Source organism: Zosterops lateralis, assembly GCF_965231275.1.
Source record: "Zosterops lateralis genome assembly, chromosome: 3".
Lineage (NCBI taxonomy): Eukaryota > Metazoa > Chordata > Aves > Passeriformes > Zosteropidae > Zosterops > Zosterops lateralis.
In genome coordinates, this window is record NC_139764.1 from 79,962,480 (window position 1) to 80,034,568 (window position 72,089).

Genomic DNA, 72,089 nt, shown 5'->3' on the forward strand with positions numbered 1-72,089 from the left:
CAAGTATGATGGAGCCTTGCCGTGACTTCCCTAAGCAGTTGTTGGGGGTTAGGTTTCCCCTTTTTTTACTTTAAAGAATTTTTCCCCATAAGTTACCAAGGAGACTAAGTGTTGGATACTTAAAGAGTACTTGACCAAAACAAAGAGATGGCCGAAGGGTTTTTTTTTCTTATATGTTGTAACTCCAGAAGGGAGGGGGTAACTGCCTTCCCTAATAACAAGCCAGCTGTTAAAAACTGGATGGGGTATTGTCTCTTATCCCTGCTCAGTCTTCCACTACCTCCATGGGAATATCTTTTGTTGATGCACCATCAAAGCTCACCAATGGCATGACATATTTCATCTTCCCATTGTGAGATGTTCTACCAGAGAGCACAAGAGCAACCATTTCCACCTAGATAAAAAGGAGCCACAAGTGTCACCAGGCACTCCAATGTTCCTACGGGACTCCCAAAGGAAGACTGTACCCACTTCAGGACCCTTGGCTCCACAGGACCATCTCTGCTTCCAACAGGACACATCTGCCACTCCAGGAGGGCTGACTTTGGACTGTTTCCAGCACCCTGACTAACAGGGCGTCAGGTTGTATTTTTCTCACTCTGTCAGAGGTTTTGTTTGTTTGTTTGTTTTTCTGGGATTCCTTGTTTGTTTGTTTGCTTATTCTTTTGTACTACTGCATTTATATTTTTAATATCTCTAGTAAAGAACTGCTATACCTATTCCCAAAATCTTTGCCTGACAGCCTTTTAATTGCAAATTTATAATAATTTGAAAAAGGTGAGGAGGGGGCTTACATTCCAAGGGAGGCTCCAATCTTCCTTGGCAGATACCTGTATATTCAAACCAAGACAGCAGTCTTAATCACTGATATCTTTAAGAATAGGCTGTATGAAGGCAGGTGTAAGTAATACCAACTCAGGATAAGGTGAACTGGGTTCCGATCCAAGCCATTTCTTCCATTTCTCGTGCAGATAGCCTCCTGCAGAGTAGTTCATCTGACATCATGATCAGTACCCTCCTAAAAAAGAGAGCACTTTCTGCCACTGCTGACATCTGTATGAAACTGAGACCTTTATATAGAGACAGTTATATGAAAAGTTCTGCATTCAAGGCTGTAATTACTGCAATGAACTTTTAGTATTTTTAGTGAAGAGCTGTGATTAGCGTTGGATGTTCATGAATCATGCAGGTAAGCATTCAGACTTGCCACTTATTAAGAACACTAGCAATTTTTTCAGGACAAATTATTTTAGAGTAATTAATAACAACCCCAGAGAGCTATCAAATCTCCACAAATGAATTCTTGGAGGGAAAACAATTACAGAACTAATAGACATCAAAACATAATACTCACATGCCTTGGCTTAATAACAAGATTTGACTATCAATTTTTACTGCTTGGAAATGAGTTTTCTTTAAGCATAGTCAGAAATTATTTTAATTATTTCAGTTTATTTCTGGAAGTGGCTTCTAATCTGCATCTATGTACTTAAAGGGCCATTCAAAGTAGTTAGAGCTTAGTGTTGTCTCAACGAAAATAAAGTACTAACTCTACTATGGCTGTGTGAATTTGCATAAAATATCCTTTTTAAAAACCCCATTACGTTCTTTAAAAAGGATGACTGTGATTTGGAGAGTTCAGTAACTGAAGCAAGAGCCAGGTGCTTTTTTCTTGGCAATCAAAAGGAGAAGTATAGCACATAAGTGCCTGGTTTTTAGTGGAGAAGTGCAATAGCAGCATGGATGTGTATGTGTGCATGAAGAAGTAAATCAGGTTAACACAAGTGCCTGATTCAGTCAGCTCCATTTTCACAATTTATAGTAACTACATAGTCTCTTTATCCCTGACCATCTTCATATAGTGTCCCTAGCCCCCTTAGTTGTTCAAAATTAATTTTTGGACAGTTTCCTGGCACTTTCTTTTGTGTCAAGTCATCTACAGAAGCAGAAATGAAGCCATTCTTTGAGAAGTTTTCTGCAGTGCTGAACCTCATAATTAGGTATAGTAGCTGTGGGTTTCAGTCTAAATTCTTCTCACCTGAGTAAAACAGAGGGCATGAGACTGTCTTGGTAAGAATCACAAGATCACTTAGAGTTTATATATAATAGCTGACTTTCTAGTGACCTTTTCTTGAAAAAAACAACAGTAAAAGAGAAAATTTTGTGAAACACAGGGATCAAGACTCAATCAAACTGTCCTACAATATTTTTAGTTTAAGTGCATTTCTTGTGGTGATGGTTTCCCAAAGTTTTTTGTACTCACTAGTAGTTATAGTTAAATCAGTCAAAGTAACTGTGGTCTGGCTGGTTTGATTTTATTCCCCTCTGCTCTTTTGAGTGTCACTAAGGAGGTTCAAAAATGAAGTCTAAGTGAAGGAAATAAATTGACATTTCTTGAGAAAAACAAGAGCAATGTTGAGCAGGTCACTAGAGAAATGCAATGTTTCAGTATGACACTACTTGGGCTGGACCCCATTGTGAGACAGAGAGATAGTGTGTAGCACATTAATTTAGTGCACAGGCTCAGCTTTTATGATAGGCATCAGCCCAGAATAATGCAATCCACTTGTGCTTGATCTCAAGGTGGATGAGGGGACACTCATTTGGCAATAAAAGAGGATGCTTAGAAGTCTGACAGGGTAGTGGAATGTTGCATTGGTCTGTGGATAAGGCATGCACAAAACAAATGAGTTTTGAACAAAAAGCAAGATTAACTGTAAAAACATCCTCCTTACCTTGAGGAAACTTCCTTTCTGCCTTCAGACCTCTTGTCCTGTCATCCCACTTACCTCCACTACAGCTGAACTTGCATCTTCCCTCTAAGAGCATCTCCCATGTCTGCACTTTGTAGATCTATTGTTTCCCCCTTATTGTGAGAATTATACCCACTGGCGATTCTGGTAAGGTTTATTTAGATTCTAAGTTAAGTAATGAAGATATTTGTGAAGAATGGTAACAAGATGTGATTTTCCTCGGTGTCCAATCACAGCTTTTGTGCCTCCTGTTCTTGGGAGGAGATTTAGTGGACCTCTGAATCAGGAGCCTCTACCAGTGAGACTTAGTTGTGAAATTGGAGGTAAATAAGATTCTGAACCTGGGACCAGAGCAAGAGTCTGTGAAGGGTTTGAATCTCTCTGTGCCAGCACCACTAACATATACCAATAGAGCTGAGAAATCAGGATTTTCTTTTGGACCCCTTTCTCTTGGACTTTTTCAAACCAGCAAGTGGCTCACACTTGCTTCTTGGCCTCACAGTTCACAGCTCCATAGGACTTTTTCTCTGCTAATCATGACTACACAGATTGTTTCCTGAAACTACACCACTTGCTGACACAGGGCAGGAATGTGAAAAACAAGAAGGCCAGACATCTCAGACATGCCAAAGGTGAAAATCCCTGCATAACATGACTGCTTTTTATGGCAATTTAGCTAGTGGAAATGAGGAGGAGAGCCAAAAAGTCTTTCACAAGTCAGGTTTCCACAGACCACGAACAAACAGTAAGTTCTTGGTCTGGAAACTGTAATAGAAACTGGCTCAGACAAAGCATCCCAGAGCGAGATCCTGTGGCTGTACTTTCCCTCATTATCCCTTCTCCATTTCACACATACACACACACACACAAGCACCCCAAAAGTCACCACCTCAGTTAACACCTGACCACTGGTAAAGAGTGCAGCCTTAATTCTTGGCCATACCCTCTAAATCATCAAAGGAAAGGTCTCAGACTGTCTAGTAGTTGAGATGTGGGTAGCTGTAGAAGCCTTGTACAGGGGTAAGGCTCTGTGTACTGGATCAGAAACTGCTGGAAAAAAAGTTAGAGTCGTTTTGATCTTTGTGGGTGAACATGTCCTGAATATAGTTTGAACTTATTTCTGCTCTAGCCTGACCATGAACATTTCCTCTGGAATCAAAATTTCTGACTGTTGCTTCCAGTCTTAGTTCTTGCTGAATTTCCTCATTTTGCCTTCCTGCTATATATTTTTTTTTCATGCCCCCTCCATATGTGATGCCTTTTCTCTTATAATTTCTTGGCATCTCACCATTGCATGAAATATTTCTTCCTTGTTTTGTTGTTAAAAATGAGTTTTAGAGACAAAATACAATGTAATTTTTAAAGGTCCCTCCTTTCTGCTTTCCTGCTTGCTGTGTCTAATATCGTACACCTCCAGCCTCCTAGCAGATACGTTTAAGATCTTCATGTTTAATATAACCAAAGTGTTTTTACCAAGTCTGAGGCAGTCATGTAAAACAGTGAGGATTACAGCAATTTTGTGGTGTGTACAGGGACTAATGGTGGTTGCTCTGGAAAACAACCTCCTTCTCTGCTGAACACCTAAGGGTACTATTTCACAAAACGTACACCTACTTAAGAAATGTCAGTCTGTAAGGGAGCAGCTGGAAGCTAAAGCATGTTATGACTCTTTCCTGCTCAGCTACTCTCTGGCTGGTGTATAGCTGGGGTTTGCAGCCGCTCAGCTTACCATAAAGAGTATATGGAGCAGTCTGAGTGTCTGGGGGAGGAATGCTCTCTCTTAGCTCTTACTGCTAAATGGAGTGACAATATCTTCTGATTATGTTTATGCCAATTAGTCCCCAGCTGTGAACTCAAGGTGGGCAGCAGTCTCTCTGTGCCTGCTGATGACTGTTTCTCAGAAGTGTGGAGTGGGTGGGAAAGTTTCCAGGAAGGAATGGGTTTGTCTTTGGTACATCTCAGGTATGATGTACTTAGTGCCTTCATCACTAGCTGTGAGCAGGAGTAACCAAGTTTGGGTCTGAAGATAGAGTCAGATTTCTGGAATGTTTCATGTCATATTGACTTGAACAAAACTGAAATTCTGAAAAGTACAGAATAAGAAAATATCCCATGGATAAGGGGGAGGTCTGAAGGCATGGTTGGCTCCCCTGGGCTGCTGAGATGATGTGCAGTTTCCAGTCTAGCTATCCTACTAACATAAAAAAGGCCATGTCTTATCAGTCAGTTTTGTAGGTTTTTATTAAAGTGTGCATTTGGGAAAAAATCCAAATAGTGAGTCATGCCCACCTAAGGCAGTTGTGTTCACAAACTAGTGGTGTTTTTTTGTTGTTGTTGTTTGTTTGTTTCTTTTGTTTATGTTTTTTTGTTTTTTATTTATTTCTTAACCAAAGTTTATTTTCGATGTTTTGTCAAATGGCTGATGGAAGACTAATGTTCAAGTAATGTTTAAGCTGTGCAGCATAACCTTATTTCTTCACTACAAAACTTGATGCAAGCGAGTACTGAGAGAGTACTGCCTGCTTTGGAGTCAGACTGATCTTGCTGAAGCTCCTGCACCAGAAAACCATCTGCAAAATCAAGCAAAATCGTTGGAGTAAATCTACTGTTTGAAGAGTTAAGCTAGAAGAAGAACTTCACATTGTGTGGGGTAGACTGGGTTAACATGGTAAGCATGCTTTGAGGACATTTCTTCCTTATGGATAGTAGCCTTACTTAAACATGAAAGGTAAGAACACTTGCAATCATTATCTCAGTTAATTACCCATGCAAATTGAAACATTTAAGGATAATCTCAATTTTGTAATTAGAGTTATTAATCTGTTCTTCTATTTTTCCTGCACAAATCATGGCTCCTAGATTACTTTGAACTTTCTTCCTAAGGCTCTGGCAATTTAAGGACCTCTTTTATTTCCTCATCAGATTTGGTGCAGTGTGGGGAAGTCTCTGTGTGTACACAGAGCTGTTGCTTTGCAGTTGGGTGAATGTGTGCAATGATTACGGATCAACACTACTGGTAATAACACCAATGGAAGAAGCACTGAAGGAAAAGTAATATTTCCATATAAACAAAAAACTAGTAGAGCTGGGGAAATGTGTGCACTGGCATACATATAGATAACATTTTCTGATCTCCTTTCCACCCTGATGATAGTGCTCAATACTTGTTAGCGTCGTGTGGAACTGGAGGTATCTTTACATTCTTCTTCCTCTAGCAAAGGTATTTTTTCATTTTGCCTCTTCCATTAAAGAAGACTGATTGGTTGTTTGGTTATTTTTTCATAAGCCTGGATTCCTCTAATGTCTCATCTTCAGTTGCGACCAAGAAACAGTTATTTTATTGTATTTAAAATACTACTCACTGTCAGTGTTATTAAGTAAAACACACTATGAAATGAGTACCACTCAGAAATGACCTTCTGATGCTTTGCCATTCTCTGCAGACGTTCTCACTTTGTCCTGTGTTATTCACCAGTTTGTATCAGTGGTGACTGATGCAACATGACAAGATGACAGTCAGAGCTTTGCTCCCTACCAGCCAGCTCCAGCGCCCATGAGTGCTAATAACAACACTGGGAAGTAACTCGTGGAAGAAGGGCTTGTGTTCTGCCTGCATTGCTGCAGGCATCTCTAAAGTTACCATTTTTATGAGATTGCTGAGGAAGTGAGGAATTTCAGATGCAAAGGATATTTTACAGGGAATTGCTACTGAAGTGTGCTGTGAGGTATTTGTGACTCTTTTGATTGCCTTGGGCTATGTCTAATATCATGAGTCACTAATTCAGATGCAGAATGTTCTAATGGGATATTAACATTAATGAGAAAATACTAGGAAATCTGAAGACAGCCTGAGCATACCAGTAACTCTCCTACTTGAAATTTTGATGAAGTAATGGCTAACTGGGCATTGAAAGGTTAGCAAGATTGAGACAGTAAAATTCTCTTTCAAGGAGTAAATGGTTTGATTTTTTGGACTCTTTCTGTAATTTGGATATCTTTTCTTTTAGTAAATAGATCCTATTTATTCACTCTTATTGTTTTAAATTTCTTCTCATTTTTATCTACCTCTGTATTCTTCTAACGTTTGGCAATTCTTTCTAGTAAAATAGAGAACATTTAAAACCCCCAAGCTCATTTTTCAAAAATTATTTAAACACAATTACTGGAGTTGTTACAAGCTATTTGTCATAGAAAATATTCAAACTTTCACCTGGACCCCAGACCTGGAAGACTCATGCTGGTTTTATTCTTAAATTAGATTATGTTGCCATTCAATGCAACTGTGGTATGCAGCATGTCTTAGGGTTTTCTGCTCAGTTGTGTTCACTAATTTGTACATTTCTTCTCATTTATGTGAACTTTCTTCTGATTGTGATGTTGTCAAGATTATTTCAGTATACTACATATCATATATTTTAAATTTACATCTAGGTCTATATTTTAAATAATCTTTTTAGTAAGAGGGAAGTTCTTCAAAATGTTTTTTAGATAAGGGATAGGCTTTCTTCAACCACCTGGTCTTCCTGTCAGCACCCAAGACCTAAAACCTTTTCATGTGAAAACGCCAGCAGTGAGAGGCCATGGCACAAGAAGACATCAAATTAAAGATGAGGAGGAGCTTCGTTTTGGAGGTTGGATGGCTCTGAAATGGATGTTTTCTAGATTTTCAGAACACTGTAGCAAATTGAACTCATCAGGCAAAACAAACACATTAGAAATGTATCCTTTTTAGAGTATCAGTTGATCAGTTTGAACAACAATTGAATTTCTGAAGTTTCTAAAGCACCTGTGTGGGTCTTAGTCCATATTTTGAATGCTTCACATGTGGCCTGTGGATTGGGTGCCCATTTCAGAAGATCACGTTTAAGGAACCCTGCAAGTGCTTTGAATTAGGTGTTACAATAACTGGTAGGTGAGGTTCATGTGAGTGACTGCTAAAGGAATAAAGAAGGGCTGCTCAATCTATAGCAAGCAGTCTTCTTCAGCAGCTTTGTTTGGGTGGATTAGTAACTCTTTTTCCTGGTTTAAATCCTTGTGCTTCTGGGCTACCTGACTCTGGAAGGAATAGGAGTAGGTCAGGTGTTCTCATAGGGCAGGACACTCCTTTGGGCAGTGCAAAAGCAGCCTAATTTTTCTTATCTGAACTGAGTAAGCCCTCAAAGGTAGAGTCTAAGTCTCATCTTAAGTTCCAGAGTTACTTTAAGGCAAACATTTACTGTTTTCCTTATTTATTTATTTATTATTTTGTTGTATTTTTTAAACTGAAAAAGGTTCCATGGCAAAAGAAGGGCAGCTGAGTTGCTTACCAAAGCAGCCAGGGCCATGACACACTTTGAGCCTATCAAGTGCAGCTGGGACACTGTCTGGGCCAGGGTGCTCCTATACAATACCTGTGCATGGCTAGAGGACTCTGCATCACCATTTCAGCCCACATTCAGCACAAAACCCTCTGAAACTTGAACACATCGTGCTCCATGTTGATGCTTGAATAACTTTATCCATTGTGCCAAAAATGCTTTGTGGCAACAAAAAACCCCATCAGAACTCACTGTAAGTTTCCTGCAGATAGCAAGAATTTGTTTTGCCACCATGACTACTGGCTGAACAGACTTAGTGAAACTATGAGTCTCTACTAGAGACCATAACTTTTGGAGAATTAGATTTTCTTTGGAATTTTCAAAAGTTAATAATTTCGGAAATGCTTGTGGTTATTTATTTAAGCAGACTCACTTGTTGCATCCATCTATATCTAGGTGCATACTTTTGAAACACAAGTCAAACAATTTAGAGGGTAGAAATCGAAGTCAGAGTTGTCATCTGCATAAAACACTTCATTTGGGCTGTGAAAAATCACACACCATTTCTGTTTAGTCATCGGCTTTTATTGTGGTGCAAAAGCTCTGTTTGCTCTGGCTTCCTGGGTCTGCTGGTGTCAGTGGGCTTTAGTGTGCCCGAGAGTCTGGGACATCAGGCAATGACCTTGGTGTGGAACACTTCTTATTGAGATGGGTTTGCTTATTATGTTGGGGTTCTTTTCTGAAGAAGAGTAATAATTGTCTATTAAATAGCCAGCAATCATAACTGGCTACTGTATTTTGATTTTTAAACAGAAAAAGTAATATTTGTGCAGTGGAGAAAACCAGTCATCCCTGGTCTTCCATGTTGGTTCTCATTAATGTCAAGGACTGCCTAAATTGTGGTTGTTTAAGATTTTAAACTTTAAAAAATGAGTAATGTAAAACTTTGGGTTTTTTGAAGACACATGAGAAGAACTAAACATACTTAGTTTCTTATTGCTTGCTGGGATAAAATATCTACAATCATAATATGGGAAAATGCTGTATAAAGAGCCCATTTGAACAGAAGTAGATTTCTGTTCAAAACACTGCCACCATTCATTAATAAAAAAAGTTTTAGTGGCCTCATAGTCTCATTAGAAAAGACTTATCTCTAACCAGAATGCTGAACTCATCTAAGGTAAACATAGTGTATGATGACAACAGAAAAATTTTGCTGGCAGAAATTCATGACTTTGCAAGTATACATGAAGGAATACTTTTTAGTAAAGTACTTTCCTTCTCATGGAGGAATTGAAAAACCATTACAATTTTGTCACTTAAGAAAGAAATAGATCATCCCACTCAGACTCTGTAGTACAAAAACTGGTAAAAATTTCTAGTGCAGACCTGAAATTATAATGTTAAGGGAAAGCATCTTCACAGTATAGAGGCAGACAGATTAGAAATAAAAATTCTCTTTTGCTTGTATGAGTTACAAAAATCCCTTTTTGTACAGCTTTAAAAACATACAGAAAAGAAAAATGAATTCTTAATTTTGTTTTTTAAGATATATCTAAGTTAGTTTGATCTATATCTAATTCTTTGAAAACACTGACAAAGATGTGGGTGTTTTTGTTGAAAGATATTTGTAACATCACTATTTGATTGAGGTCAGTGGTTCAGAAAAAGCTTTTCAGCATGGTCTGTCCAGTATCAACCTGAGGACATTAAGGAATCTTCCTGTGCAAGCACCACCTCCGTTGCCCATAAACCAAAGCATAATGAGGTGAAATGTTTGTCTCTACATATTTATTCACCGCTCTTGGATGGTTCAGAAAAAGGCCCAAATATTGTTTTTCCTGGTCTGAGAGGTAACTGTATTGTCCTCTGTTGGAAAGTTCATGTTGGTCCAGGAAGCAGGATTTGGACTTCATTTTGTTAGAAAAACATGTTTTACTGCATTCTGAGTAATTTCCGTTGGCGACAATTGTGCTTTTGAAAGAAGGGTAAATAATACTGTGTGGAGCTTCAGCACCTCTCATGGGAAACCTATCTCTTTTCATTAACTTATGAAAACATAAAACTAGGAAATGTGGCTGTTGTTTATGTGTGAATTGTTGAGCTGTTGAGGGTACAGATGTCAGCTGTAGCTCTTAACAACTCCTGGCTTATCTCCATTGATTTATATTGATACACCACCATGCTTTGGCCACTGAAGCACCGAGAAGGGGTTTGAAGTGAAATACTACTCTGCATCAAAACAGCTTTCAGGAGGTTAAAGAGGGATAAATCCAAAGAGGAGACATGGGTTGAACAATGCAGACTGTGAGAGGCTCTGTTGTGTTCTCCCTAAGACCTCTGGCTCCCACAGAAGAGCAATGGAAGCAGGGAGGACAACTCAGCCTGTACTGGGATGGTGATTTCACATGAGTTATAGATGCATTGCTTTAACATGTTTAGCACTGTTATCATTGTTTGTACTTCTCACCTTGAATTTACTATTGCACATATCTCCTAGTGCTCTGTAAGGTGGTTTGTGCTCCTCTGAGGATTCCTATTCCTCTGTGGAAGAAAACAAATTAGAGATGAAATGATTGCTGAAATGTTTAGTTAACAAAGCCACGTGGCAGGAATGAGTGTGAGTTGTCCCATCCCTGGAAGTGTTCAGGGCCAGGTTGGATAGGGCTTTGAGGGACTTGGTCTAACAGAAGGTGTCCCTGCCCACGGCAGAGGGTTTGGAAGTAGATGATCTTTAAAGTCCCTTCCAACCCAATCTGTTCTATGATTCTATGCTTGTATCTGGGTCTTGACATTACACATCTCCTGCACACTATGGGAAATATTTTTTTTTTATTCAATATCAGGAATTGGCAGAAAATTACAAGCACCCAAACCCAGGGCTTTAGGTTTTAGACAGGTTAGCTGCTGTGAACCATTAGCAGCTGCTGCTGATTTTCTGTTCCTGGACAATCGTATTCTTTTGAAGTCAATGATTGAGACTGACAATGGAATACATTTTTCTGCCTTACTAGAAAATGTTTAAGTTTAGAAGCTTATGTGGTGTTTGGCTACTTGGAAAGTTGCATCTGTGTGATGCTTTTGGCATCATCATTTTTTGCTTGCGGTAGATGATGACGGTTGCTCCAGTGGAAAAATGTCATGTGATACTTGTCTACGCCTTCTGCACAGTAGGGATCTTGTCTTTTTTTGCTTGACCACAGATGAACAGATATATGGTTGGAGCTATCTGCTGAGTTTTGTATGCATATATGCATACTTTGAAATAAATCAAATGAACAAGGAACAATAGCTCTCTGAAGCTGTGTTTTCCTTGGCTACATCAGCGCCTGGAATGCAGTTTAAGCCAAATATCTGTAGGGATGCCCCTGAATGCAAAATGTGGGCTACCCAGACACCCTCGTTGCTGTGTCTGTTCACAAGGCTGTGGACAAGCCATCTGAATGCTTTTGGCACACTGATGTCTAGTGGGCTTGTAGAATTGTGTTTATTAACAAATGCACCACTACATGGTTTTTGAGACTGTTGAGTCTTAAGAGGCAGGAGTGTCTTGCCCAGCAGATTTTGGAGCCTCACTAGATTCTGAAATTGAATCTGTGATGTCAAAAAATTTGTTATACAGGGAATAAATAAGAAAAGAACCCTACATGCTGAAGGGTTGGACTTGATGGACCTGGTGTGCTCTCTAGCAATTCCTGCCATGCTAGGTGAAACTTTTCTAAAAAATTCCTCCCTCCCCCGTCTGTTAAAATGGATGCAGTACTTAGAGTGTTTGTTAGTTATCAGCAGGCAGAAAGGGCAAGGAGAGAGATAGCATCATTGCACATATTCTGGGAGATCTCCCCTCTTCCAGGATACTGGCCCAGCAAGATAACAGTGAGCATCTGAGTCACTGTAACTATTAAAATGTGTTCTAGAATCTCATGGCAAGCATAAGGTACACCATGTACCTAATAAAAGAGTTTTTTAATATAGATTGCATGACTTTCTTCAGAATGCCAGAAAATCCCTGAGTGTGCAATAATGCAAATTATGTGTCTCAGATCTGCTCTTTTATTGGTGGGGGGGGGGAAATAGGAAAAGAAGGTAAGTAATGAAAAAAAAGCATGTGCTCAGTACTACTGGCACAGACCAGAATAGAGCACTAAGAAGAGCATTCCAAGTCTGCAGGAGTTACTGGGTGTATTTCTTGCTGCCACAGATGGCATCTTTACAGCACTGACTTCAGTGGGACCTTTGGTGATTACAACACATCAAGATTTCACTGTTTGCTCTTGCTCTGGCCCATACCCACTTGAAAGTTAAATATATAAACACTCAGCTAAAGCCACTGATTTCAACAGTTCTGTCCATGTGTGTAACATTAGGTGTGTGTTGAGATGAGGTTGCCTCTCCCACAGCACCCACTGTGCTGCACTGTTTGCTACTGAACTGCATAAAACAATCTTGTTCACAGGCTTCTGGAATGTCAGTGCTGTTGTTCAGATCAGATAATTTAGTCTAAAGCCAAAACCAGATATTACTGATTATAAAATGAGTGATCCCAGAATCCATTCTTTTGGGCTGAATTTTATTGGGATGGATTCTGAAAACTACCTTATCTTCATAAAAAGGTTGTTTGAGTTTAATGATTGAGGAAGTTTATTTAGTCAAATGTATTCCATCCCCTGTGTGGGTACTGCAAATAGAATGAAGGACTTCTCTGGCAGATTGTGTAGAATAATCAAACCAGTTTTTGAAGTCAAGGAAACAAGACCAGCTGGTCAGATGGAGCTGCCCTGAGACCTGAATGAAATTTATTCAGTTGATATTGAATTTGATTCCTTGGTCTACTCTCTGGTTTCCTATGGGAATTTGAGGTATGCTCCAAATCTAACTATTTCACTTTTACCCAGGATGGAGATTGAAGTGCTGTGGCTTCTCTGGAACTAGAAACAAATTCCATTTACCCTCAGCACTGTTGGTGCTTATGCCTATTTTTTCAGAATGGAGGTAACAACACTTTCTCCTCTCAAGGATCTTGTAATGGAGCATAGATTGCCAGTAGAAAGTAGCACAGATACAACAAAACCAATTGCCATACAACTTTGGAGACAGTTAAATTTGTGCATTTTGTGCATTTAGCTCAGATGACTGAAACCACTGTATGACAAGAAGAGCTTTGAGTTATTTAGAAGGCCTGATGGATACTGTTTAGCATTGCCTTTTCTTTCCAGCTAATTCTTTCAGGGGAAAATTTGTCCAGTGTTTGTCTGTCAGCTGTTTTGCTTTTCTTCTCTTACTCTTGTGAGCTCTTGCCATTCCATTTATCTTTCCATGCACTATTCAGGCCATGATGGATGAATTGTTTGAGCATGATGGTGGAGTTGAGAAAAGTCAAGACTCAGAGCAAAGTCCACAGGAGTTTTTGTTTACAAACATTTTGGACATATTTCCTGTTGTTGTCAATTGACTATATAAAATCCAAATTAAGTGAGGAAATATGAAGAAGAGGAAGAAATAAGGAGGGAAGTGATTGAGTGTGGGTAAATTGAAGTAGCCAAGATGGTGTTCATAAGAGGACAGATTTTTTTTTCTAGTTTGCTTATGAGACTTTTTGTGATGTTATTATCATGTGCATTCAGTACTTTTTAAAAAAAAGGGGGCTGGGAATTCAACAGAATTTCCCCCTGGTCATTGCCACTAGCTCTTATTTGTTTGACTTTAGAAAAGAAGTCAAGCATTGTTTAATCAAAGGACAAAAATCCAATTTATCTTTAATCCTTCACATTGTTCATATTGTCTTACTCTGTGCATGCTGCCAATAGGAAGGGAGGCTGCATTAGCTGCAGAATAAAGAGATGTTGTATTTGTTGGCAAAGAAAATTCCTAATTATTTTCTTTGTTCTGCTTTGGTATTCTGTTTCTGAGGTAAGCTCCAGAGAGATTTCTTGGAATTTTATGGACTCTTGGCCTAGAGTAAATAGATGTCTTGAGACTTCCAGCTCACCACTTGGATGAGAACATATAGGTCTGCATGTCAAGAGGAAGACCTGTCTCTTATCTGCTGTGCTGAAGAGGATTTATTGTCTTGGAAAAATGAGAGGCTTTCTATCCAGTTCTCTTGGAATAGAGGCATCTCTAAGCTTGTTTGTTGGCATCAGCCAAGCAAATGCCAGGAAACTCATACTATTCTTAGAGGCACAGAGCTTTTGCTTTGAATTACCTGCAAAAATTCTTTAAAGTAACACCATCTGCCTGATTTACAGCTCTGAAAATTTAACTTTGTGTAGCAGGTTGGATATCTTCAAATAAATGATTAAAGAAAATCTTTTGCTGTTTCTAAGGTGGAGTTTATTTTTTTTTAAGTAGTATTTCTATTAAACTAAGGCTCTATCATAACTATGAATGGTATAAAAAGTGCATAGTTTTCAAACAGCATTTTTTCAGCTCTTTTCTTTACTCTGAATTATGGTTCTCTTACATCTCTAAGACCTGTGTCCAGCTTGTGAAAAATTATGCATTTTGATAAGCCATATCTGTAGTTTTTCCATACACTGTAATTTAAAAAGCTTGGAATTGAATAAAGGCAAGGATGTAATATACAATAAACTGCCTTTTTTTTTTTTATAACTGTATAAATGCCTTTTTCTCCCAGTCTCACAGTCATGTGATTCTTTGAGCTTTTCAGAACATTATATTTAATGCAAATGGTCAAGAAATGTGTATTGTGTAATGTTGGAATGATGAGGAGGTTTTTTTTTTTTTTAATCTACGTTTCTCTTTAAGGACTAAACATCCTTTCTGAAGAGGCTTTTAAGCACTTAATCTTTCCCACAGTTATTCTTTGCTTTTGCTCCTGGAATACTGACAGAAAAAGAACCCTGAACTACAAAATGCATTTTCATTTCCTGAACTGCATTGTTTAGTGGAAGTATAGTGGAACACTTGCTATATGTTCCAGTGTTGGCAGCTTTTTATGTCTGCATCTAATTCTAAGCATATATGTGCCCTCTTATTGCTGTGTTGCAATGCTCTTAGCTGCCTGGCTGAATTACAGACAGAATGCTCAGAAATAAACCCTTGAATATATGTAACTCACCCCTATACCTTCTTCCCCCCCAAAACTGGCCCCCTTCTCTCACTGAATATTTTGAGTAATATTAAGCAAATTGCAAAAACTATATGAGAAAAGCAAAATGACAGTGAATTCAAATCTACAAGTCTTCAATGTGTCGATGTCACTTAAGAGGTACAAGTTCATTAGCTACCTAATATTTAGAGGAGTGCTTCAACAGCAAGACCAGAATACTGATGATCGGATGAATAGAAGTCAAATATATCTACACTGCTGCCTGGATTGACTTGCTTCCCTGCAACCAAATGAAAATTTTATAGAATTAAATAATTTTCTTCTGCTAATGTGGTATCTGACTGTGCTTCGAAGAAAGAAGGCAAAAAAGCACAAACTGTGATGCTTGCATTTAAGTTTTCTGCAGAAACCTCTTGAGCACACATGTATGACAGTATCTGTCTCCTCAGCTATGAGTGTAAATGAAGGGGTATATCACTAACATGAGTTCAAAGCTCAATATCATCTAGCTTTCCTGCTTGATGAGCTGGGCGAGACAGTGTGTTAGCTTTTCAAAACATATGAAGAATATCTAACGTGTTTAACAATAAAAAATGCAAACAGAGGACATTCAGGATTCTTCCCCAAAAGCTGTGAAGCTTTGAGTGGACATCATAAAAGGTTGGGGACTGATGAGACATGAAGATGTGTCAGCAGATTCCCTCTCTTCCACTGCAGCTGAATTTCTGCTGGGATTATGAGTCTCATCCTCACCTGAGCTGTGCCATGGATATGTCTGTGTCACCTGTGTCCCCATCTGGACTTCCTGGATTTCCTGGGCTAGCTGGGATATCTGGTCAGGATGCAGCCCTATCGCTGCAGAACAGCCTGTGGCAGCAGTGTCTTGGCTGAGCCCACTGCAGCCCCATCCTGATCCTGCAATTTGTAGGGCATCTGCTGGTGGAGATGTGACTGGGATCTACAGCTCCTTTCTTGAGAGATCTGCCTTGACAGTGTCACCTGGATAAGGAGCTCTTCAACATGTGCTTAATTCTGCTGTAAGAGGTTACAACTGCTCATAGCAATTTTTCCTTTTGGAATTGAGGGATTATTTAACATTTGACATTTGCTCAGTCTTTAACTGAGATTCTGTTATTACAAAATGCCAATGTGTGCCTGTGAGTGTGTTCTCTGGTGCTCATGCCCAAATCCTTGGTGGTAAGGTGTGCGGGTTACTGACTTGTGCCTACATCACTGAGTCACCTTAGGAGCCCTCCAAAACAAGGAGCCCAAAAACTGACAGGCCCATATTGTTCTGCTTTAGTTCCCCTAGAGATTAAAATGGGAAATATTGTGGTACCCTCAGAAGACTGATTTGATTTTTGACTTTACTTTTGGTAAGGCTGAATTTTACAGACTAGATTACTACTCCCTCTCCCCAAGAGAGACATCATGTCATTTCTACTGGCTGCAATATGTGATTTAGATTCCAGGCATAATCAGGACCAGAGATGATCTGAGTTTCAATAGTAAAAAACCCCCTCTTCTCTGAAGGCGTCAGCTATGAGCTACCCTGCAGTCACCAGGGAGAGAAGAGCCTTCTTAGGACATAGAAAGGGAAGAGACAGACAGAAAGAAGAGAAGAAAAAAAAAGACAACTTCCCAGTAGCATTGCAGTCTAAATTTCTCTCCCCTCCGTGACACCAGGCTGTTGTTAATTAAATATTTGTTGGTAAATACTACATTCCCATAGGCCCTGTATCAGTGTCATCCTTGTCCCTTGTTGTTTTCTAGAAGCTGCCTTCTAGGTTTCTCCAGACAGTTGTTGCTTGCTCCTCAATTTTATAGATGAGAGAGCTGCAACCTGAAACAGTAAATATCTTCCTCCTCACTCCTGTGGCTCTGCTGTGTGGAGCTCTGTTCCTCCTTGTGTACATCGTACTAGGAAGGCAGGTGTTGAAGGTCCTGCCAGTGACATTTGTCATCCCCAAGGAATTGCTGTCCAGCCTTGTGCATCCTAACAGATTTGGGAGAGAAAATATACTTCAAGCAAAAGGTCAAGAAGGAGCAGCTGCATCAGGCTGATAGCCAGCTGTGATAACAGATCAAACTCAGCTGAACAAATGCAAACGTCCAAACAAAGTGGAAGCAGCAGCTCATGGTCATGTAAAGTAACAGGGAACTCCTTCTGTCCTGAAAGTTCACTTGATCTTGACATCAATCTTTAATTATTTTCCCAAAATTGTCAAGTTTTAGATCAGTCATTTTCTATAACAAACATATACTCTTCAGAGCTGGTTCCAAGGAACAGAAAGGTAAAACTACAATGTCAGGAGGGAACTTGAGAATCACATGAAAGAAAAATCAAACCAACAAGCAAGGAATCCCCAAGCTGATGATTCCAGTGAAAAAGCAGGTCTAAGTTGTGTCAAAACTTAGTGTAGAATTGTAAATTTCAAATGCATCTTGAAACCTTCTTGCTTCCTCTGCTTGGAACGTGGCCACTTCACTTGCTTTGAAAACTTTCCTTTCCTTTAAAACTGTTTGCAAAAAGGGAACATATGGAATCGCAGCTTTTATAAAGTGCTATGGAAACAGAAACTCCAGTGCTGTTTTGTCTTCACAATGCTCGTCTTTCCTTGTTATTCCCACAGAAATACTCAAAGCTAAAAATTCAAAACTGAACTTATTGTTATAAGATAATGTATATAATTTCTAGCAGTCTGCTATCTGTGTTTTTCCTCAAATATCTCAAACAGCTGGTTAAAGACTCTGGCTAGCAAGCTTAGAGTTATGGATGTAACCACACTGTTCCTGGCTGCACAGTTTCTCAGAGGCAGGAGCCCAGCCTTAAGCTATGTCCCCAAGGGGTCTTTTGACAAAGTGCAAGTTTTTGATGTGATTCTTCTTCACTGGGTACGTGAGAATTTATTATTATTTTATTTAGTGAAATTTTAAAGGTGTGAACACTCTGCTTGGTTTTTTCATTCCACATTAAAACAGCTTCAGAATGAATGAACTGATAACTCAAGCCAAAGCTGAGGTGAAACTGGAAGCCTCCTGAAGAGCAGACAGCAGTGACAAGTAAGGAGCACTTGGTTTCACAAGGCTTTTTCCCCTCATTTTTTTCCTACTTATGTCTGTAGATTCCCTGTTCCCTGCAGGTAAGGGAGTCCTGGGGTAGAGGTTAGGCCATTGTCCTTTGGTCGTTCAACCGGCAGCATGTTTTCAGGCATGATTTTGGTCACTAGTAACCAACATGTGTCTCAGTAGTGCTCTGACGTGATCCAGGCATGTTATCTGGCCCAGGATTTTTCCTGATAAACAGTTTGGACAGGGATACTCTTTTGTGGAAGAAAAGAGAGGCAGATGGGGTATGGGAGAGGGATGCAAAGTGCAGTGTAAAATCTGAGTCAGAAAATCCAACTTTGTTGTAGCCTTTGATTACCAGGTTTTATATAAAACCATCTTGTTGGCTTTAGTGAGGGACAGGTCTGAACTTTTAGCTGCATCTTCACTTAAAGGGACTTTATCAATCAAATCTATTATTTGCAACCACTTCCCTTTACTTTATTTTCATTTTTTTAGAGCTCCAGTTTATTTCCATGACCTTCTTTCCTTGAATTGCTGTGCAGTGTTTGCCTCCATGTCCTTGGCTGTAACTGCATCACTAAACAGCTATCAGCTGGTTTAAAAAATTTGTAGGGACCTGCAGTGGGGGCTGGTCCCCTTCTCAGCAGCCATGGCAAACTGTTAGCATCAGCCACAGTTTATTAGCCAAGACTTACCAAAAAGGAAACTGGGCTGTTTCTTAAAACCAGTGTAGTCACAGAGACCAAGAAGTTTCGCCATCTCTTTCTTAGGGTATGATGGTCAGCTTCTGTTGACATCAATGGAAAGATTCTTCTTTTTGAAAGAACCACTGAATTGGACCATTACTCAGAAGGAAAGGTCACAGTTATTAAGTCACCCACGCCTCTTCTTATGTTTTACTTGGAAATCTGAACTGTCAGACCTTCTGAGAGGGATCATGTCTTAGGCTGATGGACAGACAGTGTCTGGTTGTTTGGTACACAGCCCTGGTCTGCTGCCCTTGTTGCTTAATTCTACACTGTGTTGATGCATTCATGACAGAGTGCTAGCAATAAATTTGCACAGTTTTTATATGGCAGGTCCAGTATGCAATATTGTTTGCACTTGGGAAACATGCAGATGTAATTTGGAGATGGTTACAAAATTACTAATTCTTTTCCAAAGATGAAGTTTCTTCTGAGGTGGCAACTGAGATCTGCTGCCCACCTACATCTCTAGCAACTAGTTTTCAAGGGCTAATCTGTTTTGCTGGGTGCCATCCAAGCGTGACAGTTGTGGTGAGAACTGAGTCAGAATCTCTGGTGGCTCTGAAGTGTCATCAGATGTGTCAGAGCTATACCACAATATCCCTCATTTCTCAGAATAAGCCTATGATGGTCTCTATCAAGGCCACGTCCCTGTTTGAAACCCAGCAGTCAGGCCTCTACTCCACATTTATGTAACTTTAGATCTCATGCTAGATTTCCATTATTTTCCCACAAGTACAGCGGGAGGAAAGAATGTGATATGGAGAATTATATTGTTGAAATGTTTCATGTCTTAGTTGTGTGAATTTCCATCAGCTTTACTGAGATGTAGCAGAGGTGATTGGTGAAAGCTGTTAAAATGCAAAGATAAGATGAGCTGTAACCCCCTCTGAGTCACTGAGCAGCAGGGTCAGCAGTAGAGCTCTGTTTTTCCAGCCAGTTTAATTAAAAAACATAAACTGTCTTGGTTCACTTACTTCATCCCAAAGCCTTTGCTATAAAATCAGACAGCCTAGGCTTCCCAGAAGCAGAATTTTCTTCTTTACTAGTGCTCTGTTGGGAAAAAGACCATAACAGATTTTTACTGAAGGAAGAAGGCAGAAATGCTATGGTGTAATTTGAATAGCCTGACTAAAATGTGCTCTACCTTTTCTACTCATCTAGAACATGCTGGCCTCCTAATGCCTGTGGTGCTCTGCTGGAGGACTCAGCTGTTACTCTCCATGCCCAAATGGAGTCTGTGAGCTCCAGAGGATTTTGATATGTAAGAAGGAATGAAAACTTCTGGAGACTCTACAGCTCCCTTTGGAAAAGAGTCAATGTTCTCCTCTGGGGGAAAAAGGACTTTCTGAGTTATTGTTGAACTGTAGTTGCATAGGAAGAGATTTGCTTGCACAGCTCTTTTCACTGGGCTGTGCTCTTCCTCAGCTTGCAGCATATATAGTGGGCTTCAGCTTCTTGGATGAAGTGGAAAATAAATGGGATTTGCAATCTGTCACAGAAAGGTTGCTTCCTAAACAGCCTTTTCCTTCTCTTAGGGAAAAAGAGAAAAAAAAAACAAAACAAAAACAACCAACTAAAACAGTTTCTTTTTCTCCACTTCAATTGAATTGGCACCTATCCTTTTGACATTCAGTGTATTTGGGTTTCCAATGATTGTCTTTATATTTTTATTAATTTCCCAGCTTCCTTCTTTCCTTTTCTTGGTCTTAAGCAACCAGGTTCTCCACCTAAGGACGTGACTGCAGGGGGTATTGAACTTGAAAAAGCAAAGATCTATGATGAATCACTACAGTCTTTAGAAAATGACACATCAGTGGGAGCTTTTGATTTTGGCAAGTTTTTAAAATTAGACACTTTTTTCATCAGTAACCCAGCTGCTACCCTTAATCTAACTGCTCTGGGATGTTCAGTGGGCCAGTCCCTGCCATCTGAGAACCAGGACTGAGGATTTTTTAATAGCAAAATCTCTCCCAAGGGCCTATGTCATGGGACAATTTTGCAATTGCAATTGAATTTAGTGTAACAGCAGAATTTCTACTGAGCATGTTTTTAGATTGGGTTGAAGGTATCCTCACTGTATTGCCTTGGTTCAGTTTCCCAGTGAAAATCAAAGTCAGGTATGTCTCTTTATTTTAAAATATGTATCTGAATTTGTTTAGGGAGTGTTCAGCTACTTTGATAGTAACTCACCAGCTTTTAAAACTCGGTAAGTGTTTGTGCACAATGACAAATTAGGCCAGTATAATAATAATTTCAGATAGTGGAAAATCCTAGGAGATTGCTAATGGCATGTATTTGGAATGAGATGAAATCCATTTTATTGCCAGACTTGTGTTTATCAGTAACAAAAAACCCCCAAAAGAATACAGATGTGGCTGTTGAAGATGTGCCAGAAATGAAAGATGAGTGGTTGAATGGGTGCTTGATGCAATGGATGTGTGAAAATCCACAGCAACTAATTTGACCAAGATCTGAGTAGCCTTTTCCCCCCATACCATTGATGAAACATCAATAAGTCAAATAGTTCCTTTTTCTTTTTTTAATTAGTAATAAGAAGAACTAATAATAACAAAACAATTATATGCAGGATACATATGAACTAGAGAAAATATTCATGTACACTAATGCATATGCACGAGTTAAGGTGACAGATTAGTGAGCAATTCTATGGCAAATGTAGATCAGTATCCAGAAGCCTTGGTCTCTGAGTCCCCCTGAGAGAATATTCTGTTCTGAATCACCAGCCAGGCCTTTTGCTTCAGCAGGGTTTGTCATCTCTTTCAGCTGGTACTCCATGTCAGATCTTGATCATGTGTTTGTGATAACAGAGGCAGAAACGCCAGAAGGCACAGATGAACTCCTCAGAAGCAAGCATTCTATTTCTATATAAATATCCCTTGCAATAAAGGGAAAAGGAGGAGAAAATAAAGCAAATCTGTTATACAGTATCAGCAAAACTGTTGCTAAATAGAATGTTTTTATGAGGAGTCAGCAGATGCTGAGGCTCAGATATTAGCTTAGTGACTGTGTAACAAATTACAGTCATAAGACTCAATTCACTTTCACCATCCTGTGCTTGTTTTAATGGCAAATAAAGATCTAGTTTCTTTGGAGAGGATGGGGTTAGGGGTTTTTGTTTGTTTTGTAGTTGGCTTTTTTCAGTGAAAATTCATATTCCCTTCTGGCATTCACCAGACTGCACCTTAAGTCGACAACAGAGAGCTTTGCAAAGACCTCATTACCTTTTTCCCATTTATTGGTGTGACTTTGCCCTTTATCTATAGAGGTAAGTACCTTAAATCTCTTTGTAAGATTTTGTGTTTAGACTCTTCCAAGGGCAACAGCTTAGTCAATGTAACATGTATCTACCCCAATTTTTACAATAAATGCCTTTCTAGGATTCTTTTCTTACTACCCAATTCTTCAATGTAATTTTGGAGCTCTGCAGATGTGTGTAACAGTCTTAACTAATAAATTCACAAAGTGATTTAACTAATAAATTCACTTCTTGTGCTAAAGTCCAATGAATTCCTGTTGTCTAACTCATGTCAAAACAAGTTAGTAGAAAAAACTTCCATTGGGCCCAGAGAAACTGGTTCAGGCTCTAACCTTTGACAAAACTCAGATGGCTTGAAGAGCAGTGAATAAAATTATAATTTGTATTTTCTTGCAAAGCTGGAAAAGGAAAGCATACTCACTGCAGCTACTAAATGGAGCTTATGCCTGAATTGTTTCTGGTTTGAACTGTCAAGGGAGAACACTGGCTACACATGGCTCTAGTCATTGTCTGCAATAATCGAGATAGAAAAGATTTTACTCTTTCAGACAATTACACTTCTCTCCAGACATCTAAAAGAGAGAAAATAAGACCAGGAAGAGAGATATTTTTCATTATTATCCCACTACCTTTCATCCTTTGTAGCTCAAATTTTAGGACAACAACTCTTTCTGATGAAAAAGTCTATGTCCCACTACAGTCAGCTGAGAGATGCTCTTATTGAGCAGAGCTTTTACTGTGCTTTGCATTATCTTCTGTTTTAAAATGCTCTGGATTAATGGCATTTGTGGCAAACAAAAGCAACCTGCAGAATCCAGCCTACAAAGAATAAGTAAAGACTGTCTCAGTTTGGGTGTCTGAATATATAAAAATCATATTTTTATATATTACGTGCCTTGCCTATGTATATAATTTAATGTTAATAGAAATAATTATTAGCATGGTAAAAAAGTTGAATAAGTTTGGAGGTTCAGTTTGCTGTTTTCACTTACAAGACACAACCAAATGTGAAACATTCTGCTAATTTTGTGGCTGACACCAAGTTGGCTGGAGCAGTATGCTGGAGGGAAGGGCTGGTGTCCAGAGGGACCTGACAGCCTCGAGATGTGGGACCCTGTGGACCTCATTAAGGTAAACAGGGCAAAATGCAAGATCCTACACCTGGGTTGGGTAATCACTAGTATCAATACAGAGAGGGGGTGATCAAACTGAAAGCAGCTCTGACCAGAAACCTTTTGGGATACTGGTGGAAGAAAAATTGAATATTAATCAGTAATAAGCACTTGCAGCCCAGAAAGCCAATGCCTTCCTGGGCTGCATAAAGAGAAATGTAACCAGCTGGCTGAGAGAGAGGATTTTCCCACCCCTACTCCACTCTTGTGGGGTGGTACAAGATAGAACAAATCCATAGGAGAGCCACAAAGATGATCAGAGGGCTGGAGTGCTAGAAGGTTTCCAGGGAGAACTTATCCTTCCACTTCCTGAAGGGAGCTTATGAGCAAGACAGAGACTTTTTATAAAGGCCTGTAGTGATAGCTCGTGGGACAATGGTATCAAACTGAAAGAGAGTAGACTCAGCCTGGACACGAGGAAGATTTTTTTTTTTATGATTAGGGTGATGAGGCACTGGCAAAGGTTCGCCCAGAGAAGTTGTGGATGCCCCTTGCTGGAAGTATTTAAGGTTATGTTGGATATGAGTTTGAGATAACTGACATGGTGAATGATGTCTCTGCTACAGCAGAGAGGTTACACTAGATGATCTCTAAAGGTCTCTCCCAACCCAAACCATTCTATGATCCCAAGTTTTTTAAGTTCTTATTGTAGAAGTGCAGGAAAGTGCAGTAAATGGTTGGGGGGGGGTGGGGTGGGGTGGTGGGGTGTTGTGACCTCCATACTCTTGTCACACCTCAAAAAACATTGAAAACTTGGACGGCATTCATCTTCTTTTGTAAGGCTGCATTTAATTTGTAACATCTGGTGTAAATAAGTAAATTCTTTTGGATAGTAAATTCTTCTTATTTTGCAATAGTTTGCAAATTTTCCAATATTGTATTATTTTCCTTGCTTGTGGAGTATGTGTGACTGCAGGAAATGAATATTGTGTGTTTGGTGTAGAAACACTCTCCTGTTTTATCTGAATGGAAATTACTCCTATGTGTATGTGCCTTTGCAGTGTGAGGTAGTTTGTGATTAAACAGCCCATTTCCATAAAGTGTCCTATTAACTGTTTTCCTATTTTAATTTTAATTACAAATTATATTTGGAGAACACCTCCAGATAAAATTTGTAATTACACCTCCAAATGTACATAAATAGCTTTCAAATGCATGGATGAATGGATGAGAGCTGCCCTGTTCCCTCCTGAGCCAGGGATCTCGCCACCCTGCAACCATATGGGGCAGCTCTCCAATTGCAGGGCCTGTTCCTCATGTTTGTACAGTCACAGGCTTTACTGACTTGTTTGTTCAGTGGAACAGAAAATCCCTTGGAACATACAGAAATATTTGCACTCTGTTTGCACTTTGCTACACTATGAAAATTTAGGGAGGAGGCACTACACTCTCAGCAGGTGAAAATGGGCAGGTGAAAGGACTGGTGTTTTGCTCTGCAGCAGCCATGGGGTTGCCACTGTCCACTAGATGAGCATTAAATAAAATCTCAGAGTAAATGTAAGGGCAAGTTTTTAGGGAAAGCAATCATCTTACTTCTGTTTGTTACTAGTGAGAGTCTTATGGGAAACAGATGAACATTTAGGGCACTTCCAGAGAAGTGTTTTTGTGCTTGAAAACTTATCTGTTATCCAGAGGCTACAGTGAGTCCAATTAAACATATTTCTTCTCCTTAATAGAATTTATTTGCTATTATAAGCTATAGCAAGTAAAATGATGTTTACTTTTAAAAAAATGTGTTGAGAACCAAAGACAAATTATCCACTTATGCCTGTCTCTCTTCTACTTTGGATGTGGGAACAAACTTGCAGGCAAGATTATCCTTAAATTAAAGGAAGTGTAAACTGACAGAGGCAAATCAGGACTGTTTGATTCAATCCTCGTTGGAGATAATGCTTTTCACATGAATTTGTATGAAGACAGGTTTGGGATCCTCAGTTCAGATTTTTAATCAAGAATGAGTTGCAAGTGATACTTGCTCCATTTGACAGAAATAATATTCTTGGTTGTCTGGCAAAGGCCTTGGTTAAGCAAAGTGTGTACTGACTGCACAATGCACAAAAATATTCAGCATTTGGACACATAGCCAATGTTTCCACTTCTGTTTTAGTTTGATCTGACCCTGTGAGATACTGAACACCATGAGGATCAGGTGCCCAGTGACAGAAGTTCCCCTTATCAGAAGGCTGAGGGTTTTATGTTGGCTTTGTCCCAGTGATATTGAGAACAGCTTTCAGCTGTTGTGACAACTCCTTATATCCTTGATGGACCACATCATGCTGAATGGTAGTGATGACTCAGGATTCTTCTGCCTCCAATGATATCTGAGCAAACCTGGATAAAATGAAAATGTACCAGCTGCTGGGGTCAGCTGTGCCCTGCAGAGGGTCTGCTGGGGTCAGCTGGAACCCTCTGCAGCCCCCACTGCCAGCTCCTCCCCGTCTGTACCTAATGGCTTCCTGCCTTTCCTTTGCCCTTCCTTCCTTGCTTTCAGATCATGAATATTGTCTTCCAAGGTCTGTTTTGCAGAAATATTTGTATATACAGGAAAGCGTACTAAATAAACTTGCCACTCCAGCAGGGGACATTAATTTAGTAATAGCTCATATCAGCTCCATTTGGATTCTATCTAGGACTTTGAGACCTACCCTCCCATTGAGAAATCAAAAGCAGTTGTGATCTTTCTTGACATTCCTGGAGTATAAATTGTGTCAAAAATGGCAATAAGTGGAGGTGAGCAAGGCTGGAGTGTAGTAATGCACCCCACATCCCCAGAGGGTGCTTCCAAATAGGGAAAGAGTTTCAGTTTACCTCTGACATATTAGGAAGTTTACCTAGATTCTTCCATAGCTTCCTGACAATGATTGACTCAGTGCCAACACAGGGGCATAGATTGGACTCTGGGAATGTAACTCAAAACCCCTAGGTGATCTTATTGGCTGCAAGCCAGGTTATCCCTCTTAAAACATTCAGTATTTAACAAAGAGCACAAAAGAAAGGCTTTTTGAGGTGTTGTAGCCGGGGGTCTGAGATTTCTCAGGTGTCTGTTTGCGGCTTATTATTTGTTCTCTGTAACATTTTGTTATTTTGTTTTTCTTCTTTATTAAACTTTTTGATTTAAACAACATCTTTGAGGAGCACTCTTCCTAATTATTTTAGCCATTTTTCTGCCAGGCTGGACCCTCAGAGTGTGAGTCAAACTCATGCTGGAGTTCATCTGTCACGTTGTCTTTCTCACTGGAGGGACATCTGCTCCCAGGCCTTCTCCTTCACCACCAAAAAGATTCATCTGCAGTTTGCCAGGCAGTTCTGGAACATGAGTGAGGACCAGGGCTGAGGCAGAGCAGATCTGCTGTCCTCCAGCACAGTCAGTAAGTGTCAGAATTTAGTTTATATGCTGTGCTTCCAGTAGACGAAAGAACAGATCTGAAAGGGCTACAGATGCAAACAAAAATTAAGGCCAACATTTTCAAGTGCAGCCACTGCATGCCCATGGACTTACAGCAGAGTTTTGGAAGCATTCCACATTTTGTAATCTCCAAAGGGAGCAGTGTTTATTGAATGAAACCACTCTTTTTAGCAGTTTGGTTCCGTAGCAGGTATAGCTCTTGTGCCTGTATTTGTAAAGGCTGGAGAACAGGTTTAGCAGCACTAAATTCAGTGAGGCTTTCCGACATAGGAGTTAGAACCAAAGAAGGGTACCAAAAAAAGGACCCTCCTTGATTCACAATAAGGACTTTGGAATCCATAAAACTACAGGATTTGTAGCTGCAAAAAATCTAAAAACTGTAGTAGCCTTTGATTCTTTCAAACACAAATTTTACCTAGGACTGAACCACAAGATAAGACACTAGAATGATATAAAGGTGAGATGTGAAGGAAAAGTGTACTTGAACTGCTGGCTTTTCTGGCTGTTTTAGGCTCAAGCTGTTGCTAAAAATAAAACAGGAATTTTAGGCAAATCAAGGATCATATGAAACCTGAAATTCAAATTAATTAATAAAATAGTAGGTGCTATTTTAAAAAATTAATTCTCAAATGAAGAGATCTGTAAAAACATCCTAAACTTACTGCAATGTAAGTTCCTTTCCCAAATAAGTTTGATCTGGTTCACAGAAAATATGCCTGTTAATCAGAACACTAAAACATATCTGCTTAAAAGATTTGTTTTTACTTTGTTATTGAGCCTTTTCATGAAATAAGAAAAGAGAGAGCAGGAGTACAGATCTCTTACAGAGGAATTTGAAGGTCATTTTAACATAAAACTTGCATAGTTTTACACAATCTGCAGCATTTGAATATCTTCCAGATAGTTGCTTTTTATTTTATTTAGTTTCCCATATTCTATAATAAAAATACTTTTGTGTGTTTTCAGGTCTTTTTTATATTCTTCTGTTTTAGTGTGAGTGTTCAGTAAATTCAAGTCCAATAGGTGTTACATTTAGATGTGAGACATCAGTTAAGAGGCTGCCCAAGGTGGAAGTTGAGTCTGTGGCCCTGACAAGAGCTTTGTGTTGAGCTGAGAATGAGACATCATGGTAAAGGTGGTTTGGGATACGTAGGCAATTCCTTTATCACGTAACTTAAGCCAATCTCTTGAAGTGCTTTGCATGACAGAACCCGAACTTAAACTGAACTTTAATTCCTATTAAGAAGCTGTTGTGGTGAGAAGGCCCCTGGGAAATTGCATCCATTCTGACCTAAGTTCTCCAGATGGCTCGATTAATTTCTGCTCTAAATATTTCTAAAGCTGTTTCTTCAGTAAGGTGATGAAATCTTGTTCTGGAAGTTATGCTGGACACACACTACTAGAACATAATCCAGACTCAAATATGCACATTAATGGTGAATACTCTCTATCTGCAGTTCTCCCTACTGCTTTCTCATGGCTTCGGTTTGGCATCTGAGAACAAAACACCCAGGAAGCCTTTAGTCTCCCAGTTGTTATGTAATTGATGACAGGTAAGCTTTCGGTGTAGTATCTATTACTTGGGGGGAAAGCTTATATTTAAAGATTACGGCTCCTGAAAATTGAAACAAAACCTCTCAGTACCTGGGGAAATAACATACCTAGCCCTGTAAAAGGAAATAAGAGACTATACAAATGCAGATATTTTCCAGTGAAGTACAACATTACTATTCATCATTTGAAAGAAATAATCCAGTGCTTTTTCTTGCAACGTGTACTTTTCTGGGCCCATTGTGTATATCGGTTTCAAGGGTTTTCATAGAGGTATGTTTGTGCAAAATGTGAACTGTTGAAAGTTGTTACTTCTGGAGCAGACCATTAATATCCCTAATTGATGTGAATGAAATGATTATGAGGGAAGTTCTAACACAGTAGAACTTCTTGATAAAGATGTTGTTCCTTTATACATGTGGATGCTGTAGTGAACTCTTTATTAAGGGGGATAAATAGATTGATTTTACATAACTTGCAGCTATAAGACAGCAAATATTCCTGTTTAAAAGGAACTGATGCTTTTTGCCTGCAGTGGCTGAACATGACAGAAATAATAATCAATCTTCACAAAATTTCTATGAAGCGATAAATTTGAATGTTTAGCTTTAAGCCAAAGAGCAAAAACATTGAAAACTTGAGTGATATGGTCAAAATCACAGGGTGGCAGAATCTGAAATCAAGACCTAATCTGGTTTAACTCACAGTGCTGAGACCCTATTAATCCTCTCTCAGAGAGGAGAGATAGAAAAGATTTGCAAATTTGGTGAATATTCAAAATGAGTTTTGATCCCAAGTTGCCAAGTTTGACATCTCAAAAAAATTCCATGTTTGAGCCTTCTGCCCTGCAGTGTGGAGAAAGAATGAACTGGAATCTGTATGTTTTAGGGTCTATCTTTTGCTGTGCTGGACTATAAATGGCAATAACTTTTCTGTGATCTGTGTTTGAGTGCCCTACTGACAAGTGAAAACGTGCACAAGTAGTGAACTTTATTGCAAGCACAAATGAGCAACTGTAGAGAGATTATTCATTGCCCTGCCACAGCTCAAACAGAGAATTAATTCAGTGCAGATGCTGAACAAATGGTTTGAATTTTGTAGCAGAGGATGATGCTAGTGACTGCTGACATGGGGAATAACCACTGTGTCTGCTGGACTGAACATTGCTTGAACAAAACTTCAGACTAATAGGTTTTTGCCATTTTGGATCCACTTCATTAACAAGGTAGCTGGGCAAGGGGATTCCATATGCCTGGGGCTGTGCCACAGTCACTTTGCTTGTATCCTCTAGCTATCAAAACTTGAAAGGGAAAAAGAAAATGTCTTTTGTTCAGCATTATGGGCAGTGCTATTTATCCTAGAGAGCTTCTCTGGTGATGACATACTGGCTTGAGCTCTTAATCAAAACATACTATAAGTTATTACCATAATGTCCACTGGCTTTGAAATGCTCAAATGATTTGTAAAGATAATTTATAGATATCAAAGCTTCTTTCAAGCCTAGTTTCCAAAAGAATCAGGTAATATTAGTTATATGTTATAAAAACAGCAGAAGAACATTATATGTTTGCCAAAAGTAGGAAATAGTTTTTTGGAAACAACCCTTTTCCTTGCATCCACATTTGATCATATTAGCCTGAAAAATTAATTTTAAAATAATATCACAATGAAAATTTCTAGTGGACAAAGCATATCAGAGGGAGAGAAATAGAAGCTGGGAACACAACTGGGAAAGAATCAGACTAGAAAACTTTCTCAGCATCTTCTGGATTAGAAAAGTTCATTCTATAACATTCAAGGCAGAGCTGTGGTGAGAGAGAGAAAAATGGAGAAATCGTAGCTATGACAAATGTTCTTCTGACAGAGACGAGATTTTACTTGGCACAACCAAACCTGTTTCATCCTACAGATGCATGCTGTGGAAAGCATCTCTCATTCTAGCAAAAGAAATTGCCTTCATGGTATGTCTCCCCTTTGTACAGTGACATATGAAATATCCTGTGCCTCAGCCTATACCAGGTGGAGGAACTACAACTTACAAAGCTTTTACTGAATTAGTGTGAATATACGCAACATGAAAAACAGGAAAGGAGTATAATGGGAGATACAAAATAGCTACAAATGTTAGGGGACCTGAACACTGAAAGAAGGTAATTGAAAACTGACAGGAACTAATACAATCATGAGAAAAGAAAGAGTAAATGATTTAAACTGAAACATCAGGGTAAAAAGATAAAATATCTCTGAAGAAACTTACAGGTGTCAGAGTCCAGGACATCCCTCCGCGTGCCCTGGAAGGTCACAGACCTCGGTAGAGAGGACTGGGACCCGAGAAAGAGGGTCTGAGGTCTGTGCAGGGGGGTTTGCCTGGCACAGGGCCCAGGAAGACACAGTCTTTGATTTTGGTCCATGTGAAAAACTTCCAAGCAGAGAAGAATTGCAAGTCACAAATGTGTAACAAATAGTAGTGTAATTTATCACTGTGTAGAAGATTTTGTAGTTTTAGGATTTTTAGAATGTAGATACAAAGAGACAAGATAGTAAAAAAAATAGAACCCTGAGTTGTTCTTCTTTTCCCTTGGCATCCATTTTCTGCAGTGACATGGGCACAAGGTAGTTTGACAGGATTGGGTCAAAGTAAAAATGACCCTTCTAGTATAGTTACTAGGCATTGGTATAAAATTGTAAATAATAAGTACGTAGTTATCTGAATAAAAGCAACCTCCCATTGTGGGGGGAGTCACATCATGTCTGAGCTGCTGTGAACACCTTGACCAGACACAAAGAACTTGTAAGATAAGAAATAATAAACAACGCGAGAAACAAAAAAACCCCAAGACCTTGAGACTCCACTTCATTCTTGCGTGGAGCACAGATTCAAATTCAAAACCTTCAAAAGTCAGAGAGAGAAAAACACTCCCTCAAACCCACTCAAACCACCAGCCTAAAATCTCGAGTCAGAAAGAACCCAAAACCCGAGATACAGGTACAGATAAATATATCAAAAGGACACTTACTGCTTCTCATTAAAATTGTATTCTGGAGTACAGCCACAAGCTAGTGATGCTTTTAATTCTGTCTAAGGCATTGAAATTCTGTGGGATGGAGAGACATGGTGAATTGTTGAAAGGCTACCTAATGTTTGTCCTGTACTGATTCAAAACAAGCCATCCAAGCTTAAAGGAAAAGACTGTTTATCACTGGAAAATTTTAAGAGGTCACATGTGCACTCATTTGATGGGAGGAGAGAAGTGTGCCCCATGCCTCTGCAGGATGCATGGCCAGGAGTAATGCTAAGTGTCAGAGGAAGCAAACTTCTACTGTGATTGCCATGGTGCTCTGGCATTTTAATAGTAATTAAACCTCATTTAGGACCCATGGCTCAGGGACCCATTGGCTCAGGACTCATTCCTAGGAATGAAAATAGGCGAATACCCGTCACGATAGGTTATTTTTTCCCCCATTTTATCAGCCTCTGGAGACTAAACTGCTGAAAATGCTGTTGGTCAAACTGGCAGACAAGGGGGCTAATGGCCTTCAGCCATGGTAGCTAGTGGGATCCAAATGAGCAGATGATGATGGCATGGTGATGGTATCCAGCTCTGTGAAGGAAAACTCCTGCTGATTTGGAAGTTCTCCTTGATGAACACCACATGTCTATACTGAACTTTCACTTCTATTTATTTTAAATTTCCTATGAAAGTAATTTCTATGTGAAGGAATAAGGAAACTACGTGCCTAAAAAGAAAATCTAACTGTAATGCTTAGAAGTATGTTTATTCAACTGTGAAGTTCACTGCTGAAATAGAGATTGACAGACCTTAGCCATACTTTATCACTGCTCTCCTGAATGCCAGGACTAGAAATGCTCAGGAGAAGCTGATGCCAACAGTAATCTGAGCCATCAGCCCTCAGCTGAACATGTACTGAGAAGATTTATTCTTGCTTTTTTTTCATTGTGCTTAATCCAGACTTCCCACAGCAGGACTTAATGAAAAATATTCCAAAGTTCAGTGACAGTTCCAAGTAACTGACAGATGGAACAAAGTTCACCAAGAACTTTATTAAGGAAGAGGACACCTGTGATAGGATTTAGGAGAGATGCAGGTGATTATCTGTGATACTGCAACCCTCAAGACCTTCTGTCAGCTTGCAGCTGAAGCTGGACGTGTTTACTCTGTGTTGGCAATCTACTCTTTGACTTTCTAAGCAGCCAAAGTTTGACTTCTTCTCTGTCCGGAACAACTTTCTCTGTGCTAATAGTAATTATAGAGCAAACATTCCATGCCTAAAACCTAAGGGGATGCCAAACTTGAGCAGCTTTCTTCTGTCTGCCTTGCCTGTAGGTGTGACTGCAGCACATGAAGAGAAAAGGGCACACGTGCCCCAGGATGGTTTCATGCACAACATGCAGCAACAATGGGCTTTGTCCTCAGACTGTCACCGTGTATTCCTTTAATGCAGCAGTCCAGCCCATGCACTTCTCTGTCTGCTTGTGAGATATTTTGTCTGGTGAGGGTGAGAATTGCAAGGCAAACATCTTTCAGGTCAGGAGAAAATTTCCTCTCTGTTACTATGTCCCTTCACCTCTAAATAATTTGACATTCATTTTAGCCTGTGAACTGTAAAATGCTCTTTAATTTCACCAGATGAGGATTAGTTGAACAACCTACCAGCTCATGGTACATTGCAGCTCATGGTAAGGGAAGTATCCAGGAGTGTTTCTTAATAGAAGGGATTTTTTCAGTTTATGTCCCTTTATATAACCTATCCCTGCTATCTTTACATGAACTCACACACATAGAGCCATCTGATCAATACTCTTGATTATTACTTTGATTAAAATCTTGAGAAAAGACTTACAGACGTAAAGATTCACTCCTGGTCAATGCTGTGTTAGGCTGCATAGTCTGTCCATATTCTCATCACATAATGTTCTGCCTCTGATAAAGAAATAGACGCAACCTATCTGATTGATCAATAGGATATAGTTGCATATATATTGCTATAAATGTGTACACTGAGCCAGTCACAAACAGCATGATATACAAACAAGTTTTTGTTAAAGGAATTAACAAATAACTTCTGCTAATGGACAGCAAATGCAGGTAAAATTCATTGAAATAGTGATTTATTGCAATCACTTGATTTGCTTTTGCATATATTTATATGCATACGCAGAGAGAATGTGGGATTTTATGAAAAAGGAAGAAATAATTCAGCAATTTTTTTGTTTTTATACAAACAAAATCTGTATGCAAGCTTTGGAGGCAGGGAAAAAAAGAGAGAAAAAAGGAGCAGAACTTTTATGTTTTCCAGAAGTGCCTTGATGCATCGGTCCTGATTTACTGCACCTTACAAGAACTTAGAGGTTGGAAACATTTTTTTCACACTGGAGTGCTGAATGGAATTTCTGTGGGGTGTTGCTTCCTCAGTATTCAGGAGAGTGATGTTCACTACAAATGTTTGAGAGATGCTGCTTCTGTTCAAGAGGTAAGGCTGCATGTTTCTCCACCTCTCTGGGAATCTTCCTACTCTGGAACATTAGCTTTGATCCAGAATTTATGAAAATATGTTTAATAGCAGTGCAGAGGATGAGTTTCAGAGCCATTTATAACAGCCAAAATAATTCAGTCATGACCTCTTTGTGTTCCCATAAAACTGTTTTTCCCTTGGCATCAGGAGATGAGTCAGCAGTAGTGATAACAAGAGTTAGAGAAATACTGGAAAAAACAAGTGTCCCAAGTACTTTGGCAGTGAAAAATTAAGCTTCAAAGTGATTTCTTCATGGAACATTTTTTCTCTCTCCAGGACACCAAATTGACTGAGTATATTAAAGGAAGAAGAAAAGGAGGGAGAGAGAGAGTGAAAACAGGACTTGGATGATATTTCTTAGTGTCTGCCAATATCTAACGTGCTTTTGGAAAAGTTGCATAACACAACCTACCATGAGAGCCCAGTTTGAATAGAGGTTAGTAATCCTTTCTATTTGGTACTATGTTTGTGGTTTTGCAGAACTGACCCACAGGGTCTTATTTTTTGACTGGTGAAAAAGGTTGTATTTTTTCTTAAGCTTATGGGGATCAGGAAGTTGTCCTCTAAATGCATGCCTGACTAGAATTTGCCATCAGTTTACCAGCAGCTCTATTATTCTTAAGCCTATAGGATACTTTAAGTCATAGAAAACCTTGAATGTTCTTTTTTGTGATGGAGAGTATTTGCTTCCAGTGATCAAACATAACAAGTAGAATGTCAGGGAACTTGCAATATGAAGTGTTATGTTTGAAATAATTTAAACAAGGACTATTGCAAAGGTTTTTTTCTGGTTTGCAGTGTTTTAATATAATTTCTTTAGATATTTTAATCTACTCTGCATGTTGAATTAAAAGCAGTGTTGCACAATGTTTTTCATTACAGATAAGTGTCAACAATTTAAATTTTCAAATGAAGGAATACGACTTCTAATATTGAGCTACTTTTGTCATCATGACCTTTAGGTAATGACTATAAAGAAAAAGACAAGGAAAATTGTTGAAAAAAAATATTTTGGGTCATCTTCATGATAATGAGAGACAAAACTGAGGAGGCATATTCCTATGTGTTAGAAGTTTGTGTCCAGGGACTCTCTGAGGCTGATACCAATGCTGAAAACTGCTGCCCAAGTCTAAAGCAGGCAATCTCCCTTCTGAATAACAGTTTGACATGGGATGGGTAGTAGTAGTGGGTGACTCCCTTCTGAGGGAAGCAGAGGGCCCCTAGGTTGACTAGACCCATCCCACAGGGAGGTCTGCTGCAGAATTTTCCTATGCCGGTGCTCTGTGTAGTTGGGATACAGTAGTTGGAAGCTGTGTGGTACCTGTTTACAGAAATGTAACCATCCAGGTGACTTTCTTGGGATAAACAGAGGAAAGAAGGGACTTAGGGCTTTCTTGAAGGTAGGTGGCAGCTGAAATGGGGAGTTGAGGCTCCTTCTGAGGGTGAAAATTTGAGCATTTTTAACAGACTGCATTGTTGCTATGACTCTAAAATGTTTATTGTAGCAATGAGTCTAAAAGAAGATAAGTGCTTCATGAGGCATTCCCCTAGAACTTTGCTCTCAATATTTGCTACTTGAAACTAGTAAGTGAAAAAAAAAAGTGGCCATTTCTGTCTTGTTTTATTGTTCTAGCTGACACTGTCCTGTGCATAATGCTCAAGAATCTGAGTGTACACCAACAAAGTCTTTGCCTTGACCCATTCACCTCATAGTCATGAGGTTGTCTGTCAAATCAGCTGGGATTTGAATGAAACCTGCTGAGAGGAGTATAAGATTCCAGCTTTATTCAACCTAGAGCTGTGAGAAATATTTACCACGAAACCTAAAACTTTTCAAATGAGCTTATATTAAATATCAAATGCAGAGAGGGATTTACTGTTGGGCCAGATTCATGTAAAACTCTACTTTTGACATACTTTTGACCTGAAACCTGACAATGTTCAGATATTTTGACTGAAGTTACTTTGACACTGTAAAGCCAATAGTTAAAGAAAGACTCAGAAACTTTGAAGGTGACATGAAGAGCTCAAACTTAAATCTGCTTCAGATTTTGTGCTGGATTGAGCCAGGTGCTGCTTAGTCTTTCTGCTTCCAAGTAAACAACAAGCTTATTTTTAAGCGATTGCAATCTGTTGCAAACACAAACATGGACTACAATATTGTAAAGCCTGAAAATAATCAAATAATTTTGTATTCTCAGAAAAAATGTCATGAACTATGAGGATAGGTGTGTTACTGGTGATTTCCCCAAAGATTTGCTCAAGGGTATGGTTTAGAAGCTCAGCTGAGATGGAACTTTGTTGGATATTTAATCTGAGTTGTTAATTGCTTGGTGTTGCCTTAGTTGAAATGTGACTGTCCAGCCATCTCAACCTCTGGTGATGAGCAGCAACTTGTAAATAATCCAGTGCAGTGTATTTTTGTCCCCTATTTTAAAATGATATTATTTTTTCTCATCTCATATGGCATTAGGAATGGCTACAAAAGATCAACACACAGCAACAAGTAGGAATAACAGCAGGATTTGCTTAGTTATTTTGTCCAGACAGAATTTAGTGGAAAACTTCTATCAGATGGAGAAGAGGCTGTATTGCATTTGCAGATGAAAATATTCTTGAGAGAAGAAAGCTTTTCTCCATAAAAGTGTTACTGCAGAAGATCAGACAAACATTCCCAGCTCTCTCAATAGTCCAGGTTCTGAGAGCTGTACTTCCAACAGGCTCTAGGAAAGAAGTAGTTGTGCACATGCATGTGAATTCTCCCACATGAGTAAAAGCAAAGGAACTTTGACATGCTGAATCCCAACTTTTATTCAGCAAGGAGTTTTCTGTCTGGAGACGAAGAACATCTTATTCTCTCCCCTGCTGACTCTTGCTGCTTATATTGCCTCCCTAATTGGAAGTTGCAGTATAAATGTGCAAAAAAGGATATGCTTTGAGCATACCTCAAGGGTGAGCTGTCTAACCAAGGAAACAATTTCATCCTGTCAGTTGTGAAAAGAGCCTGGTGCTACAGAACACCTATTTCATTGCTCAGCAGGGCAGAATACAGCCAGGAGAAAAGACTCTGAATGCTGAAACTGCAATACATTAATATTCATAGTTTCTGTGTGCAGCATTCTGTAGTCTGGCATGGAATTATTTGCCTTTAAATAGGATAGCTGAAGCTCCAGCATTCTGTTTTTGTCACTGCTTCAGATAGAAGTGTAATTGAATCAATGAAGAAGGAAGACATGAAAATTCAGACTAGATCTGTTGCTTGCTGCAGAGTGGGCTGTTTTCAAATGGTTTCCATCATACACCTTGCATTTGCGACACACATGTGCACAAAGGGAATTAGCAGATTTTAAAGGCAATACTGGTAGTTTTAGCATTGCTCTCTGCAGGGCAACAGTGTGGTTTGTCCAAAAACCTAACCACCCACCCAGGTATAGGTGGCACCTTCAGCATAAGTGGTTGTGTTACATCCTGAATGTCATGGTGGTCCCAGGAGAGTATGTCTGAACTAAAAAATTTTAAAGTCTGTCTTGCTGCCAGGAATGCCACATTACTACCACAAATGGGGCACAGCTTCAATAAGTGTGATGGTCCTCATTCAGCAAATTTTCATGATTGAAACATCCCAGCTAAAGACATTGGAGGTATTCAAGTGTTTAAAATTAACCATATGCATATTTATTATATAGCATTCTGGAAAGGTAGAAGAATCACTGAACAAGCTCCATATGCTCTGTTTTCTTGCTGACATTGTTTGTAAGTTGAGAGTAGTATTTGTCATCAAAGACAAAAAAATGGAGGATGACTCAGTTTCACCCTTGCTTGGAGGGGAAGAATCCAAAGGGGATTGTATTTCCCTGTTTAGAGAACCCACAGAAAGTGAGGTAAATTCACATTTTTTCTGAAGCTGTGAAATACAATCCTGTTTAAAGAGTTTTTCTGCAGCTATTATTATTTAAGTCTGAGGTTTCTAGGTCAAACACTGTTGAATTTTCTCTTATAGTGAAAATCTGAAAGAAAGGCTTGATGTTATAATTCTTGAGGAAACACACAATGATTGTAGTCTCATATATGTTCTTTGTCACATCAATAACAAGTACTTTTCAGATAGTGGAAGCACCTCAACCACAACTTTCTGTTACTTCATTCAAGAGCAAAAGATAGGTCCTTTGCAAAGTCAGTGAATTCAGTGCAGGTAAAACAACTTTTTATACTAGCCCCACCTCCTCCTATCAAAACCACTGATGTAATAATGACAGCTTATTTTTCTTATGTTCTTTCTGTCTTAGATTTTTTTACAGGTAGAGAAATATGTGGAAAAACAATATATTGAGCAAAATGAAAAAAGAAAAATGGAAGATCACATTAAATGATCATCTGGGTAAATAAATGACAGTTGAAATATTCAAGTCCTGTGCTCTTCAGAGTGTCTAAGAAATAGCCTTCATTATTCTTTGTTAACTCACCTTCCCTAAAAGTTAAAGCCTTGCTCATTTTCTTGAGTAAATATGTGAACCAAGCTTGATGGATGGTGACAAATTAGCCATAAAGAACCTCATAAGCAGCAAAGGGCCATTAATCCTGAGCAGTTTGAACTTCACTTTCAGCATGGTGAGTAGGAGAAATTGGCTGCAATTAATATCTTTTGATGATTGTCAAACAACTATTAGAAGGTGAATATCTCACAATACTGAACCACCACCTTTCCTAAGATATGTCAGCATTAAGCCTCTCCTGTGTTAGTCATTGATTTTCCCTGAACAGAGAAAGAAGTGTCACTGCTAGTTCTCAGTACAAGTTTTCCCATGCGGTTTCACCAGGAAGGAAAAAATAGCTGGACTGGAACTAAATAGTGAAGGGTTTGAAACAAATATGGGGATGATCCTCATGAACTTCTGTCCAGCAAGGGAGAGTGAAGGAGGTAAATGCTTTAAAAGAAAACTTTTGAGTCACATTTTCTGAACTGTACAACTGCACACAGTTTGTGGAAGGGTGAGATTTTGCTGCAGAAAATTCCAGTGTGAAACAAGTCAGGATCAGAGGGCTGGCAAGATAAGTACAGTGCCCCTTCAGTCATGTAAACCCTCATGATGGGTTCCTATTTTCAGTGAAAATTGGGTTGGATACTTTCATAATAAGCAACACGTAGGGTTGTTCAAAGAAAAGTTAAGCATCGCAATATTCAAGCCAAATCTAAGAAAGCAGGCTTCAGTTAAATAACATATTTGAAATATATTGGACTCTTTATTTGTTATTTTCCTTGGGACAGTATTAGTGCAATAACAAAACAGATGAGGCTGAATGCTTGATTTAAAAAGTTTGGGCCTTCAAGTGCTGATTTACTGTCCAGTGAGGCTCTGTAGGCTGGTCTTTCCAGGCCTCAGCTCCCAGGTTTGGAATGATGAGGAAAGAGCCTTGGAGTGCAAAGCAGTCCAACTGCGGCCGAACATAAGGTCACAACCAGGAACATATGAGATGAATAAATCTTTATTGGGCAGGACTGCAAAACATTAGGTAATGGGGCCAGTGACAAAAAAAGAACTTTGTCTGAATCATACTCTAAAATGTACACAAGAACAGTTCAGGCCTCTAGCAAGGGGCAAAACTCATGTTTCTGATAGGAAAAAAAAGAAAAACAAAGCAAAGGGTTTTTTCTGCTTGTGTAAGTGCATACACTGTACACATCCACAGCATTTCAGTCCACAGGAGCTCATGATATTTTCTGTAGTTGAGACTGGATGCAAGTGCTGACACAATCCTTTGTACTTTTCCAGCTTCCATCACCGTATCTGTCTTCTGCTGCTTCTCACCTTCTTTCTCACCTACAGATGGAAAAATAATCTGAGAAAAAAACAGAAAAACAAAAAAACCCAACCTAACACTTCTGAGGAAGTGTTTCAGTACTTATTTTGCCCTGAACAGTGGTTGATAGTTAAAATATCCCTTCTCCCCCTCCCTATGGGAAATTAAATTCTGAGAACACTTTCCTCACAACAAATGAAACAGTTGTGAATCATGTTGGAATTAATTTTTCTGTTGAATTGGTTTGTGCCCAAGGGAGATGATTACACAGTTTGAGGGGCTTGTAGTCCCATCTGTTCAGGTCAGATACCCAAGAGCTTATGGGCTAGAAGCCTGTGTTCCTTCTGGAATTTATTACTTGAAACATATACCATGAGCTATTTCCTCACAAAAAGGACTTACCTCCTGTAAGGGAGGAGAGCTGCTAAGAGGTGGTGAGACTTTGAAGAGAAGGCAAGGATGACAGAAGGAATCACTCCTGAAAAGTGGATCCAGACCTTAGGTCCCCAGTTGATCCATTTTAGTGATCTGTGTTGTAACTCCTGCTCTGCCCAGGGTAGGGACTCATACAGAAAAACTGTACCTGTAGATACAGTATGGCAAGTATTGAACCAAGAAAATTAATTTAGTGCACACAAAATTTATGGGATTCAGCACTGGTTGATGGGATGGATACCCCTGGATGGGGATTGCTGTCTTCTACTTAGTTGTCAAGCATGAATAACCTTTAATATCAAAGCTCTGACTATGAAAATGTTTACGTGCCCAGAAGTAAATTTAATGCTGTTTGACTTCTATAGATCAGCAATTCAGGGTATCTGAATGACATTAATGGTTGGAAATTTGGGTGTTCAGGTAAGAATTTTATACTGTGAAGATATTAATCCTAATTAATATGAGCTCATGTACATAACCTGAAAAGTGAGATTTTGTTGCAATCTGTTCTACCTATTTTATTATGCATTATTGCCATATTAACTACTGTGTTTGGATCAAACTGAACAGAAGTTCCCACTTAGTCTAATATTACTTGTACGTTTTTATTCAGGCGGCCTCACTTTTATTTTTCTTCAACAAATTATGACAATGTCACTGACAAGAATGTCCACATACACATCTGAACTCAATGTAGACTTAACCTTAAAGTAACCCAAGGAGTTTCTAGATGAGCTGGAGAGTATCCTTCAGGGCAAAACAAAGGAGAACCACATGGATCAGGCTGGTGCTATAAATGCCTGCTTTTGAAATGATGGACTACAATGAAATTCTTGTCTCTAACTGAATGGCTAAGCTCTTCTCCACCACTAACATTTTGTCCACTATTCCTTGTACTGTTAGTTATCCATTTGAACAGCTTCTGTAGCTTCCCTGCAAAATACTTTTAGTCTCTGGAATATTTTGTTTTAGCTTGGCCAAGATTAACTCAGTTTTCTATGAAGTTAGCTGTAGTTCAAGGAATAATCATGCATATGTGTGTGATATGTCTCTTTTCTGTGCAAGATGACCTTGAATACCTTCACTGGCAATATTCCTGGGAGGAAGCAGCAAGTTCATGTCATGTAGCAACATATTAGTGGATTCATCCCACTTTCCGTGTACATCGGATGGGTGTGTAGCGTTCTCCTCTGGCTTGTAGTTTGCACATTAAAATCTCTTGGGATTAAGATAGTGAACTCTTTCTCAGGGAGAGGGGACATGCAAGAGAGATGCTGGATTTCATAGCCTGCTCAATGCATTATTTCAGCTGGAATCTGGAAGACTAACCCTTATTTCAGGCATGAGAAATGAGTTTATAAAAGGCACTGAAGGCTCCCAGGGCAGACTGGAGGAATGGGTGAGAGAGCTCTCTGCCTCCTGGCATGACGCAATGCATGCAGATGAGAGCAAGGGAAAGACAATCTTATGGCAAAGAGCCTGCTTTCCTACTAGATACTTCCACTGAACTTCTGCTCTGTGGAGCACTACAGATACAAGAAATGCTGGCTGTCCCTCAGTCATAGCCCAGATTCACTCACTACATGCAAATCACCCCAAATTTTAATATTCAGGAGACTTTAACAGGCTGGCCCTGCAACACTTTAAGTGAAAACTACAATTGAAGGTTGAAAGCTTAGCCCATCATCAACTAACACATCATCCCCTTTGGAAAGCTAATACCAAAATGGGCAGGACAACACATCTGTACAGGGGCTGGAATCCCAGCAAATTTACCAGGAAACCCCTACAGGAGATTTGGGACAACAGAATTCCCCCTAAAAAACAGCTGTTAAGGTGCTAACAGAGAGATCAGATTAAAACTGAAAAAGCATAATTTAAATACTTCTATTCATATTTTACTCCAGTGTGTTGCATCAGTAAAATGTGAATGCAAGCTAGGGATTTAGGAGTGCAGAGATAGAGTTTTTTTGAAGCTAGTTTGGAAAGTTTAAAAAACCAACTCTGTTTTCTATTTAAATAAGCCTGTTTTATTTCTTTATATAAAAAAATTTCCCCTGCATTTACAGCAAAGCAAAGAATTACTCAACTGCATAAATCCTAACAAAAAGCAGCCAGTGTCTTCAATTTCCCTCTTTATTTTAGAAGAAAGCACAGCCCTGCATTCCTATCTCCAGGCAGTGTGACATGAATCATAGAATTGTTAAGTTGGAAGCAACCTCTGGAGATCATCCAGTCCAGCTCCCCTGCCAAGGCAGGGTCACCTAGAGCAGGTTATTCAGGAATGTGTCCAGTTGAGTTTTGAATTCTCCAGAGAGGGAGATCCACAACCTCCCTGGGCATCCTGTTCCAGGGCTCTGACATGCTCAATGCAAAGAAATTCTTCCTCAGGTTGAGGTGGAGCTCCTTGTGTTTTATTTTATGGCCATTGTTCCTCATCCTGTCATGGAGCACCATTGCAAAGAATCTGGCACCATCCTCTTGGCAGCCACCTTTGAGATGTTTGCACATTTTGATGAGATCACCTCTCAGTCTTCTCTTCTCTAAATATGCCCACCTCCTGTTGTCTCTCCTCATAAGAAAAGGATACTCTTCTTCATGAAGATACATGATCTATTTCTGTTCCACCTTCCCTAAGGCTTGGTTTGTTTTGTGAGAAATTCTGACTCATATCCAGTCTGACAAAAAAATTAAAGATGAAAGTTGATACAGCTATATCTTCTGCATTGTAAGGTAGATGTGGGGAAAGAGTAGAGAGCTAACATGCTTTGCACTGAGTATTCACATCCTTGCTTATTTTCTAGGGATTTATAAAACTGTTAATGGTCCCCTGGGCTCTACTTTTTGAAGTTTACCCATATTCCTGAGCTTGCTCATTTTATTCTACTTGACAAAGGTATCTGCTGTATTATTTCAGTTAGGCTCTAATCTCTAGAACAGGTGGGTAGAAGACTGACTAGGATTTTCACTCTTGCATCTTGCTGGTGTAATAAAGGAAAAATCCTGTTTAGTCCTGTCATAGGTATATGTCATCTGTAAAATGTTCAGGTTGTTTCTGTCCTGGGATCGCTCCTCTTTGAAACAATCTGATCTTCATAAAGCATGTTTAAGAGAGGCTGCACATTAAAATCTCCTTTTCCAGGCATTTGTTCCGACCTCTGCAATGCTGCTCAAGCTGCCTCAGTTTTGTTGGTGCAGCTGTATTTAGGGTCAGGACAGAAATGGAGCTGGGGATGGAAGGAATACCTATTGAAATGGAAGGCAGGGAGGATAGGAATGAGTGGCTGTAGGGAGTCTCCTGTAAGTGGAGCTACTAATAAAAATGCTTGTGGACATTGACATTTGTTTTGTTGAGCATGGAACTTATTAATTTGAATCTTTCTAGCCAGGCTAGGAAAATGACAGACCTATGGAATATGGATACTGAGGTGGTGGGAAGGAAATTATTATGGCAGCTTGGTTTTGAATGGTCCTGTTACTTGACATTCAATATATTTGTGAATGAAAGGTTTTCAAGAAAGTTATATGGCACCCCTGTGAAAAGGAAGTTAAAACATCTGCTAGTAGAGGTCAGCATTGGCCCTGGTATGTTGGCCTCTGTCAACTGGACATTGGCTTTAGTCCTGTTGTAAATACTACCTGTGAAAACAGAGTCTGAATGATGCGGAGTAACTGGTCCTTGCAAGCTTTAATCTGGATGGTCTTACATGTTTTCAGTCAGTTTACTAGACTGTCAGACACAAAATTATTACGTTTAACAATAATGTTCACTTGAACTGCAAGGCTCTATAATATTCTTATCTGCCAATGTTTTAATTACAGGGTCGCCTTTGCTAAGGGAAACTAAAATTAGAAGTGGATGAATGGATTTTGATATGAAGGGGAAGATTTTCTTTCTTTTTTTTTTAATTTTGTTTTTTCCTTTTCCCAAGGAAATTACATTCTTGGGAGAACTGCATACCAGAAAGACCAAAATGGCCTCTCCTGAGCCATAGGGTGGAGAAGTCTTTGCAAACCAAAGGTCAGCTGCAATGAGACATTTATTTATAAGTGACAAAACATAACAAACTAGAGAAAAGGATGATGAACAAGTGGAGAAGAGATTCAGGAAAGAGGCAAGGAGAGAAAGGAAACTGTGATTTGTAGTTATGTCAGTGATGAGCGAATGAATATTTGTGTAAAGTAGGTCAAGAACAGCAGAAAACTGCAGTGGTGGAAGGGTTGGGTGATGCAATACAGAGAAGGGTCTCTCAGTCTGCAACTGACAGGTTTGAGGGATGCCAGTGTTTCCATAGAGCTGGGTTTTTCAGGGAGGTCCCATCATGCCAGAGTCTTCAACTGCTCCTTCTGAGATCTCTCCCTAAGTGAGCACTGAGTCTCACGTTAGGTTACAGGGTGAGGGCTGTAGCTTGCAAACCACAAGCACATAAAAAGATGTGAGGAAGGGAGGCCTGAGCAATCGTGAGTACGTCAGGATGGGAACTCAACACTGTTACAGAGTACACCTCCAAAATGGGAAGAAGAATGTTCCTTATGCACAACTCATAAGTAATCTCTGGTCTCTGTCTTTTTGGCAGATTAATCTTGCAGTAATGCTTCATAATTGTTTTTCTTTTTTTTTCTAGATATGTGTAGCTGCCCTGAGAAAGGTTATTAGATATGAGACAGCATGGTATCATTGACATAAATTGCTTTTGTGTACTGAATTACTGTAGATATTCATCAGAAACTGTGATTCTGCTGATGACAAAATCAGCTCCCAAGTTTTCCAAAAGAAGGTTTTCTCTGCAGTCTCTTATCAAGTCTAGGCAGCACCAGGAGTCAGTGGGAGTTATGTGTGTGTGTGCATATAATGTGAACTTGGACATCATGTTCACAACAAATTTTGTCACTTGAAGATGAAAACATTTCAAAATATTTCTTTTGTTTGGCATCCCTCAAGTAGGTTAACATAACAATTTATGTGTCAAATACGCCACGTTCATCCAGACATTTGATATCTCACCAAGTTTAAATGAAGAGAGAGGCATGAATGCAGTCCCTGGAGCTATCCTGTTCCCCAGACTGAGGGAAACTGGGTTTACGCAGAATATTCAGCCTGAAAATCAACCTGGCATGAGACTTTGGAGTTTAAGGAGTTAACAGCATTGCCTCTTATGCTTTGTATTTCAAACTCAGCCATGCATAGCACTCTAGAAAAGCAAAGACAAATGTGAGAGAAGCAAATAGTTCATACCCTGGAGAGTTTACCTTTTCAGTTTCACGGAACTATTGAATGAATTTCTGCATAAATCTGAGTGCTCACTGAAGAGGTAGGCCATAAAGAACCAAATAGAGCTAACCAAGACCAGAAAAGCATGAAAGAAAAAGAGAAAAAGTAGATAAAGATAAAGGTAAACAATGTAGTTACACTGGAAACCCATGCAAGTACCTATGTGTATGTGCAGCTTGGTGTTTATATTTGTCTACTTTTATAAATTATATGAGACAATGATATTAAGACAGGACACCAGAAGAAAAGAAAATGTGAAGGTAGATGGTGGAAGAAAGATAAAAGGCACACAGAATTGCATTAAGGAAATCTTAGGGAAAATCAAAAAAACACATGAACTGAGAGAAAAAAATCATTGCAGTTATATAGGTGTCAAAAGTAAGGAAAGGCCTATGTGTGATGGAAATGGTAGAAGCCATTCACAACAAAAAAAAAAAAGACAGCCACGGCTTGTGATTTATGCAAACTTGGAAAGAGTACAGAAACTTAACCCAAACACAGTAGCTGTCGTAAGAGATGCACAGCTCTGGAAAGACAGCAAAACTTAAATATAAACGAACCGAAATGAGGTTAAGCGCTGGCATAATTGTGACAGCAATTCTGCCTGCGGTTTGCTCGAAAGCAGGAGCTCGGGTGACCGACCCGCGATACGCCTCACGTCATTCTCCTACACGTCATGTATGATGTAGTGGTCAGCACACACAGATCAAGGGCACCCACAGCTCTACCTTGAAAATTTCTTGGCAAATCTGGGTGGAAGAATGTCTGCTAGTTATGGTTAGAGTCTAACTTCCAGTCCAGCAGTTTGTTTTTTTAATTACTTATAGCATTCACAAATAAATTGTTTTCAGCTGAAACTTCCTCCACTGAATGTTCGTTTTGCCAGATCCTTTAGATTAAATCCATGAGTCTACTTGAGGATTTTTTAGTAATGGCGGAAAAAAGTACCTTTTCTTTTACGATCTGCTAAGACCACTTCAGCTTTAGAGGCAGAAGGACACATACTGAGCCTTGCAAGTGAATTGAATGAGTTGACTAATACCTGCCCTGCAGTAATACAATGAGACTCCTGTGGATTTTCATTCAGTGGGATTTGCCAATTCTCAAAGAAACCCTTGGATTTTGTATATATTTCTTCACAAAAATGTCAGTGACAAAATCTGATCTTTTAATGGAGAGATCTTTATTCTACAATTTTAGAGCAGAGCTTAAGGTTAAAAAATAAAATTTTCCATGTTTTTCTGCACTATTGTACTAGCTTCTTTTTCTGACTCTTTCTTTATACAAATTATAATTAAAAACCCCCAACCAACCAAAAGATATCCAAAAAAGTCCCCACAAATAAACCTGAAAATAAGAAACAAGGAAATATAAAGGATAAAGGACAACTATGATTTTCATTTACAGTGCTTTTGTGAGCTCATGAGATTATCCTTATATACACCCTTGTTGTAAAACCTGTGTCTATGAAAGGGAAAGCAAAAACTTCATGTCCATTAGTCTGACTTGACTTTAGTTTGAGAGTATTAGAAAAAAAGAGTGAACGCTATTGCTGTGAAAAATAAAAAAATCAACCCATCTTTCAAAGGAAGACTGTGCCAAGCTGATCTGATATCTAAATGAGATAACTTCCTGTCAAAAATATGTGTTAGTTCTTGAAGATTTGCCTTTAACAGTGCAAAGAACTTTATCATGCACAGTGTCAACATATTGAAAAAGGATTTGGTTGGTCCCAAGTCTGAGAGTGGGAAGGCCTTGTCTCTGTGAACAGCAGAGGGGGAAGTAAGAATATTTCAGCAATGACAATGATGTCATGAGGAGCAATGGTGTACACCTGCTGTGAGTAACTTCAGGTTTCTGACCGTCAGAGAGTTAAAAGTCAGGAACCTCTCTGTCTTGGAGGCAAATAACATGGTTATGAAGATGGAGCTTGATAAATACTTGGAACCATATGGCATGGTCAGCTGCAGTTGCAGACAGCTGAGCCCAGGGGAACCCTTTCCACTCTCAAGTTTCTGTACACTGGCTATCACTGTGTGAACTGTCGCTGTCCTGTGGGTGTTCACATTTGTGCTGATAAGTGAAGATGCCAACTATGCTTCTGATTACTTCAGAAAATGCCTTTGGTTATTACAGAAGCCATATACTATCCCATTTCCTATGTCTAACTAAAAAAAAAAAAAAAACAAACTCCCAAACAAACACAACAAACAAACAAACAAACACAAAACAAAACAAAAACAAAATCCCAAACAAACAAACAAAAACACAAACAAAAAACCCAAACCCACAAAAAACACAAAGGGTTTTGAAAGCATCTTGTGTTCTGATATCTTAAAGAATGTTGGAATCTGAAAAACAATGCTTGTTTATAGGAACTTTTATTTCATTTTTTTATCATTCAAGCTAGGATAAGTGGGAAAATATGTTTTTTTGATTTTTTTGCCCATCTTACTTTGTTTAAAATGCTACATTGTACATAGTTGGAATGAGGAACCTTTAAAGCCTCTCTGGTTTTTATTCTTTCGCTTTATTTGTAAGTGGTCTCCTCGCAAATCTGAGAACACCAAAGGAGTGAAAACCATGCTCACCACTATGAATGTGATACTCCAACATCCTGGAAGCTGTTTGGCTTTAGATTCCTCAGCTGAATTATTTTCGTCTTGGCTCATGCAAGCCGGTTCCTCTGCACACCCCTTGGTACCTTGGCTTACCTGTGCTCCTCTAGAGCTCTGCCCACTTTTATTGAACATTCAGAGACAAATATTACAAATGGATCTTTCCTATATCAGCTCATTATTATACTTTCAAGTTCTTAATCTGCATTGTTCCCAGGATACAGTAAAATACACACAGGTTGACTTTCAGAATCTTTTGCAGTAGATGTGAAGTGCTTTGTGCCACTCAGAGATGTGTGCTCCATGAAGGAATCAGCCTTTTTCATTGCACTTGCAGGCTCTGCTTATACTGGAAATTACACAGTGCCAGATGACAGACCCAGGCACTAACTCCATTGTCTACACTGTTAAATTGTTTGAGCAGTCTCTGGAATGGTTTGTCCCTGGGCAGTCAGCCCAGGCCTCTTTCAAACGGTTCCTAGGCATGTTTTGAGAATTAGCACGGGCCAGGCACCATGCCCAACATGTAGTTTGGATGTGGGCACCCTTTTTTGGATGATAATAGGCTTCACTAGTGCCAGATGGCCTCAGAGTCAGAGGGAATAAACACAACCTGATTGCATATGCCATGTGCTCATGCAGAGGATCTCTTGTGCTGTAAAATGATAGCTTGAATTGTGTGTACGTGCACATCTCCATGTTAAGAAATTGTAACCTGAAAGACTGGATTTTACAAGGGACAGCCTCAGACTGGGACTCTGTGGCATCCAGGAAGACAGGGCATTATGCAATGCCTGTATTGCTGAAAACATCACAGGCACAGACCAAATCCTGGGACCATATGTCCAATGCACCATCTCAAATAGACTCTAAGTATAAATTGGCTTTAAGGTCTCCTGGGTACCCTCTGGCCTTAAGACATGTTTATGTCTCTTTGCTGTTCAGACTGCCTGAAATAATACAAGGTCTGTGTTACAACCCACCAGATGAGTGTTTTTAGCATACAAATTAGAAGGTGTATGCTTTATGTTTTAGGATGTGGTGTGCTCAAAGATGCAGCATCTACTAGGATGCTGTTACAAAGCTGTGCTGTTGGGAGAGAGCCAAAACAAATGTACCCTTGACCATTATAAACTGAGAGCATCTCCTGTGATGCTCAGGCCCTGCCCAGCAGAATGCTTGTTGAAGTGGTCCCAACCAGAGATGACCTCATAGGGAGACCGATCAGGAGTGCAGTGTGTGGTTGCCACACTGACCCTCTCTTACTGAGAAGTATAACCATACCCCTTGGTGCTGGATTTGTGGACAGAAGACCCTAATCTCTTGAAAAATCCCTGTAGGTCTGTGAAATCTTTGAGCCAAAATACTTTCTTTCATGCAGAGCAAACTCTGAGAGCAAAATGAGAGAAGATCTCTGCATTGGATTCCTTTGTTGTTTTGTATGATTAGCAGGAGTTCAAGTACTAGAAATTATTACATGCTGAAAAGCTTAATTCTGCTGAAAAACACATAGATGTCCAGGCCTGACTCTGTGTCTGCAGAGTCATAACTGTTCCAGTTCCACCAGAGAGTACTAATAAACTCTGCTGATATTTGTTTTATCCCCATAGTTTTTAAGTTATAGAGTAGATCATATATATAGGTTTTATGTTCAAACTCTTCTACCATTTTGAAACTTTGGAATTAAATATAAAGTTACTTCCTTTTTTTTTTTGTGCTTTCAAAATCACATATCTGTGTGGCAGAACAAACCTTGCTACAATATGTTCACATTAAATAAAGAACATGTCAGGAAAACCCTCTAATTAAGGAAAATTAAGAGGATAAAACCTGTTCTGGATGTGAAAAAAAAAAAGTTAATGATTATTATAATTAGCAATGATTAGTTTTATTAGGTCTATTTTTAATCAGTAGTTTTGGAGAATGTGGAATATTCAGGGATAAGCACACAAAAAGTGACTTAGCACAGAGAGTATATATTTGAGAGAAGCTTTTTGTGATTAGAAGCTGCTGAAATACATTGCACTGTTGTGCATTGAGCATCATGTTTCAACTTCAGATGTTGAAGATGTCACTGGAAATGGGAAAATTCTTTCCTATTACAATTTTTTGTCTTTTCTTTTACGTTCATCTCAATATGTTATCTGAGAGCTGATTTATGAGGTAGACATCTCAACTTAGTGAGGGAAAGGCAGCTGCCTGGAGACAGCATCTTCTTCAGCTGCAAATCCAATGCTGCAAAGTGAGAGCTGACAAGGCCAACCAATGTCTGCAGATAGATTTGGACAAAGAGGAAAACATAGTTAATAATCATGTCAGAAGAAGATGTATTAATAATATGAGATAAATTTTCCGTACTTTTTTTTGGGGGGGGAAGGTTATGAGTGGTGTGTGTGTCTACTTGTCAGCAAGAAAATAATATTGATACCTTACCTGATAACAGAAGGAGTCTTTTGGTGGTGGTTTTTTTTTTTTTTTTTCCCCAGCTTTTCAGTGTGGCTCAGTATTCAATTTATTCTTGCTTCATAGAGAGAGATTGTGAAGGGCAAAGTATGAAGTTCAAAGAAAAGAAGATCTTTTTCAATAAAACAGGATAGGTCTGGCTACCTTGAGAGGAAACTGGATTTTCAGTTCAGAAACAGTTGCACAATCCTGGAGACACCAGAATGAAGTATTGCTGTCTTCAACTGTATTTATTTGGCTGAAGAAAGTTTACATGGTTTCAAGACAACTGTTAACAGGAGGAGATGTGCATGCCTCTTCCATGTCATACACAGCAATTTCCAAATTTTCACCACTTCTGCTGCAGGAGTGCCTGAAGTGCCCTGGAAATGCTTTTTATAAATTTCTGACACTGCTTAGGAATAACACAGCATATATTAACTTCGGCAGTTTTTCATAGTCACAGTCACCTGTAGATGTCAAAATGCAGACATTTCTAGAGATGCTGGACAAAAGAAATGGCTTCATGACCTAAATATATCTAACATGTCAAGACTCCTTCTTGTATATCTTTTTGCTATAAAAAGCTGTCAGGAAAATAGCCACTGTCATCTCCTTAAACAGTGTTTATTTCTGTTTCCATGGAAAAATATTGTGAGACTTGTATAAAGGACACTTGAGGGTATGTGCAGGAGTCATACTGTAGGCATACAGAAGTATTTGCTGGTGTGCTCTGAGTCAAACTCTTGGCTGAGTATTTGTAGTAAACACTGCTATATAAAAAGAAGACACCAGGCATTCCACTGAGAATGGTACAGGTATCATTTCAGATGCATATTTTACTCTCTAAATGCCTGCAATCCATGGTCACCAGAAATAACTGCCCCACTGGGCAGTTGAGATGCAATTGTGCTATTTCCCAAGAACAATTTCAATTTCACAGCCTGCACAGTTCTCTGGGCATGTGAAAGCTGCAGACCTAAAGTACTATCATTTTACAGCATTTCATGTGCAATGAAGTCACCACTTTCTCACGATTCACAGAAAAATAAGCAATCATCTTTTACTCACACTATCTGGTTTATCTAATTTTCTGTTTTACTACTCTCTATTTTTACACTGACTGTGCATCATCTCCATCTGTGGTGATGGATCATAGATTTCAATCACTCCTTGGCTTACCACTTCCTTCTTGTCCAACAAATTGAAGTCCTCAAAACAGAAGGCAGTTACTTATGAAATCAAGTGGTAAAGTTTTGTGGATAGTCTCAGTTTTATGTTGGTGCATACTGCAGTTCTCTTGTGAAAGATTAGCCTAACTGTCACTTGACACACCTTTTATTTGTGATGTTTTGAACAAAGAATAACAAACACATTTTAAACAATAAAATTGCCTTTTTATTTCTGGGTTTGGTTTCCACTTTTAAGACTTCCTTATGTTTACGAAGTTCAGAATTTTTTTCCCTAAAATGATCCTCCTTTAATAAAATTAAAGAACCCTTCCCTTCCCTTCCCTTCCCTTCCCTTCCCTTCCCTTCCCTTCCCTTCCCTTCCCTTCCCTTCCCTTCCCTTCCCTTCCCTTCCCTTCCCTTCCCTTCCCTTCCCTTCCCTTCCCTTCCCTTCCCTTCCCTTCCCTTCCCTTCCCTTCCCTTCCCTTCCCTTCCCTTCCCTTCCCTTCCCTTCCCTTCCCTTCCCTTCCCTTCCCTTCCCTTCCCTTCCCTTCCCTTCCCTTCCCTTCCCTTCCCTTCCCTTCCCTTCCCTTCCCTTCCCTTCCCTTCCCTTCCCTTCCCTTTTTTTCTCTGAATAAAAAGAATGAATTTAAACATTTGGACAAGATTATAGTGACAGATGATAGAGATGATAGAAAAAGAGAAATACATTAATTTACAATGTAACCCAAGTTCAATCATTAGATTTACAAAGAGCAAGAAAAAATTGAAAACAGAAGCTCTTCTTTCCGTAATGATTCTCAAGATTATGTTTAGAAAATGCAAAAGAAGGCCTTTCTGGCTGCAGCTTCCCAAAGACTTGTTATGCTTGAAATTAATATATCTAAGAGGAAGAGTACACAAATAGAGAAGAGTAAAAAAAGCATGTTTCATAGCTTCAGCTAAGGTTCATGCACACCATTGCTTTTAGCTGTCATGTTCCACACGCATGAAGTGATATCCACAGTCACTGCACCCCATTTCCTGTGCTTTGAGTACTGCCAGTCCTGATAACCACTGTGAAACCCATAAGTGGTGGGAGGACTCACAGCCTACTTACTTCACTGAGAAGAAAAGTAAGGGGAAGTATTAAAAAAAGTTAAAATAATGTACTGGTTGGAAACTCCTGATAATTGACAAGTCCACTATTGAAATGCTGGGAGGTGTTAGATAAGATGCAATCAGTGTTAATAATTGTAAGCATAAGACACATTTCAGTCACTAAACAGACCCTGTTATACTCTAACTCTGCTTCCTCTTTTCTCCAAATGAGATAATGATCAGAATTACTCTTCAACAGAACGCCAGGGAAGAGGCTTGACTTGGCCAGAAGTAGTGGGGGAAAATCTGTTGGAAGGATGAGCACAAGAGAAGTGGTTCCCAGGGTGCATGTATGTTAGGGGCCACGAGGTGGTAAAAAAGGAGATAATCATAGGATTTTGTAATCTTGGTACAAAGTGGGAATGATGATGAAAATGACAAATGTAGAAATGGGGAAATTAAAGGGACAAAATACTATTTTAGACAGGTATACTTTCATAAACTGCCAGTGGCAGGTGGTTGTGAATTTGGCCTAGCACTTCCTGAGACTTTGTTGTACTGTGTTGAATACCCTTTGTGCCAGATCTGTCTCTTCATCTCTGTTTTCAATGTTTGATTGCCACTCAAAGGGTGCTTGCACAAAGTTAATAAAGCTTGTTCTTTCTAAAACTACTGCTTGCTCCAGTCATTACATTGTACTGGTAGCTACCTAAAGTAAATCTACCTAATAAATAGATAGCTCTCAACAAGGAGCTAGAGGTATGGGTCAGGTGAGCAGAAAGGAGGAGTGCTGCCAGTTTGGCATTACCTCCCCTGTGAACATGGAGATGGATTCCTTGATCTGAAGCTGCACGACTGTTTCCAAACAGACTTAAAAGAGGGCAGCAAGATCTGTCACCCCTGACTGCTTGCCAGCACCTCTGGTACAGTGCAGAAAGGTGAGAAGTGGTGAGCTAGACCCACATGTTTTGACTTAAGTTACATCTGAGCAAAGAGCCATCTGCAGACAGCCCCTCCTTGCAGACATGCATCTCGTGTGAAGCAAGCCCAAGTGTGACCGTTCCCTGTAATCTCACTTGCTACAGCTCTGCACAACCTGTGGCTAACCTCCAAGCTTCAAGGGTTATGTGTTTTCATCATATATTGTTGTGAGACAAGATGACTCCCTTTGCCTGTCTGAGCCATTGCAGCCCGTTCTGCAATCTGGGCTGATTTGCTGCAGATGAATTTTTGGTAATACTCAGGCTTCTTTTTGGACCCTGATCTTTTTGTCAGTTAAATTACTAGAAAACCTCCTGGCATAGATCTGTTTAATTTCAAAAATTATTTCTTGACAATTTGTTAACACAGTCATGGTTAACAAATTCATTTTACCAGTATAGATGTAACTAACATCTATAGCTCAATGTCACTTAAAAGTGCTAAGTACGAAGATGTTTATACATCTGAATAGTGATGGTGGTGTTGTTTGACTGGACAGATATGCAGCTGGCTTCATTGATATAAGAATTATTTCTCTCAATTTTTTTCATAATTTGACAGATTAGTTTGTGTGTAAACTTCTTATGTTATTTATGCCAAGTTATGTATATCCTGAGGTTTTAATAGAAGTGAATTGAAGGGTGTTTTTTGGTTGATATGTTTATTAGTATGTTTGTGCTTTCTGTGTGTGGTATGGTTGCTTTTTTTTTTTTTTTTTTTTTTTTTACCTTCCCAAATGTTAAGGTATGAGGCAGAACAGTCAAATTATATAGGAGTAGTACGTCTCCCTGAGTGGCATGTCTGCTGGTAGGGCACAGAACATCAGGAGTGGAAGGAGAAAAGGAATAATGCTCCAGGAACAATGCTTCAGGAACAATGCTTCAGGAACAATTTTCCACCTTAGCAGTAGGTATAAAACAAGGCACTCCTGCTGAGTGCAGATATATTAATTTCACACTCTGTATCTTTCTGGGATTGAACCTATTAACAGTATTATGCCTTTTCAAAGTGAGATTCTTATCTGCTGGCAGATATTTAGGCTTAAGTAATTTGTGCTGTCTTTATGTATGCGTCTACATGGGTGACACTGTATCTATAACCAATCCCACAGCCCATAAGTAATTGTCACTTGCTTGGCTGCTAGTCTAGCGGTTAGAATTAAAAAGGATCTAATGCAAATAAATTGTTCTTAATGAAGCTGAGGTAGTTGGTTGGAAACCATCTTCTGTAGTTCAACTGTGCATGAAGGCATTGGTGGGAAATTTGCACTTGGAGCAGGAAAACAAAGATCTTGTGAATAGTTGCCTAGCAGAATGTGGGAGTTGTCACTGGGATGAGGTAAACCCAGCAGAAACCCATGGATTTGCTATGGCAGAAAGCAGAGATACAGAATAAACAGTCCCTAGAACAAATGCCAAGCGGTTTGGTTTGCACTGTTCCCATATGAAGAATCCTGGCTCAGTACCCTTATGCTCCCTGTGGGAGCTCCATTTGGCAGTCCAGCACTACTACCTTGTTCTCATATTGTCCAAAACCAGTCTCATTTATCAGCTCATCAGAGAGGAAGCAGATAATTACAGTTTTTGAAAGCAAGGCTATTTGTGGGTGTTGCAATAAAGGGAGTTGCTGGTTAGGCAGCAGTGTCACCCCTCTGCTACCACAAGGCAGAAACAAACTGCCTGTGCTCCTGATGCAAATGTACGGCAGGGCCAGTGATGTACTTGACTTCTCTGGTAGCATATCAGTGTATGATTTTGCTGTGTGACACTGTCCGCAATGTTGTAGCATTCAGGAAAGCTGAAAAACTTCCTCTGATCCTCAGGGGAGCACACCAGGACAAACCCATTCCAAACTCTCTCTCTCTCTCTCTCTCTCTCTCTCTCTCATTTTTCTTGAAAGAAGTGCTCTGCCAACTTTGACTATTATAGACATACACCTGAATTCCAAAAAGATAAAACGGCAGCATTTGGCCAAAAAACTGACCAAAGAGAAGTACAATCCAAGAAAGGTGTAGTTTTGCTTGGGAAGCAAAAGTCATTTTTAGAAGCCACTTTTTCTCTAACCCTGTTTCTAATGTAGTGATGCCTTGGCAGAAATTTTCCAGCTCCCTTTAAGGTATTGCTGGGATGTGGCTTTGTGTGATAGTTTTGACCTCAGTGGGAGTTAAGGACTCTCAATAAATCACTAAATCATGTCCTTAGAAAGCGAAAAATATTCTATCTTGTTAAGCATCTAGAATACAAAACAAAAGACAGTTTTAAAGGTGAAAGACCTGAAATATAAATTAAGTCATCATCCCATCTTTAATATAATCCATTCCTTATCATAAATCAGGACATGTATTTCAAGATAACTACAGATTTTTGAAAAGGTTAGTTTTAGGAAAATATAACACAACATTCAACTAATAAGAACACTTAGGAAAAACAAAATGGATAATCTTCATTTTTTAAACAAGGAATTTAATATTATTTGCCTGTGTATGTCACTGTAACTATATACATTTTAAACACACATTTACAAAATTAGACTGGAAATTTTATTTATGTTTTCCAAGAAATTTCCAACTCAGGAAGTATCTGAGCCTGGACTTTTGGGTAGCTCACTGGAGTCATAATGGACATACAGAAAATGTCGTTATCAAGGTCTGATTGTAATTACATGTACATTTTATACTTTTAGAGCAGCTTAGGGAAAACCTGCCTTCATACCGACTGGCCACAAAGTTGGGTATGTGATCCCCTGCCTGGAGCATCTCAGGTGGTGGCAGTGATACATCGTGGAAAAGATGTATGCTTGAGACAGAGATGAGTGAACAAGGAGATTAATGGAGAAAACCTTCATTCAGTGAACTGATTCATCTGCAGAAGAAATTGCTGAAGGTCAAACTTACCAAAACATGGTTGACCGTTTGATTGTACAGTGTGAGGTACCTTCATCCCTTGGTAAATGAATGCTGCCCTAACTGGCATGAGCAAAAATGCAGCTGGCATAGAGATAGACTCTCTCTATCTCTATGCCAGCCACTGAATGGAAAGAGATTTTCAGTTAAGTCTTGGCAAGGGGCATTTATCTGTTCATCACAGCTAATTAGCAAATAGAAATGAGGATAAACTTTGGGAAAAGAATATCTACATTTTTCTTATAAGACTCCCATTGTTTAGATTGTTTCCTTTCATTAATCTTAGACTTTTTCCCAGGTTGTCCTGTAGGTAAAAGATAAACAAGCTGAATTTCAGTTGGGAATAGCTTTTCATTTGTTAGTTGGCTACATTTTTGGTTGATTTTGTTTCTTTGTTTGTTTTCTTTTGTTTGTTTATTTTTTTGTAAGCTGTTATCCACGTGTGAAAGTCTATTTCCAAAACTGGTTTAGAATAACCGTTCTCCATGTTAGCCACTTCATGTGAAAATTTAATCTTTGCCATGTTCATGAATTTCCTCTCCTATGTTAACCCGTGGATATTTAAAATACATTCCCTGTATGTTAGAAATTGTGAATCTGGCACCTCTGTTGTATCTCCGGGACTGAAAGTGTAATTTGATTCCTAAGCCTGTGTTATCTTTTTGATGAATTGTATAACCTGTGTAAGCTGGCTTTCCAGTATGAATTTTAGTAGCTTGGGCATCAAATGAGCTCTGAACCTCACACACTCTCAGTTCTTAAACACAGGCTCTCTGTAGCCCCGTGCCTTTCTTCAATTTTGTAGAATTCCTTGGAGATTCAGATTTGAAATGACATAAAGCATTTGTTTAAATCTTCCCAGTTATTAGACATCGTACTGAGATTTACTGAAGTAGAAGGGTAAGTGCTAGTAATTAATCAAGGCAACCTAGATGTGCTGGTGCCATGGAAGTGAATGAGTTCCCAATAGGGGATTTAAATGAAAAACATTAAGTTTCAAAATGAACTGGATGAAGTCAGGGGATTAGAACATAATTCTTTCAATTCTGGCAATTTAAAGAAAGAGAGAACTCTTCCAGAGGAGAGAACTGCATAATGCATTGATGGGCCATCAAACACTAATTGCAGGTTATTAGTTAAAAGTGACACATAGAGACTTAATATTGGGTATTTGCATGCAGGCCACAGGATGAAGATATATTCTGAAATGTGAGTGGAGGTGAATTTAAGTCATCAACCCTTATTTGGTGTGAATGCAGCCCAATTGTATGTCACTGGAAGTGAAAGATGGGCTTGCAAGGACATTCAGGGCACTTTGTCCATTCAAAAGGTCCAATCATGGTTGTTTCTTTGCAGAGTGAGGAAATGTCACAACCAGCCATACCACTGAATGTTTCCCTCCTCTCTGCTTATCACCTGGGTGTCATTGCTCTCACTGGTGGTTTTGCAGACTGTACAAAGTATGCAAAGATTAAAGAATATTACAGAACATTTTCAGCTACTTGAGTTTTCCCTCTGCACAATTCTTTTATTTTCTTGACACCTCTGCAAGGGCAGCAGGAGAAAGCATTGGCAAGAAGACTGAATCCTTGTGATCCTGCAATAATATAATGGACTGCAGACACATCAGTGACAGTAGAACTTCTGGTTGGTTAGTCTTTATAGCACTTATGCAAATGTTTTCAACTACAGCTCTGGAGTTACACTTTTTACTAGATTTCCTTTGTATTTTTCATAATATTTGGTTCCATTATGTGAATTCCAGTATCTAGTGAGGCTGATATGAAACACATTTGTCCTGCAAACCAAAAACCAGACCTGTTTTCCATCACGTAGCTGTTGTCACTCAGCAATGCACATTATAGACAGAAACACAGCAGCTGGGATGGGAAAGATCACTGATAAGAACAGGCACTTCTGAGACATTAAAGTAAACATTAAGCCTTGACCTTTTGTTTTGCTTATCATGCACATGGAAATGTCATTGTCTTGAGCATTTATAGAACACAATTTTGAATCTCTTTTATATTTTTAGTGAGAAATGGTGAGCAGCTGTCACCTGCTGCCAAGGATGAAACTGCGAAGTGGAATGGAAAGAAACAAGTGTCTTTACACACACACAAAAAAAATCTTGCTTCTTATTTTGACTGTATGGCTATCATGTGAGATTTTTCAGTATCTTTGGTAGGATTGATGTATCAAGGTTTTGTTTTTTTTTTTTTTTTTTGATGACAATATAACCTGATTTTGTTTTAACCAATTTTTATTTCAGAAGGTGTTTTTGGAGCTGCTCTGAGGTAAAGGGGCTGGAAAGGAAGGCTGAGTATCCAAAAATCCTAAGCCTTGTGACAAAGCTTGGCAGTTACTAGTAATTTGAAGTCTGGAAAATGAGTGTATGAAATTTCTGTAATTTAAAAATATTTCTATACTGATTCTTTGTCATGCAGGGGCATTTTGTTAAAGGAGAAATGTTCTGCATCTGCCTTGAATGCTCAATATAGCAGTTTCAAAAATAAATGACAGTAAGTTATGCATAAAAGGAGGTTGAACAAAGGTTATATCGAAGAAAGAATGTTCAGTCCTTTTCATAATTTCCATCTTGAAATGTTGCTATGCACTTTAGCTCATCTGTGTGTAATTTTTTTTATCTTAGTGTCCATCTTTTTGGGACATAAATGCAGTTGTTAGGACAAGACCCAAGGCACTTTTATTCCAGATTTCTGTCTCAGTCATCAAGAATGGATGCTTAGAAAGAGTACAAAAAGCTGTGCCATATCATGTAACTCTTTTGTAAAGACAACTTGAATTTTTACTATCCTGATTAAGTTTATATACTCTATAAATTCATGAATTATTTAGTAGTTAATGTATGATTCTATTGAACAGTTTTTGTTTCTAAACAATTCCTGAGGTAATTTCTTTATTTTATGCCCACCTTCAGTTTTTAATTAGCTAAAAAATATAGAATAAGCCTTTCTTTCTTCCTTAAGTGTTTGTTTCTTGCAACTTGATAGAGAGCTGCCTTGTCAATGGTTTTCTGAAAATTTATGCAGTTCTGTAAATCAGACTGTCGTTGTCAATATACCTACTGACCCAACAGTGAGTCCTGATACCTGTGTATATATAATACCTGTGACTTGACTTTCTACTGCAAAAGCTGCTCCAGTATAACCAGATATCAAATGTTGAGAAGATCCATAATTTCTAACAGCTCCATATACACAGAAGTTAGACACTCTGGTGTACATTACTTGCACCCTCTCTCCCCCTTTAAAAGAGCTTTTTTTTACAGCTGATTCCTACAAAAAAAGGAATTTTTGTACCATTCCTGAGGAAGGGTTAGTCAGTACCACTGTATCACTACAGCAGAAATTCAGTAGTCTCATAGTTTGACTATTGTACTACTTGCTGTTAAATGCAACGGAACCCAAGTGATTCTTTAGCATTTATTTTATCAGTCTGTTCATAAATGCTCCCTACTGACCTTTTGGTAGTTCACCAAACTTGACCCTTTTAAAGAAAGTGTCTGTGAATTTCTCTAAACTTTTCTTAAACAAATGTGGATAATGGGAATCATCAAACTTTTTCGTTATGACTTTACTTTTTTTTTTTACTTCTACTAGGTCTGTGGACTGTACAAATTCTCTGCCAGGGAGGAAAGAAATTTTTATTTACTCAAACTAATCTTCAAAATATGTTTTCATATGCCTTTTATGGTTTTATTTGTTTTTTATCTGAATTTATCCTCTTTTTTTCCCCTTCTTCAGATAAGGCTTCTGCTTTTTGGAGGAAATCTTTCTAACTTTAAATGACTTTGTTTATTGTTGTTCAGTGGTTCTGACTTCTATGTCTTCCTTTTAATTTTTTTTTAACAAGCTTCTTCTTTTTTTGTTGTTGTTGTTCTTTTTTTTTTTAAATTAAATCTACTTCATTCTTCTAAATGCTAAATTTGAATATATAGTAATCATAATTACAGAGCAACTTTTCAAAAGTAACGTTGCAAACCACATTTCGTTTGCTTAAGACTAAGCCAAACTGCTTCTTCACTTGTGGGTTTTCTGAGTAGTAAGTTTAACAAGTGGTCATTTTGAGATATTTAAAACTTGTACCTCTATATCATTTCTCACAATAACATTCCTTCAAGTTTACATGGGTATAATTGAATTCTGCCATGTTTTTTATTTGTTCTGCCCTGGCAGCTTCTCTGATTCCTGTCTAAGCAGGTTAGTCACATCACTGCCCTCCTGGCTGGCAATACCAAGGCTCCCATTGGGGCAAGACTGTCATAACTGTACAAATGGCTGTGCTCCTTCTGGATGCAGTCGATTTGTTTGCCCTATTTTCCCCATTTAACTGTGTCTGCTCCCTGTCAGAGAGAGCCAGTGTGCTTGGGTCAATGACCCAGAGCTGGGACAGGTTCCAAAGATTGTCTGATCCTCGTCAGGCAAGGCCTGTCTGACCAGCCCAGCAGAAAAGCAGGGCAGCCAGGAGGGCTACAGTGACTACTCCAGCTTTGGGCATCTCCTTGAGGAAGGGGCCAGGTGGGCTGTGGACCTGTCATGGTGGGAGCCAGGGACTAGCCCTGCTGTGATGCCAGTGGGACCCACAGCCCTGGGGGCCTGGGCAGGGACAGGCAGGGCTGGTGGAGACCGAGGGCACCTGCCTTTGGGGCACAGCTTATTTTGCTTTTTTCTTCCTTCACTAAGCTCCCCAGGGAAGTGGCAGCACTTTCTCTGTTGCTGGGAGTAAGATAGCCCAGAAAAGAGTTTCATTGTTAAGAAACCACTACACCTTGTTACCTACAAGTGCAACCTACAGTGCAATTTAAATATTTCTTGCCCTTTTGTGTGGGCTGACTGCCATTTATTTGCTTTGCTGATAACCATGAAACCTTCAACTTTGGCCTCCTTCACTCTCCATTGATTCCCTTCTGAAATCAACAGCAGCCTTGGTCAATATAGGATACACAATAAAATCCTGAATGACTTTTTGCTTTAACATATACATTACTTTGCAATAGGAAGCTGGTGAAAGCCAGAGTTTTAACAAGTGCACATACAATCGAATTTCATTTAAGTTGTTTTGATATCTTTTCTAGAAAAAAAACCCCATATTTTTTCCTTGCTCTATGCCAAGGAAGAAAGATCCGTTTATTTTTTTTTAAAGTCTTTAATGATAAAATACATAGTGTTTATCAAGAAATTGTGGTTTTCACATATGGCAGGATGATCAGTTTCTATATGTAAATTGACAATAAATCTAACAAGCATATGCTTGTTTAGACATTGGAGAAATTCGTACTGCTTTCTAATAACATCATGTATCAGAAAAGGATGCCCAGCGTAGTCAAAGGGGTTCAGACTGTGTAAACGATAACAATGCTTTTGTCCCTATTTCAGAAAACACTGTGCTTAAATTCCCCCACTGATGTGTTTGGAAAGGTAATAGTCTTAATTATCCACTTTTTTCTTTTTTCAAATAGTGTATTTGAATGGATAATCATCAGATGCATTTTTGATTAAGATCATATTGCCTTCAGCTGTGCCTCAGCCCTTTACTTTTAGTTTCTTCCTGAATGCTCATTCTTGAATCAGACCCTGTTTAATACTCTTAGGGTTACTGCCTTGGGGAGTGAGCTGGACAAGTGAGTGTACCACAAAAATGGCTCTTTCTTACATACAGAAGTTATAGCTCCTCTTTCATGCCTAATTTCCCATGACCTTGAGAATGTTACTTTGGGTTCAAACGCAATTAATTTTAACATTATTTTAAAACACCCTATTTAAAATATAATTGTAAAGAAGTTCTCATAGCATTTCTATTTGGTAGCAGCTGTTGGTGGATTTTGCTGTTTCCTTCTTTTTACAAGCAGTTTTGACTTTCCCTGGTTCTCTAGTGAAATTATTCTTCTGCTAAAGTGGCAGAATTAGAGTAGTTCCCACAAGATTTCATTAGCGTCTATTAAATACTTCCCTCTAATTCTGTAATGAATTGTGAGTTTCATACAAAGAGTGCCTAAGTTTCCAAGGGAGAAGTTAGAAGCTGGCACTCCAGGGTTTTTTGCTTATATGGCAAAGAGCTAAAGGTATCCCTATAATTGAAGAACAAGACAATGCCTTTTTGGCATGTTCAGTTCTATTAACTGCCCTGACAGGCTGTCTTATTTCTGAAAACAACAATTAGCCTGATCTGTAGCATGGTTAATATTTAAATATGTTTAATTGGAGAGTGTGGCTGAGGCAAGAGATGGCTTGAGGGTCTCTCAGGACTGATGTCAGTAACACTCAGACTCTGTTTATTGTTGTTCTTTGAGAATTCCTCATATCTAGCACATGAAAAACTCCACCACTCATCAGCAACAGCCTTGTTATGGTGATATCCTATGTAGCACTCCATGAGCTTAGAAATTCCTTTGGCATGTGGAGAACTGCATGGTTATGGATAACAGGGAAATTAAAAGCTAACTTAGTATTTTTTAGATAATTATTTTTGAAGAATTAGCCTTTTACTTGTCCACTACCTGAGAATGGGATAGTCACATCAGCATCCCCCAAAATCCTCCAAGACGGGACTGTCTGTAAGCTGGCATTCTTACCTATTATATACGAAACTTCTTGTTGACCTTTTCAAAGAAATCACAATTTTCTAATATCCTGATTCAGCTTTGAAAGGGCAAATATCCATCAAAAGCCTGTATAATTTTCAAAGTGCTTAGCCTAAAACAATCCATAACTTTAACTTCAGAAATGTTATCAATAACAGTTAACTGAAGGGAGAAAAATATAAATAAAATTAATAGGACTAAGTTCTTGTCACAACTGTACAAATTCAACAGATAAATTTTATTATTGCTACTGCTAATGAAAAACACTAAATACTTCCAAAAGTGAAGCTCTTATAAGAAGGGCTAGAAGGAAATGAAAATCTGAGCTCATATCACATACTGCTTCCACTTTAACTCTTAGAAATGCCAAATGCAACCTTGAAATTTTTCTTGATGTGGGGAGAATGTAAGAAGGTGAGGGGAAGGAAGGAAGTGGGGCTTTTTTTTTTTTTTGCTGTTGCCATAGTTTCAGCATGCTTTGATAGTAACAGTGCTGCAATTTTTTCTCTTTCTCATGATGTTTTATTTATATTAAAAAAAAAGCCCCAGAAGATCACTGTGTGTTTAGTCAAAGTGGAGATGATCTCCAGACATCCTTTCCACAACATCAACCACTCTGTGATACACTCCTAACAAGCCCATTTAGAAACCTGCTAATTACAATATTCACAGTCTCACTTCAGCCTCTATTTTTTTGTTGCAAATTGATAGTTTAGGGATTTCCCTGCAAAACACATTTTTCCAAGTTATTTTCAATGATGTGCCTATTTTCTGTCTAGATAGATAAAATCTCACTGTATTTGGCATAAATTTAGTAATTTGAATGGGAAAATTCTAAATTCAGGAAGTATTCTGGGACACAGCCCTCAGTTTCCCTTCAAACCTGAAACTAAATGTCTATAGCAGAAATTTGACTGGGTGTGGTATTCCTGAACAACACAGCACATTGTAACCTTTTCTACAAATTCTTTTTCATGATTCAGCATACTGAGGTCAATATTTTACAGTAATAAGTGCTAAGATGACACCAGTTTGCGTGGGCTGCATTAAATTTGGGCTAAAACAAAGGAACAGTGAACCATATAATTACATAGAAATGGGATTCGCTGTATGGTAAGAGGAAAGTTTCATCAAAGCTCCTGAAATGCAGTGACTATGCATCCTTCCTATTTCCTACAAGACCATTTATCTCTGCAAACAAAATTCTTCATTGACTTATTTGCAAGGCTGAAGCTGGGTGTTTTCCTTGGTAAAGATGCACTAAACTCCATACAGACAGCAGTAACCAGGTCATCTTTTATTTGGTTTTTGACTGTGACATAGAGGATCAGGACATAGAGGATTGGGTTCTGAACTATAAGAGAGTTAAAGTCTTGGCTGCATCTGAAACTTCTTAGTGGTACAACAACTTGTGGCAGTTTCCCGATAGAGCGTGATGCTCGGCATGTGGCTGAGTATTGTGGCTTAACAAGTTATCACCATCAGAAGTGAGCAGTGGCTAGCAAATTGGCAGGGCTGATGTCATGTTTTGAAAACATGAATTCTCTTGCAGCTATAGTTACTTCTGTAGTTCTTGTTTGCTTGGCTCTGGGTAATTGCTAGTTGGGATGGTTCCACCTATGCCCATTGTGAATTTGGTTTCAAGATGAGCAATAAAGTTTAAATCATTGACCTTGGCTTCAAATTAGAGGATGATTTTTTAAAATGTTCTCTTGCTCCCTCACCCATTTAGCAATCTCCTTGACCTCTGTGGGCCTGATTTCCTTGAAATGCAGAGATAAACCTAACTTTGGAGTAATTGGCATATTGGTCTAGTATAATTTGAAATTATTTTTTCTTTGATCACTGTTCATGGAAACCTTCAAAGGTTCTCTTTATTTATTTCTCCATTCAGTTTTTGCCTTGTGCTCTTTTAATAGGTGGAGATGAAAATGCTTCTTAATAATGTGAGAAAATACAAGCATCTACTTGTTTTTCTCTGACACATATCTCTATCAGCAGGACTTCAAATTACCTCCTACATCTTGTCCTGGATGTCAATCAAAAGCTGGTCCCATTCTCCCCTACCCTATCTCTCTGTTGCCTCTGAAACCATTTGTTCTGTTTCTCTGAACCTTGAACACACATTTCTCTGTTGTAAAATGAACCAGATTTGAAATAAAGTGATTTGAAGGTTTCTGAGGGTCAAAAAACCCCTTTTAAATGGCATCTCCTGAAGCATTCCTGATTGTGGCAGTGAGAAGAAATCAAAGGTAGCAGTTCTGCTAGCACTAAAATGAACTACACAGAGCTTGTAAGCTTGAAGTATCTCTATCCAAGGCTACAAAGTGCAGATTAAAGCTGCTTTGCTCCACCACTCTCCTTCCCCAAATTGCTTTCTGTTTGTATTATTTGCCATTTATATATCTGCTCATACTAATAGTTACCTTTTCCTTTCAACTGTAATTTCCTTGTTGTTTGTTACGGAGAGTCCAGCTCTCAGAGTTTGTTACTTACAGTCCAACCAAACGTTTTTGATGAACTACTACTATTTTATCTACTGTCTCTTTTCTGGACAATCCTTTTCTTAGAGTAAATGGGGACAGCTTTACTGATCCTGGTGAACCTGTGTTACTTTTTTTTGCATCTGATCACATTTTCAAGCTTGTTCCTCACTCCTCACACCCTACTTGGCCTTACACTGGTATAAGAAAGAAAGGAAGTTCTGGCCATTAAAACTATTTTTGTAGTTCTATTTTAAGAGACATATATATATATTCAACAAATTTTGATACTAAAAAGGATATTTTTAGGCTCTCAGTGTTGGCAAATATTACCAACAAGAAGTGATCTAAGTCTTTCATGGACTGCACTTCTCTCTTTATCTTTCCTGCGTAAGGCTAACTTGCATGCACAGCAATATCATTATTATTTAACTTTGGAAACTATTGTTAGCTAACCAAATGCTAATTGTGGTATTTGCACCTGTTGGATATGTTGAGAGCTTTTCCTTGCTGTTAACTATTTGTCTCAGAAATTATATACATCTGTGACAATCAAAAATGGGTAGAGTGCTGGCCAAGTATGATGATTTAGAAGAATCTGTTCAAGTCTAGTACTCAACCCGCCACAAAATGTGAGATGTGTACTGTGCTAAGCAAATAAGGAAATTTGATTCAAAAATGCAGAATGGCAACAACAATATGGTCAAAATGAATTTTGTGCTGAGTAACCAGTTCTGTTGCACAAAAAAACCCCCAAACCTGAAAACTTTTACTTTAGTGCCTGATTGATGAGAATTTTACTTTCTTCCACTTAGAAATGACAAAATCTAATCTGGAAGGCTTTTGCTCACTGGGCAATGGAGAAATGGAGAGACAACTTAGATAACAGCAAAAATTTAAAACCAGTTTAAGGAATGCTATATGAAAATACACATTGTTATAACTGGATATACTCTCAGCAAGAGGGTAATATACTGCTTCAGCAATCAGACAAGTAAAGTGTAACCAAGACAGTAAGTACAAGCAGTATTGATGATTTAGAAGAATCTGTTCAAGTCTAGTCTTCAAACAGTTCTTGTATTAAATGTCTATAATGAACAAACTAATTTCATATTTAGTCTAAGTCCAGCAAGTCACAAAAAATTTTCATGGCTAAGTCTGAGCCATTGCAACAGCCATAATCTATGGGTTATTTTCATGTGCACATAATATTTTTCTTTTCGTTTTGAAGTTATTCGATTCCTGCTAAACTGACAAAGCAACTGAAAAACCACAGCACAAAATAATAACTTATCAGAAATAAATACAAGGATAACGAAGTTGTTTTCTGTGTCTTAGTCTTGCTGTACATGGGTTTAGCACAAGGACATGGAACATCACATCTCATTCTCAGCTGTGGTCCTTGCAGAACAAGGACACTGCAGTGAGTCATGACAGCAATGGAGCAGCAGCAGCAACACAGAACTGCATTTCTTCTGCTTTATATGTTTAATTGTACTGACTTTCCTCTCACCTGTCTTTTTGTCTTCCTTCATTTTTAAAAGGCAGGGAACATTTAGTAATTGTTGGTATGTTCTTGCTTCATGTAAGTGCACCTTTGCCGTTTAAAAATTCCATGTATCTCTATCTATTAATTTCCATTTGATAGCTATGTTTTGTTTGTGAAAGTAGAAAGAGGGTGACAGTCATAAAAATATACTTGAAGAGGTTGAAAGAACTGCCAGCAGGTTCTGACTACACTGCTCACTATAAGAGGGCTGAGCACTGTTCAAGCACAAGTCCCTGACTCCTTCTATCATGACGCTGTAGTCAATAGTAGCAATTTTTTAGGATTATGTAAATTTGGGTAAATAGAGAAAAATACCACTGGAATGTGATGATGCCCTTCTTGAAGTTGATAGTGCTGAGTGTGGTACATACTTTCTTTATGTTAATTAACTCTGAAATAGGTCAATATGTTTCTCAAGGATAAACTTTCCATTAGTTATACTTAGTTTTATATTCCTCCCTGCCGTGTCCCACAGTGGTCTTGAGGGTATAAAATTTGAGCACACAGCCTGGTGTTATTCAGTGTATTCAGAAATACATGCAGATAAAAGTAAGGAATGCACTGGGTAATCTTGTAGTTATTTCAAACTAATTTTTCTCTTCAGTTTTATAGCTGACTAGGCCTGAGAGTGTCACCCACCTGGGTCTATTATCCATTTACTTTCATTGTTTATGCTCTAATGTATGGAGACGTTTAAGACATGAAAATGAACCTATCCAAGAAGGGAAAGAAAAGTCTGTAGGAAGGCACAAAGAGACTCTAAAAGATCTCCATTTCCAGTATCATATTTCTGTGAGCTCCCAGTTTAACTCAGTGGTGGTTCAGAACAGCAATCCTGTGCTGAGGTTCTGGAAACTCTCTACTTTGCCTCCAAAGTGGTCTGGCACTGATCTCATGTAGGTGTTAGGACTGCCTCCACCTTCCTCTGACCCTGCAAAGTTAGAGTATCCTCCCAAAACTCCTGCATCTGATCCAGCATTCCCAGTGCCTTTGACCTCTCTGTGTTTTTTACATGAGAAATTTTCTCTGATTAAAATATTTACCTCAGCTTGTCATGAGTACTTTTACCATCCGAGTGCATTTTGTTTTTCTATGGCCATGTTTTTCCTAAGCACAGAGTAGTGCCTGTGTGCAATTTCTGGGTAACAGTAGTGTTAGCCATTATATTTTGTGGAAATGCTGTCTCTGGACTTATGCTGCCCTGGGATCCATTTACTCTTAGCTAAGTCATAAAAAGGTCCCAAAAACCATGTTAAAATTGGATGGAGAAGGCCTTAGTAGAACAATTTAATTTCTGGTAAGCTTGGAGAAAAAGCAAAAAGAAAGGTGCTTTTTTTTTTTTTTTTTAATTTTTGAAAAGTATTCACAGCATGGGAGAGTGTCTGAACCACATATGGAAATACCTTGCTGAGCAATTTGGGGCTGCATTAAAGCAAGGATTAGTGGGAGTTTGTAGACCTGTGGTGATTACTAGTATTCTTCATTAAGTCTGTAGCATTTTCTCCACTGAAAATAATTAAATTGATGCAAGAAAAAAGGAAGGAAATCCCACTTCTAAAATGAACACACTACATATACGAATCATTGTGTGGCACTGAGAGAGCAGAAGTGGTTTGACTAACCAAGTAGTTAGGTCAATCTGCTCCACAGCAGCAGGTTTCAAGCTGAAGGAAGAGCTACTTTTGATGCAGGCTAATGGTGATGTTAATACAACCCAAATTTAGGGCAAAAAAGTATGCAGTGTCCTGAATAGTATTTATATGGTTTTAATTTCTGTTGCAGGCATGTTATTCACCCTTCCATGTTCCAGTATAAGAGTACATATTGAGTACACTTTTAAGAAGTACTGGGTATAAGTTTAGCAGGTTGAAGTCCAATAGTTTGAAATAAGGGGAAACAAGCCTGCTTACTGAATTGTCTCTGCTGTTTCTCATATTCTGACTGGGCTTGTTTTGAGTTTGGTATCACTATCATGTTCTGCATTCATAACTATTAAATCTGAACACTCAAAGGATGGAAAAGACAGATACAATACTAAGAATAGTCTTAGGACAGATTCTGTCAGAGATTCCTGGGTAGGAATTCCCAAAGAATGTTGTGAATTGTGTGCATCTGCGTAAATGTGCCTGAAGAACCTCACCCTGCCAGCAATATTTTAAACTCTGGATTTGCTACATTTCTCTCAAAAGACTGCATTTCTTTAAGCAGACAAATATGACCTTTCCCTGCTTAAGGTAATGGGGCATTAGAAGTACTTATGAAATTTAATAGGAGGAATTTTAGGGATCTAACAATATATGAATAAAGGCATCTTGCCTTGCCCATGGAAATGATTATTTGTTTTACCTAGGAAAGTGTGAAATGATAAAATTCTCTCTATCATTTCAAGAAAAAGGATATTGTCAAGATTAAAATTAGAAATCAAAATGAAAAACTGCTGAGTGGTTCTGAAGCTTCCTTTACTACAGAAAAATATTTAATTCCTGAAACCCCCTTGGACAAAGTACCCTGTAGTTTTAAAGTTAAGTACATTTACTACAGTGGGAACAGAGAAAGTGTGCCTATGTGTGCTTTCCTTTGAACTTCCTCAGCTGTACTAAAAACACAATATATGACTCTGGTAGAGTGACTCTTCCATTTCATATTTATGGGTAAATCAGTACCCAAAACCAATAGCAAAAGCTAGTGATCTTGTAGATGAAGAAAACGCCCTGTAATTTGCTATGGGCATCACAACTCTTGGGATTTAAATCTTTATTCAAAAAAATACATGTATTTAAACCCAGGATCTCCATAAAAAAATGTTCAAACCACATGTAGACAAACACTGACTAGACAATTTACCACATCCTATGCAATTCACAACTCTAAAAGACATTTAATCTTCTGCTTTTTACTTATTTTTAAATGTATTTTTTCAAAATTTCTTTGCTTCTATTTTTAACAGTAAAGCATTTTTTTGAATATGAGTCTAGACATAATGTGACTTGAAGGGAATAGGTACATTCCACATGTCCTGCCAGAAAAATCTATCAATTCCCTAATTAGTGTCATTGCTGGAAAGTGCAGGCTACACAGAACAACTCAGTGAGAAGGGATTACCTGTGCAGGGGAATCTGACTCTCAGGATGGGAGCAGATTATTCAAACTAGATTAAGAAATAGAAAAATCTGCTGAAGGAAGCTTTTGGGTGTCTCTGGAGATATTCTGCCTGAAGGCTGATGTTCTCAGTTTGACTGCTGCACAGGTGCCAGCAGAGAGACACAAGCATTGTACTTTTCTTGGAGTCTTTGTTTTATCAAATGGCATCTTGATGTAAAACAGTAGTCTCCAGGAGCAGAGTTTGGATTCAGGTTTTCCTATTTCCCAGAGTGCCCTCAATGGTTTGGCTAGAAAGTAACATTCCTGGCCTGGTAGATATTGAATTCCTTTACAGAGGTGGAACAGCTCCACTGGAAAGAACTAAACCCACCATATTTTCTTCAACCCCCACATGGTCCGTAGATCTGCTATGAGACCACTCTTCCAGGCCATGAAGGAGGAGGGCTTAAACTCCTTTTACTGAACACAGCCTAGGACCCAGGATTCTCATATTCTATGTTAGTGTGTTAGTCATGGACTTGTTGGTTCAAGAAAAAAAACCCAACCAAAACTAAAACGGCTACCCTGTCATGTTTTAAAAGAAGCCTATAAGGTTAAGCTTTCAAGTCTCAGGGAAAGATTTAAGGAATCATTTCTTACACTTTGTCGTGGCCTTGTGTTGATGTTCTGCCTCTCTTTGGGTCCCAGTCCTCCTGAAGATTTATATACAAACACTTCCCTGTTGAATGGGAAGACAATCTAAAGAAAAAGGGTTTAAAAAATTCTGATGTGCTCAGTGTTTCTCTTGTTCTTTCCTGGCAAAGTCTGTTTCCTGGCAAGGCCTCCAAGATCTCTGTGCAAAGTTTATGGGAAAGACATACTGACTACAGTAGAGAACGATCTCATTCAGGATGAAATAAGGGAACTGGACATATACAAATCCATGGAGACTGCTGAGGGAGCCAACTATCCTCTTTGAAAGGTCAGAGCAATTGAGGGAGGTTAAAAAAGTCAAGTATCACACTTATCTTCAAGAAGAGACCAAAAAAAGGGCAAAAAAAAAAAAAGACTACTGAGTGAACTATCAGCCTCACCTCAGTCTCTGGAAGATTGTGGAGTAAATGATCCCAGAAGTCATGTCCAGGCACATGAAAAACAAGATGGTGAGAAGGAACAGCCAGCATAGATACATCAAGGGAAAAAAATGTGTCTACTTGACCTAATAGTGTGTTTTATAAGAGGAGGGAAAAGCAGTGAATGGCATCTTCATTGCCTTTAACAACACAGTCTCTCTCCATAGAATCATTGTAGTTCAGCCAGTGAGATAAGGAGTACATGCAAATTACAGGTGGGTGAAACCCAGCTGGACTGCTGGACTCAAGGGTTGTGATGAGTGGTTTGAAATCCAGCTGGCTGTTGAGTACTGGTGATTTTCCTAAGGGGTTATACCTGAGGCTGACACTGCTTAGCATTCCTCATCAATGACCTGGGCAATTGGTATCCCAGCTCAGAAAAGTCATAGGCTACACAGGTGATTTAGAGGCTGCAGGTCAAAGCCACCCTACAGCAGGACCTTGATACTCTGGAGGTGTGGCCAGATGATCTTCACAAGTCCCTCCCATCCTAAAGTAGTCTGTGACTCTTTTCCACCCCAGGATTTCCAAAAGTGTGGTGCTGTGAAATAGGAGCAAGAAGCAGCTCCCTTAACTGAGATGAGGTTTGTTGCTTCTGAAGGGCTAAGTGGCAATCTAATACTTTACTGGGGGGACCCTGAAGGTAGCTAACTGAGA

General features: G+C 38.9%; 1 long non-coding RNA gene across 1 annotated transcript; it reads left to right on the forward strand.

Annotated features, from left to right (window-relative positions):
• The first annotated feature begins 12,798 nt into the window (after positions 1 to 12,798).
• Positions 12,799 to 34,317, forward strand: LOC310907862. Its single transcript, XR_014589735.1, has 3 exons — positions 12,799 to 12,909; positions 33,669 to 33,842; positions 34,161 to 34,317. It is a non-coding gene; the product is annotated as an uncharacterized lncRNA (long non-coding RNA).
• Positions 34,318 to 72,089: the final 37,772 nt, after the last annotated feature.